Source organism: Cibotium barometz, chromosome 12 (assembly GCF_041138505.1).
Source record: "Cibotium barometz isolate CiBa-2024 chromosome 12, ASM4113850v1, whole genome shotgun sequence".
Taxonomy (NCBI): domain Eukaryota; kingdom Viridiplantae; phylum Streptophyta; class Polypodiopsida; order Cyatheales; family Cibotiaceae; genus Cibotium; species Cibotium barometz.
Genome location: NC_141057.1, coordinates 15,718,996 through 15,791,084, shown reverse-complemented (window position 1 = coordinate 15,791,084; position 72,089 = coordinate 15,718,996). Strand labels below are relative to the sequence as shown.

Sequence of the window (72,089 nt, the reverse complement as noted above, 5' to 3'; positions counted from 1 at the left end):
GGATGAGGCGATTGCTAGAGTGGAGAAGATTTTAAATGACATTGGTTGCCATGGGGGCAACGATGAGTTAACCAAAAGAGCTCTGGAGTTTCACATATGGTTGCTCAAAAGGTTTCAATGAGTGGAGGCAAGGCGAGAAGGTTTCTCCAGAAGCCTTTCAACAAATGGGATAACATTTAGAGAAATGTAGACAGGCAACATGTCGAGGAAGGTGAAAATATTCCTGCGAAGAGATGGGAGCTATGGAAAGACCTTTGTGCTTGTACTACTTCGGACTGCTTAGATGCAAACATTGTTTTTTTGCGTGAGCAAGTGTGGGCAAATTTCAATAAGGTAGTGCAGTTGATGAGTCAAAGCAGCACAACATACGAAAATCGTAAACAATTTCAAGCAGAGTTGAAAAGCTTCATTGAAGCCGTGGTCCGCACATGGGGTGAATTATTGTGCATTATATGGTAATATAATGCTTTTAAAGGTTTTACAAAACATATTTCTTCTTCTAATGCACTTTTCTTGGATGGTGGTTTTGTTTGGTATCTGCAGCACATCTTGTATGCTCATGGTTCATATTTTATGAATGCCTACGGCTCGCTTGACATGTGGAGCACCTAAGGAATGGAGAAAAGTCATTAATGTGCAAGGGGAGTTTATTTCAAGAACACAAGACATAGAGGTGGCAGGACTCAATCAAACTATCTCAAAGAAATTTTTGATTGGTTCTTCCGTTATACCTTTGGAAGAAACCCTTCAAGGGAGAGGGATTGAATGTCCAAATTGGCCCAAATTACCAAAATGAAAAGTAAGGGTCAAAAAACTGTGAGGTGGAGGGCAAGGACAGGACTTGCATGTCATGCGGCATGGAGGGTTACACATAGGAGAGTTGGTAAAGTATGGGTCCTTATGAACTTGAATGAGGCCTAGGGTTGATGTGTAGCTGATCTATGGGGATATTGTCTATTGAATGTAATCAAGTGTTATAATTGAGAATGTAAATGGTTCTTTTTTACCTAATATGCAACCATGTTATGTTTCGTGTTTAAAAACCCATTTTTCTGGTGCGTGACATTTCTCTAAAAACTAGGGTTTCGTGTAATGATTACGTTGGCCACTATAAATGAGTGCCCTCTCTCTTTTTGTCCATTTTGTACAAGAACTTTGAGAGCACACAAGCACTCAACTCCTCATGGGCACAATCACTGCTTCCGAACTTACACGGTACTTATTCTCTATCGAGGTCCCCATCCAACCTGATGAGGATGCCCTCTCAGCCCAGGAGCTAGAAGTCAGGGATTTACATAACCTTGCCATACCCAGATCAACAATTTTGTTTTTGCATGTAGCATCTGCAACAGGCGGGCTGAGTTTTCCATGCTGACGAGGGAGAGGCCACGCAATGACCCCTCCATACCACAAGCAGACCGCACGAGGGTGTTGCATTTTGCTAGGAACATTGCAAAGCACCGACAGTCTATGATAAAATTTATGTTGCAATTTTTGGAGTCCCCCTTGGTTTTGAGGACCGTGAAGTCATTCGTCATTACCAATTTCATTAGATTGATATACTTCCCTTGCTAGGTTTGATTGGTAGCGAGAAAGCTTTGTAATATCTTCAAATATAGTTTTTTTGATGACTTGAATTGTATCCCAAAGATTTATGTTGCTTTGTAATACTTGAAGAAGTCTCAATATGTTGATTTTTGAAATATGAATGCTTTGTATTCCACATATTCGTGTGTTTTGATGCTTTGTGATGATAAGTGTCCAGAAGGGTTTCACTATGCAATTTGGCTGGAAAGGCTAATTCCGCACCCTTCTGAACCAATGAAATATTTCTTCAATTTTATTAATAATCTCCAGTGAACGCTTATTCGAATGATGCCCCATGCATTTAGCATGGGTACAATTTGTTTGCACGCATGAGTGACCTCTTAAAATTAGGGTTTTTTTAAGGGTTATTGCAATGATGGTATTTTCTTGTATAAATAAAGGTCGATCTCTATTTTTCCCCATTCTTTACCAGTGAGAGCATTCCCATCCTTACCCCTCAGCTCTCCTCACCATGGCGCTGACAAAGTAAACAATGAAGAAGATGAGCAAAGAACAACACGCCCGATTGAGGGACAACGCAAACAAGAATTTGGAGCGTTACAACCGCAAACTCAAGAAAAATTTGACAAAGCAAGCTAGCTCATCCCGGCCAAGCAAACAAGTAAAGTTGGTGGATTACAGCATGGAAGATGGTAGCGCAAACAGAAACTGACACTGACTACAGGGAGCCTACATGGGCACACATGGAGATTCCCAACCACCCAGCCGTAGGGGGGGAAAGACCTTGCCATGCATCAACATGCAACATCAAGAGCAGCAAGGGGAGCAAGGGGAGCAAGAGGAGCAAGAGCAAGATCAAGAGCAACAACAACAGCAACAGCAACAGCAACAGCACCAAGGGGAGCAAGAAGAAGAAGCATCGGTCCCAAAAAGAAACAGAAGAAAGTCAACCTATTACAGGCCTCACCCCCGACAACCACGTCCCGTAGATCATCTTCCTCGTGGCCCCGTATAGGGCTTTCCAAGAGATACGGAACTACCAGAAGTCCGTAGAGCTTCTCATCCGGAGGGCACCTTTCTCACGAACGTGCAAAGAAATTTTATGGGAATACAAGATGGAATGTCGGGTGCAGTTGGTTACCCTTGAGACCTTGTAGGAAGCCATTGAAGTATATCTTGTTAATCTATTTGAGGACACCAACTTGTGTGCCGTCCATGCAAAGCAGGTCACCATAATGGTAAAGGATATGCAATTGGGCTGCCCTATCACGGAGAAAAGGGGAACGAAAAATGACGTATCTCAATTTTCGATGTATCTCAACTTTTGATATTAATAAACTTTTGATGTGTATTATATCTTCCTTTTGTATATTTGATTGTCTATTTGATTTAATCGTGTAATATATCTTCCATCACGTTTTAACAAAGGGCCAGAAGGGTACGAAAAAGGCCCCTTCGGGCCACGTGCAATGGCCATTTTCGCACCCTTCTGGCCCACATGGTTTTTAATTGGTAAGATGTATCAATCTAGGATAAACTATCATCGCGAAGGGCATGGGGTGGGAAAATGTTGTTGTGTACGGGGGCCTCGTACAAGCCATTTTTGTGATGGCCAAAGGGGTGCAAAAATGCTCTGTACACAGGGGTCTCGTATAGGCCATTTTCGCACCCCTCTGGCCCTCCTAAAAAAATTTGTAGTTTTTTTCCCTAAAATTTGAAGGTTTTTATCAATATTAAAACTCAAATCCCTTAAAATCAGACGTAGATCGAAATTGCCATTAGGAAGGAAATATCATGGAATTAAGATGCTCTATAGGCAACCTAATGCATCATGAAGTTGTTCTTCTTAAATGGTCTTTTCCCAAAGTGAAGAATGCAAGGGAAGGAAGATGATGTAAATACAAGACATGATTGATTTTAAACCTTCAAAATCAGAATGCATGTAATTTTTTATTTCCTTTATAAAATTAAGGTAAATTAGAGATCAAAAGGGATGGCCTTGCTCTTGTAGATTGCAGTACATCTTCATGTGGTTCTCAATATCTTTTTACATGCTCACTGATTACCAAACCAAAGGTGGCCTTGGCCACTTTTTCCAAAATAAAGAAAATATATATTGTTCAATGTATTTTTTTAATTTCCACCATTTTTTGTGATTAATTAGGGGCTAAATAAGTTATTCTCATTCTAGTGGAGGGTGTAAAGCTATCAAATCGTGATGGCCAGAGGGGTACGAAAATGCTATGTACGGGAGCCTCGTATAGGCCATTTTCGCACCCCTCTGGCCCTTCTAAAAATTTTTGTAGTTTTTTCTCTAAAATTTGAAGACACGCCATTTTATATGATTAATTAGGGGTTAAAGAAGTTATTCTCATTCTAGTGGAGTACGTAAAGCTATTACAATCATGATGGCCAGAGGGGTGCGAAAATGCTGTGTACGGGGGGGGACCTTGTGCAGGCCATTTTCGCACCCCTCTAGCCCTTCTAAAAAATTTTGTAGTTTTTTCCCTAAAATTTGAACGTTTATTTCCGGCCATGTCGTCAAGGGAAAACACGTTTATTTCACTTGAAAATCAACTAAAATTAAATGGCAAATATTTTTATATTACAAATCAAACACATGTACTTAAAAGTATCTTTCTGCATTGTATTGATATAAAAAGGTATATATGGGATTTGGGAATACTTTTTGCAAGTGAGGTTTGTCGCTTCTTAGCTATGGGGAGCTCGTCGGTTAGAATGGCACTGGCAATTTCTCAAGGTGAGTCATGGCTAAGCGACTTGGCAATTCCTAATTGGGCAAGCTCCTTGCCTCTATATCCGCTCCCAAAAGTGGTCATGACTAACAACTTTTTAACTAGGATTACCAAACTGACCGACTGGCCAATAGTGGCCACACAGAGTTGCTTTGAGGTCGTCTTCAATGTAAAAAGGGGGGAAGTTGGCATCCGCCGATGTAAATTCTTTGTGAATCACAAAGTCGTTGGGTGGGAAAGATCCATATGGACCTATATAGTAGATCGCGCTCCCCCACCCCGCATAGCAAAACTGTCCATCCCTAGCACCCTCTCTTACTTATCATCTTCATCTGCATCATCCTTTCTTTCCAAGTCAATGTTGTACTTGGATTCGTCGATATTATGTGTTGGAGTTGGTGTCCAAGGCACAATTATGCGAGATACACTTTGTTGTGCCGCTTGAAACTCCTCCTCGGTGATGTTTGCTTGCTTTGCATTCCTAGCTGCCTCTAGAGCAATCACCACTGTCTCCTCCACCGAGTCTGTGATGATGAGTGGGAGGAGGTTCTCCTCCATGTTACCTATGTTGGAGTCATCGAATGGGAACTGTGCCTTCGCCTTGAGCATGCTCAAGCATTCATCCATGTGGAGGCAACATGACTTTTCAATGTCATGCAAAAAAAATGAAAAGCTCCCCCCCTACCACAACATAGAGAGTCAATCTCTATCTCAGGAAGGGGGGCAGAGTCATCTTCATCTTCAATTGTTGTGCCGCTTCCACTATCCTCAAAGCAGTGTGGATTTTCTACAAGTGCCAGCACACCTCCTGAAAATTGTTTTGCGAGGACGATCAAGTTTTCATTGACACCTGTGTGCGCTGCACTCTGAGGCTCTTCCTTGTCATGGATGAATCCGCCAAGGTGTAGTTGTGGCATTTCAACCTCCTCTTCCTCCTTTCCTTTTGAAAGGAAGAAAACAAAGTAGGCCAACCACCATGATAGGAAGCGATGGCCAATGGCACCTCTATTGAGCTTGCGTACTTGCATCTTGTCAAGCTCTAGGAAGTGTCTAGATTTCATAGCCATTGCTTCAAATCTTCTGAGCCAATTTTGGAAGGAACTTTCGTTGTGGTTGATGTACTCTAGGAGGTTGGAGGGCACCCACAATCTGTCATCGGTGGCCAAAGAGACAAAGTGTGGCTTGATGTGGGTGTCCATGTAAGATAACGTGTCCACAAATAATTCTTCATGGAGGTAGAGTGTGGAGATCCAATCGATCTCATAGTGAACATTACAGGAAAGTGTGTGGCCTCTGGAAACTCGCTCTCACGGAGAAAGTCCATGAATCATTCGTAGGTAGCCATGTGCTCTGAAGCTCGAGAGTGGAGGTCGCTTGGGCTATTGAGAATGAGTGAAAAATGACACATAAGGCCTTCAAAGTACTATTTATACAAGATAGTGGCCATTTCACACTAGACCAAAAAAAAAAAATTAAAGACGAAACCACCTCTTCAAGAAACCAGACAACATATTTTAAATACCAAAGTATCTCAGAAAATACTTTTTTATACAAAACTTCGGTGGAGGGATATTTAAAAATTGTCCCAGTGGGATACTCGTAGCTTAGATTCTTTGAACCAAGGTGACATCATCTAGCCCCCAATCTGAGGACACCTTGGTGTTTGCTTCCATTCTCCTTCCAACCTATCCAAACACCCAACACAGTAAGTGACTCCAGAAAGGGGCGAGCAAATATAGAAGTTTGAATGTCAAACAATCCTTACCTTCCTACCCTGCACATTGAAGGAAGCATTATTGATTCCTTAAAATCCCAAAATGCGTAGGTGATCACGAACATTCAAAAGGCTCCAATGATTACTTACTTGGACAATCTCTACCCCCACATTAGGTAGACCTATAGGGAGATATATAGGCTCTACGACCTCCTCTTGAGCTTGTAAGGGTATCCATGCACCCTTCTTCCTCATCCACCGCTCGTATAATAAAAACGAGTACACAAAGTGGTACGAGCTCGCAAGAATCGAAAGGAGACACTGGAATGCACTACATTGCACTTGAAATTCTCTACTTTGTGTTCTCCTCCACAATGTCCCACCCTTGGCCAAGCAAATTAACAATTTCTTCATAGCCTACCACCTTTTTACATGTACATTGTTGGTGTTCGTGTGCAAGTAATGGCCCGATACATGTGGGCAAACATATGCACAGAACATGCCCACCGATCTTGAGGCCTTTGTGTACTTCAAAGAAGAATGTATATCATTGGCCATCTTGCTTCTTTAAGAGCAACAATAGTCCAAACATCAGGCATTGGCCATTCAGCACTAGAGGGAAGGAGAGGGGACATCTTCAAGCTTACCAAACCCATTGGCCTATGTCGTCGGGACTACATATTTATGGGTGTAGAAGAAAATCTTTCGACTAGCAAGGTCACAAGGGGCACTGTGTCGTCAGAGAATACACCATCCCCAATATACGCGTGTACGGCATAGAATGTTCCTGTTAGGCTCCTTATGGGCTGATCCTCAATGATATTGGAAGGGAAAATATATGGAAATGAGGAAACTACCAAATAAAGTTGAAAAGAACAGTTCAAATACCATGTATACTAACATACCAAAGTGAAAGCATACAGTTGCAAGAGAAACAAGGACTATGACATGTTGAGAGATGTAATCACGGTGTTGTGTGTATGTGTGAAAGCACCCTAGAGGTGCAAGATATTGTGGTGAGATAGGAATGCCACATGTAACATTGTATGGTGTGTGAGTGTTGACCAAAAGAGTGGAAAAGGAGTTGCCACATAGATGATGATGTGTAAAGTGGGATAAGGCTAGAAAGCCTATATCATTGTATGGTTCACTTGAGATATGCAATATAGAGCTATTGTTGAGTGTGCAATCTCCCTCTCTCTCTCATGGCGTTTTTAGTGTGGTTTAATCCACCTTAATCTTATGCTTAATCTATGTCCTTCACCTTGATCATGGTGTTTATTATGTATATTAGCTTGGTTGTGAGTTTCTATGATTAAGCATTATTTTCAGTTTATTATGAAAAAATTGTGCACACTCATATTATCATTTGGTTTTGTATTTGTGAGGATTTGAGAAGAGATTTGCAACAACAAGGAGGTTGCATAGAAGCTGCCCAAGAGAGTTGCAAATGGAGTTTTGCAACATGGAGAGCTTGCTCATCATCAAGGAAGCTGAAAATGGAGATTTCAGCATTATGAAGGCTATGGAGTCTTCATCATCGTCAAGGAAAAGCTGCCAAGAGAAGATATGCTGCTGATTATGCCTCAAGAAGGTTGGTTTTGTGAAGTTTTGTCCCAAAGTTTTGGTTTTGAGCATGGAAAAATGCTCAATGTTGAAGGGTTGCTGGTTGTTGGGATATGTGGATCCCATGGCTCTTGCATTTGGGCAAAGAGCATGTTTTAAGGTGCATGTTTTGCTTGGCTGAAGCAAGCAAGGTTTGAGACTCAAGATGGAGATGCACATGTGTTCGCTCATAGAAAATGAGTGAGTGGTGGAAGTAGTGGAAACTTTCACATGTGAATGCACCTATGGTTTCTCAGAGGGAGAAACTCAGAGAAAGCACCCTTGAAGATGATGTGTGCAAGGAAAGCATGCACATTGTGGATCTTGTTTTAAGAGAGCTCAAGAAGGTGGAGAACTTGGACATAGATCCGGCAACAAGTCAATGCAGCCAAGTCTTGGAATGAGATGTCGCAGCTTGGAGCTTCAATAATGGAAGCTCGTGTGAACCCACATGGAAGGCTCAAAAGTATTTCCACAAAGGACATTGAAGGAGACAAAGGAGTTGCAGCAAAAGGAGCTGCACATGGACCTCAAGTGGGAGATCACCCCGACTGTGAGAGATGGGCAGTGCTCAGGGTCATACGAAAGAGAGGACTGTGCAGCAACCTCTGTAGAAAATGAGATAAGTGCCTTAGAGGAGAGGGCTACGATGGAAGGGGCTCGTGTTGCACACTTTAAAAGGTAGCGACATAACTGGCCAATAGTAAACCATAAGAGTACTAAGCAAAGCGTCAGTAGTAGCAGTTTGAAAGGCAACAAGACCGGTAGCATTATCGAGTTGCAGAGAAAACAAGCAGTAGGCGGTGCAGAGAAGAATCTCGAGAGTCAACATATCACCAAGCAGCAACAAATGGAGGCTAGAGCACGAAGGCATGCATCACCTACTTAACTTCATTATCGGAAAGAAGGACAATTGCAGCGCTGTGCAGGTAGCAAAGGGGCACATGCAAGGAAAGAGCAGGGTAGGGTTGGCATTGAAAGCATAAGCAATGCTGGGCAACGGGTAGCAATCCCAGTGGCAGTGAGAGGCGACACTCATGCAGGAGAGAGGCTTGCGATGCACAGAGCCACAAGCAACAAGTAGGCAGCAAGTGTACCCGCCATAGCTATTGCAGAGGTAGCCGAGTTCAGAAGCAGTCGAGAGGAAGGTGTCAGGAAATTCAACGCAGCGCACAGAGGCGCATTCAACGTGCATTAGAATTTCAGAATTTTTTTAAAATAAAAAATGTGTGGCTCAAAAATCGACCCTTAGCCACATTATTTCTATGGTGCATAGCCACTTTAGCCCTTGTTTTATGGTCATGGAAAACCACATGTATGGTATCCATATTTGACGGTGGTCACATGTAAAAGCACCATGGGAGAGCTCAAAATTTATTTCCCAAAATGTGGTTGTATCTCTCCTATGCCTTGAAATAATAGGCAAATATCGGCTTGTAAAAATAAAGCCGTGGAATTTTTTCTCTCTCTCTCAATTGGATTTGATTTGTGCCCTTCCCTTGCACACGCATAAAAAGGATTGTATTTGTTTCACCTATGTATATGAGGGCAAACCATGCCTGAGCTTGCGTGCTCAAAACAAGATATGTATTCACCCATGGTATGAGGGTAAGCATGCCCGAGCTCACCTAGAAGCTCGAAATAGTTGTCGTGTGATGTGTGCAAGAGCGATGCACGTGTGAGGTGCATGCGCATGGGTTGGTTCTCACCCGAACTTCCATGTTCAAATCGGACTCAGTGGTTCCGCTGCTGTGAGCGAGTTGGCTCAAAATGGACTAGGTGTCTAAGATGGTAGACACGCGCACACATGTTTGATTGAACACTCCAATGTATCATTGAGGGGGAGTCTTTAGAAGCAGCGATTGCGTTTGTGCAATGCTACATTGATATGGGTGATGGATGATGGGTGAGTTGTGGAACACCTCGATTAAGAGGGGGTGTTGAGAGATGTAATCGCGGTGTTGTGTGTATGTGTGAAAGCTATTTTCGATGCCGAGTATACATGTTGCACTAGGGCCACCATCATGCCTTGTTTCCTTGAATCCTAGTAGATGCCCCTTCCAATGGTGCTCAACCATATCTCGACGCCGAACTCGATGCGGTCAAGTGGCACTGGGCTGTAAATACACCCAATCTCGCTTTTGAAATTGTTTTTCAACCCAAGCACCATGTTCATCCCTGGTATTGTGCATGAGCAAAGCCCCAACCTCGTCCCTTGGCCCTATCCTCGACAAAGATGCACTACACTTCAAATCTGAGCACAATAGAGAGAAGGAAGGGAGAGAGAGAGAGAGAGAGAGAGAGAGAGAGAGAGAGAGGGGGGGGGGGGGGGGGTTGCACAATAGAGAGATAGATTGAAGATCTACTTAAAGTATAGAGATAGTGAGTGAGTGTGTGTGTGTGTGTGTGTGTGTGTGTGAGAGAGAGAGAGAGAGAGAGAGAGAGAGAGACAGAGAGAGAGGTTGCATAGTAGAGAGAGAATGAGCTATGGAGATTTGAGATTCGGGGTGAAGAGGATGATGTTGGAAAGAAGAATAATGTGTAGGGAGAGAAATCTAAGGTGAAAAAATAAGTTTTTTGATATAATATGGTTTGGGTTGGGTTGAGAGGGAAAAATGCACTTTTGATTATTATTTTTTGAAAAAACCTATTTTTTAGGGTTTTTTGACCCACGAGAATTATGGGGCTGAAATTGGTGGAGCCCTCTACTTCTTAGAAGCTACCCCCTTGCTTTATGGAACCCTCCTACTTTTTGCACTCCACCTCCCTAATTTATGAAGGCCACTCCCTACATTTTGAACCCCATAAATGTAGTAATGAGGGAGATAAGCCTAGTTGCACCTACTTTTGGAGGAGACCAAATGTGCACACTCCTCTCTTCCTATTGGTCCATTGCTAATAATGAAGGTCGTTAGGCAAAGGGCCCAAAAGATGTCCAAAGGTTTCCTAATGTCATCATTATCCTTATCTTTCCACACTTTTATAACATGTTCACATGTTACATTTGTCCACACACACATATTTCGACACCCCCCCCCAAGGAAAACTTTCCTTGCACACCCCTATCCTATACTCTAGGTCTTTTGCTTGAGTAACCCGACATTGGTGCCTCAGGTTCCTATAGTTTGACTGCCACAAGTGATGCATGTATGTTGACAATTGTGGAGATAGAAAAGCTTGGAAAGGATCAATGAGTTCTCCAGCAACACTACTGTGCTTACAGGACACAGCCCTAGCGCACTCTGATTGGATCCATGCTCGACAGTTAATTCCTCTTCACAGACAAGTATAGATGCATACTCATGGGATGCACAATGCATGCTTACAACATATGGTTGGAAGGCTGTTACTACAAGTTTTAATGCTTGAGAAGGTCTTAAGTTATGCTTATAACATGCATAGCTAGTGTCTAATCTCACCATAAAATTGACATGTGGCACAATATATAGAAAGTAGAAATGTAGAACCACAATTACTGCTTGAAGCACAGCATGAAATAGGTGTACTATGGTGTGTGGACACACGTGTGGTGAGGTCTCCCCTTGGCATATAGCAATATACCCATAAATGATCAGTTCAGGAAAGATTCTTGACTTCTTGTATAGACTATGTAGCCTCATGCTGAGAGGGCCCATCATGCCAAGACCCAAAGCTATAATATCATAACCCATGTTTACTTCCATATAGTTCATGCAAAAGGTTATGTAAACAAGCACCTTAGGAAGATTTTTGTAGTCCTCCACACGTAGCAAAGCTCAAAAGTCTCTGTCGAGATGCTTGAGATGTTGATCCTGTCTGCAATAACACCACCGTATGGCAATACTTGTGTCCTTTTGAACTGGAGTACTTCCACACACACGCACACAGTACATTGATGGCTGAGATAAATTTCAAGTGGAAGCACTCTTCTAATGGCTCCACATTCACACAGCAAAAAAGGGGGTTGTAACTCCAAATTTGAAATTACTCAAAGAAGACCTATATTTGCCTTCATAATATTGGTTATGTCCTTTCTCCTTCTCTGCTATGAGCTTGCAGCACAATCGAGAAGACCTATATTTGCCTTCATAATCTTGGTTATGTCCACGGTCCTTTCTCCTTCTCTGCTATGAGCTGGCAGCACAATCGAGAAGCTAACATTTTTTGACTTTCCTCCTTGCCAATTATGTGCACTTACTAAGTGTGCCCCTACTTTAATGTGCTAGGTGTCAAGAGCTCCCTCTAGCTTTGATACCATGTTAAAACATGAGTATCTAAAGCCAAGAGAGGGACCTCATGTGTATGTGTGTATTGCCAATGCTATGTAAGTAGACAAAGTGCAAAAAGTAGACAAGTGATTCATATCATTTCTTCTCCATAGGCTCTTCTTAAATAGAGATGGAGGTAGGATACAACTTGGTCATGATTGGCTCTCTTCCATACTATCCATGAAATCTCCTACCTGGTTGGCTACACCTATGCCAATCACCTTTACACTTCATCATTATCCTTATCTTTCCACACTTTTACATGTTCACATGCTTAAATTTGTCCACACACACACATATTTCAACTTGAAGACCTATATCATCCAACATAGGCGTGCAAGTTAAAGAAAGCTTTATTTCCTTCCCTCTTTGTAAAGATAGAATGAGGTAACATTATAATTTTGGTGCTTTATGTTGATGATCTTATCTTAATAGGAAATAATGAAGAAGAGACTACGAAAGCAAAAGCACAACTTTGTGAAGAATTTAACATGAACGACTTGGGAGATCTAAGATATTTCCTTGGAGTGGAAATAATCAAAAGAGAAAAAGCATATCTGCTTTCACAAAGAAATTATATCATGGACATGTTGGAATAATATGGCTTGACAAAGCAAAGAAAGGATTGATATTTGAAGATGAAACCTTGTATAGATAAATTATAGGAAAACTAATTTATCTCACAATTACAAGGCCATACATTTCTCATGCAGTTGGAATGGTAAGCCAATTTATGTAAAACCCAAGGAAACCTCACATGGATGCTGTGATGAGAAGAATCTTGAGACATGTCAAAACCATGGTAAATCATGGACTTCACTATTGGTGTGAAGATAAATTTAAACTTCATACATTTTGTGATGTAGATTGGGGAAGTGATCCATCAACAAGAAGAAGCACCACATGCATGTGTTGCTCAATGGGTTTGTTTCTTAGACATCGAAGAAACAACCTACAATGGCCTTGAGTACTACAAAAATAGAGTATAGAGCTTCAGCATAAGTAGCATGTGAAGTTGCATGGATGCAACAACTCTTAGTAGCAAATTTGGAGATAACATTGAAAGAACCAGTATCTATATATGTTCCATTCAATTAGCAAAGAATCCAGTGTTTCATGCTCCTATGAAACACGTTGAGGTACATTAGCTCTTTGTCAGAGAAAAAGCGCTACAAAGTCGAGTTGATCTAAGATTTGTGAAGACTGAAGATCAAATAATGGAAAATATCTTCACCAAAGCATTGGCAAGAGAGAAGTTTGAAAAGTTTTGACAACTACTTGGAGTTGAAGACATGAATATCCCCTCAACTTGAGCTTGAGGGGGAGTGTTGAAAATAGACAAGCTTAAGTAGAAGATATTGAATATAGCATGTGAATAAAGTCTTAAGTTAAATATCCTTTTTGTTGTTGGTTGTGTTTTGTAAAAAGCACACGTTATGTTTTTTGAGAAATAGCAAATTGCTTTTTTGTAAGATTATATATAAGGACATAAACCCAAACATAATAAACAAGTTAGATTTTTCTGGCTTCAACAAGACGACCTATGTCACACTTGGTGGGCTCACACCACCTGTGGGTTCATGCCTCTAGACTCATGTCATGCTTGGTGAGCTCACGTCTTTAGACTCGTACCTCTAGACTCAATTCTGTAGGCTCACGCCACTTGTAGACTCATGTATATAGGCTCACGCCACTTGTAGACTCATGTATATAGGCTCACATCTTTTTTGTATGAACTAGAATCATAGTTTTGATTTTACGAAATATGTCCTACCTAGGCAAGATTGTTATGAAATAGACCTATGGTAGGGTTGGTGAGCAATTACTAGTAGGCAATAATTATACTTAATGTCTCAATAATTGAAAAAGAAGAGAATTTTCCTTGGAATTTGTAGTTGTTACATATTTATGATAGGAAAATATGGGTAGGTGTGTCTTTACAAGTATTAAAGGCAGTTTTACCGTCGCGTACAATATTTATGATAGGAAAATATGGGTAGGTGTGTCTTTACAAGTATTAAAGGCAGTTTTACCGTCGCGTACAATATTAGGTTTACCTACCTCTAGACTCGCATATGTTGATTCACACCTTCAGACTCAAGGCTCATGTCTTGGGTCACGGCTCACATCTCTAGGCACACATGTGTTAACTCACATCTTTTTTTGTGAGTATGGGATCATGTCTCCCAACCCAAGAGATGGCAGTTACCTTGAAGAAAACTTCAAAACAATGGGAGAAGGCGCATTGCCAAAGAGAGTGGAGAACACATAAGGCCTAACACCAATGCCCATCACCTACAACATGATGAGAGAATAACCCTTCTTACTTGCTAAAGCTCATCCATTAGAAGGAGTAATGCTATGCTCTTCGAGTCGCTACTTGTAGATTGGCCCCACTTACTTCCCCATCAAGTGTAGGTAGGCATGCAGTCTCTTTGAAAAGGAGATTGAGAAGAACCCTAAGTTACAATTTAGCTTTTTTCCATGGGTCCCCACTCCAAATCCATTGATGCTCCTAGATGAAGCTTGGATGTTGCACACCATGCACAAATTTGTCCAGCAGTACGACCCCAACATTGTCATCACCATCTGCTTCTTTTGGTTGAATTTCACAACCGTTATGATGAGGATTGCCAAGGCCTCACTTTTGACAACAACAAAGGCCCTACTCTTAGCTAGATATTCGGCTACTATACCACGTGAGTGACAATGGCTCCAAGGCTGGCAATTCATCACCTTTGAAGATGTGTTTGAGTCAGTCATCTGGACCTCTTACCACTCCTTCCACCACAACACCCAATATGTGAAGTCTCTCTATAACTTCTACTAGCACTACAACAACTTTTATCATGACCTCTCCCATGCCTCTATGCCGATTCCGAGGATGGAACCGTGATTAGGGAGGAGGTATGTTAACAACAATGGTTAAGATAACCCTGGATGCGGCTACATCCCTTTTGCCATATTATTTTGTATCGAACAATGTGCTTCATCTCCATCTCCATCTCTTGATGGAGATCGAGATGTTTGCTTTCTCTTGATACATGTTTGCGTGCTATGTAGTGAGTGTGTTGAGTGATGTTGCTTGATCTGTTCCTCTCCTCCCTCTCCCTCTCCATCATCTCTCCCTCATTCTCACGCTTGTATTGAGGTTGAGATTAAGCTTTCCATAGCTCTCTCCCTCTTTCCTTGCTAAGCTCCCTTGTGGTGACACCAAGTGAGGCAAGATTGAGGACTCTAACTTCTCCACAAAAAGAGTGTTGTTCTATCACGAATGGCTATGGGTGCAATCCGGAATAGAACCTTACATTCCTCATTTCTTCTCTCTCATACAAGGCAACAGTAGGCTCAAGTGTTCCCAAATAGGTGAAACAGACACATATTGGCTAAATATGAAATTAAGAGAGTAATATTTTTAATAGTGTTGGCAAAGTGTGAGAATGGTCACACAACAAACAAAATACTCCCAATTAAACCAAATAAATCTCAACATGCCTTTGATGGTCTTGTTTTCTTGCTTTCTAGGGCCATATTTGAGTCTTAAATATGGTATCCTTGGATGCATACTAAAAAAGGGTGCTTCGTGTTTGCCTTATTGAAGCCTAACTCTATCCTTGATGCTTCAATATGCCATTTTATCATTGCTAAAATAGAGTTTTAGTGTGATCTTTATAATGCTTTCATAGGCTTGGGTTCTTGGATTTCTAGGGCCCTATAGGTGCTTCACCTTAAAACTTTGATAGGTTCATTTTGTTGCTATACTAGAGCTTAAATGTGCTTTTTAAGATGCTCTATTTGAGGCACAAATAGGGATTTTCACATTAATGGGATAAAGTTCCTGGATTTCTAAGCTTGTCTTTGAAATTCAAACAAGGCACCTTGGGATGCCTTGTTTGAAGCTCTAATGAAAACTCACTATGTGTTCTATTTATTATTGCCTGATGAACTTAAGTTTAGCCTTCTAGGACCTTGTTTGAGCTTTAAATGGGGAAGTGCAAAATTCCCTTTTTGAATCTCAAACAGGGCAATAGAAGGCATCACACAAGTTTAATATGACATTTTATGATGCCTTCCTGAACTTTAGTTCTTTGCATTCTAGGGCCCCCTTTGAGCTTTAAATGAAATATATTGGGATGCACAAGTTAGTTTGCTTGAAGCTTAAATATTAGGGCCTTTTATCATGTCTAGAATAAAGGGTAATCATGGTTTTGTAATGCCTAATGGGCTTGGAGGATTTCCATAAAACATATAGAACGCAACACTCAACTATAAGAAAAATGTGGTTTTCAATAAACTTGAAAGTATGCCTTCATGAGAGAATTACTAATCTTCAAAAGGCTTTATTCCAAGCAACAATGCTTTTGAGCTAATTCAAAGAAATATTTATATTTTTACCACTAATTTTTATCATTTGTAAATTGCATTGAACATGCATAAATAGAACTAGATTGCCACTATGCAAACAAAGCAAGGATTATATATATATATATATATATATAATGGTTATATATATATATATATATATATATATATATATATATATATATATATATATATATAATGGTTGTCTTGCGTAAATAGAATACCAAGTTATATTATCTATAATCATGAATTTGTAATTTAAGTTTTTTTTAAGATAATTCCTTTAATTAATATTATTTTTGCAAGTTTGCTAAACATTTAGATTCGTAGATTCTAACCATTTACACAACCAAAATGCCCAAACCATGACATGTACGCAAAAGTCATGGGCTTTGCATTTTTTGCATCTTATGGTCAAAAAGTGAACACTGCAAGAGGTCAAAAAGTGAGCGTGTTAGTAGAATCACTTTTTAGTCACCAAAATGCAAACTTCATAATTTTCACAAACCATGTCAAAACTTTGAATATTTGTACTCAAATCAAACAATTTTGCCATTTTTCATATCTATGCATGGTTAAAATTTGCAAAATTAGCTTTTGAAAGAACCTACATAAGAATCTTAATTGAAATTGCTGTTTAAATGCTTTGTGGTTATCATGAAATTCTCATTTGGTGGATTTCAATATCTAGGACTTCAGATTGTGATTGTGATGCTTTAGTTTTGTTAAATAAGGTAGTTGAAAACACACATAATGACAAAAAATAACCTAAGTAATACTATTTGCGTATTGCTTTTCTACTTTAGTGCTTCTTGATTTTATTAGAAAAAAGCCAATCAATAAGACCATGGTCGCCAAGAAGATTTTAAAAAAAGTAATGCTTTTGCTCTTTTTATCATGCCAATCGAAGGAGTGGACCTCTAATGTTTACTCTCACGAACTTGTAGTTGAAGTTAAGACATCACAAAACCTTCAAATATACTAAACAAACATCATAACCTTCAAATATTCTAAAATGTTAAGAAAACATAACATAACCTTCACTTATACTAAAATGTTTCGAACTATTTTATTCAGAAAGGGGTTAACTGTGTGAGTACCAGCTAACTCTAGTTTGTAAAAGCTACACCAAGACCTATGGTCAAATATGTAGTTCAATATATGATCCCCACTAGAGACTATATAGACAAGTAGTGCAACCCCTCATTCATCATTCAAACATCATCCACTTGTATTCAAATTTGCATACAATCTGCACTCTATAATTTTCAAATGCACCATTCAAGCTTTCATCAACCGAAGCACATGCATGGGAAGCAACAGCCCTATGTTGTGAATCATCATTTTGCAACTCCATCTCTTTTCATCGAGCCGTGCTAAGTTTTACGCATGGAAAATCCGAAAATCCTACATTTTTGTATTTGCACACAAGTCTGTAATTTTCAACATGGTTTCAGAGCATATGCTCTAGGTAAGATTCTCTGGCTAGTTGGTGCGTCAAGTAGAAATGAACCAACATGCTGCCAACAAAACCTCAAGGATTCAAATAGGTTTCATACCATCCCAGAAGATTCATAGACAAGTCTCAATGTTGATGTGATTTATCATTACAAGCTCATTTAGTCATATTATATACAGCATCAATGTTTTATATGATATCATATCATAATCATAGCTTCTTCTTTGGGCCAAGAAGGCCTGTTAACGACGCACAATGTGTGGACCTGCTATTGCATTTTTCGCAGCAAAGTTGTAGAGCCTCAATGACCGCAAAACATCTGCAAATGCGAACAGCAGTCACATAAGTCATTGCCTGTGTAGACAACCAGAAATGTATTTCAATACCCACTTAACCACCCACAAGACTATTAGGTCTGCTAGAAAGCTAACAGTAGCTTCACTCTGACCTCATCCGCAAAAGATCTCTTCCTGCACCCATAGGGATGTCACTCTTCAACCAAAAAAGAAAAGATCTTTATCTCAAAGCAGAAGTGGGCTGTGAGAGCCCCTATTTTACAAAGGAAACACTGAAGTCCTTACTTCAGGAAACACACACATCACCACAAAAAGGAAAAGGTGAGATCAAGAAGGATTGAAAGTGCTGAGTTGATAAAAAGCAAACATATCTCAAGAACTATGAGAAAAATACAGCCGACAATTGTGTCGAGATTGTTCTCTTGGACTTGGTATGAAGTTGCAAGAAATGATGCATAGTTCAAACAGCTGAAGCTACTAAGTGAAAAGTGACCTTTCAACTTAACTTACGTATCCAAGGAGCAAACAATATATCATTCAACTCCATTCAAATCTTGAAGTCAGCTTCAGTACTACCATTTATGAACTGAATTCTCATTATGATAGCCAGAAGCCTTGCAGTGAGACAAGCAGGCATAGCAGCCAGATAACACTTCACGAAAATCAGGAACACCACAACAAGTGCTTAAAACATGGAGAAAAGGCCACAAATTTCGAAGTGAAACTTTCGTATAAATCACATTCAGAAAATAGGCAACTTGATTCCCAGGGTCTCCGTTCCCTTCAGACAGGTAGATAAACATAGACCATGGTCTCACGTTCCCTTCACACAGGTACCCAATAACAAGCCTATTCCTCTCTGAACATAGACCATGGGTGAGAAAGGCCTTAACTCTAGGTCACTTCACGCTATTCTAATATTCATTTAGTACAAAGTGCCCCATAACTAAGCCACTGATTCCTCTGCCTAAAAGCTGGATTACCAGACAATGAGGTGTTGCAGTATGTAGATAAACATTATGCTGCTCCAAAAGATAACTTGCGAGTTGTAGCCAAATTCCAATAGAAATGAAGTAGCATGGAATGTTCCCAAACGACACAACTAGACTGGCAATACTGATGATTGCTCACAGGATTCCTTAGCCCATCTTTACAACAAGGAACCCTCGAGTAAAAACGTCACTGTAGCCATTCCAAACAGAGATGACTTACACCCTATGCCCCAGCCCCCTTAACACACACATGTTTCGTACATGAGCCCGCATATACTTCATAGAACCATGTTTTTTCACACAGGAACCAAAAGCATGTAAGCAGCTTTATAACATGCAAAAATGTTCCAGGGAACAGGTTATCGATCACAAATGTCTTGAATATATGATATCCTTACTGTTTCGATACTGATTGTTATAAAGCAAGTGGTTGTCACACTCTTATGTCAATGAAAAGTCATGAGTGACTGCCGTACCTCTCAGGTATAAAATCATTTTTCTTCAAACATGTCTGAATATCACAGGCTTCTCGGCTGCAAGGCTCCTTGCTTTTAGGCATTTCGAAAAATATTGGTCCTACTTCTTATAGTAGTTATGTGTATCTGAGGATCAAAGGCAGCAAACAAAAAAAGTGGGGGATGCCATAAGATACATAATCCTAAAAATTTGTATTAAATCTACTCCAAACCCTTAATATTTGCCCCCAAACTCTTGAAAAAATCCATGAAAACTCTTGGGACTTTGCATAAAAGCTCCTCCAAGCCCTAAACATTTGTACAAATTCCTCGAAACCATTCAAATTAGCAAGTTGCTTCAAACCCTACACCACTGCAGACTCCAAACCCCAAAGTTATGCGATGAAACTCCTCCAAACTCTAACAGCTTACACTGTAACTCCAACAAACTCAAAAAAATTCTCCAAACCCCAAAGTTATGCGATGAAACTCCTCCAAACTCTAACAGCTTACACTGTAACTCCAACAAACTCAAAAAAATTCTCCTCCAAAACCTACAGATATGCAATAAACTCATCTAAGACTTGCCCTATAACTCCTCCAAACCTAAGAACTTAGGCAAAAACTCCTCCGAACCCTTAAAGTTGCACCTACACCTCCTCCAAACCGTAAAAGATTGTCCCAAACCTTAAGAAATTCGCACAACTCCTGAACTTGCACGAAGAAAATAGAAGACACCTGCAAACCCTAAAAATTACAGAAAGGCAACAAATAGATGATGATCAAAAAAAGGGGGGGGGAGGGGGGAAAGTAAGGAGGACCTAGGCAAGGTCGGAATCATCGAAATCGTCCTCAAAACTGTTGAAGAAATCGATGTCGAGGGGCTTCGAATCAATGATCATGTGATCGACAGCATCGTCGTCGATGTCCATGTCCAGGGCAGAGGAGGAATACGTCCAAAAACAGGGAAAGGCCTCATATCTGGTAGAAGACAGAGAAACCCTAAACGCGATGCAAGGGACACATGAGAGACAAGCAAACAACGCAGAAGAGAGTACTTACCAGGCAAGACGACGGACGATCCCCTCTCATCTCGGCACTCGATTTAAGCTTAAATGTTTACGCATGGCCTCCTTATAAGCGTGTAAAATTCCTCGAATCTTTAGACTCCACGTGTTGCTGTTACAACCCTCAGATTGAAACAAATAATATTTTTACAGATTGTGGGTAAATCTAGACTAGATAGCTGCCACCCTCCATTAAAAAATGCCACTAGTAGTTGACACACTTAGTATTTGTCATATGACCCAAGGTCCTCCAAAAAGCAAAAGAGAACCCCCACCCTCGATAAAAAATGGGAGACCCTCAAAACCCACACCTACCCTAGCTTGGCACAAGTTCTCAGCTGTCTTTCGTGAAAGAGCATTGCACATTCAACACGGCAACCCTTCCATGTGAAGTGTGTGCTGTAGTCCTTGGTGATGATCTCTATGATTTCAATCCCTTGCCACCTCGTCTGAATGTCAAGAAGAAGTCTGGCAAGTCCCACGTGTCGCCCATCATGATCAAATCCTTCTTCTGATTACGATGCTGCCAAGATGGGGTATCGGGCATAGAGGATGAAGAGTGTTACCACAAAAAATGCCACAAGTAGTTGCCACAAAAAAGCGTGAGATAATGGGAGGCCTTCAAAACCAACACCTAGCCTAGCCTAGGACAAGTTTTAGGTTATCTTATGCAAAATGTGTTGCACATTCAACAAGGCAACCCTTCCGTGTGAAGTGTGTGACCCTCAAAACCCACACCTACCCTAGCTTGGCACAAGTTTTCAGTTGTCTTGTGTGAAAGATCATTGCACGTATTCAACAAGGCAACCCTTCCATGTGAAGTGTGTGTTGTAGTCCTTGGCGATGCTCTTTATGATTTCGATCCCTTGCCACCTTTGTCTGTTAGTGTGAATGTCAAGAAGAAGTCAAGTCCTTCTTCAGATTACGATGATGCCAAGATGGGGTATTGGGCATAAAGGGTGGAGAATGTTACCACAAAATGTGTTTATATGCATCTTGTTCCATTGCATTCTTGTTTCTTGTATTTTGCAATGTTAATGTCTTGTTGCAAGCAAGTTGTGTGTGCTGCTATTTACAATCATTACCACATACTTGAGTTTGGTACATTCAATTAAAATGTATGGCTTATATATATTATGTAATTAGAGAATAGTGTGTAAATAGAGAATAGCCCCCCTTTGCTGCCATCACTCTCGATGAAGAATGAGGTAAGGAAAGTGAAGTCAGATCCATCATAATGGATCGAAAGGATGAGCTTCTTGAAATGGCCAAGAAAGCCATGGAAGGGAAGTACAAATTTAGAGGAGCCCCTTCCCAAGAAGTTACAAGCTTACCCTAACTCGAGAGAGGAAATCTCAAGTTTGAATGACATGCAGGAGAGGGTGCAATGGACCCAATTAGAAACATAAGGACCGACAGGAGCAATTTCCATGTTTCCACAAAGAACCCCTATTACAATGCCATTAGAGCCATAGCTAGAGAGGAATCGCATGAGGGGAATGTCTCGAGTAAGGAACCAGAAAACGAAACACCAAAAAAGGCAGAACCACACCATCCTACATGGGTGCAGATAATGAGTCTATGATAGCACTGTGCCATCTCTAAGACATACATTGAAACGAGAAAAGGGCAATCTCTTGCCCCTGTCACTATAACCATGGCCGAATACTTAGCATGCAAGCTAGACGCTTGCATGAAGTCCATCAATGTATGAGAGAAAAGATTAAACCTCTCAAAGAAATTGAGGAGACATACCAAGCTAGAAAGGATAACCCACGATGAACATTCAAGGATGTGCCAGTCAATGCGGTTAGAAGGCCATTCTCAGTAGAGATAACTCCTTGAAAAGAGAGAATCTCTACTCAAAAGAGCTAAGAAACCAAAAAAAAACTAGAGCCAGAGACCCGCTAAGCCTAGCCCATGACTATTATGGTACAGCTTCAATGGACTCCAAAAAAACTTCTAAGTCTAGACGAAGAAGATGAAACAAGGCCATAAAGGAAGGGAGAGTCAAGAAGGAATCTGAGCCTTCAAGCCCAATAACCAATGATCATGAAGAGGACTCTAAACAAGTTGTTTCTCGATTCAAGACCTACAAAGTAGAAAATAGGAACCCACTACACACACACACACACACACACACACACACACACACACACAAACTCGAGAAACCAAGAGTGTCCTATGACATACCAGAAGATGCAAAACAAGTGAATTTAGCATTGCCTAGGGAGGAACCCAAATTGGTTTAGATAAACACCAACTTAACCCAAGAGAAGAAATCAAAACTTGTAAGTTGTTTTCGAGGAATACAGAGATGTGTTCACTTAGAGCTATGCAGATTTAAAAGGAGTCCCTCCAGATGTTTGACATCACACAATAGTGCATGATGGTGCTAAGCCAATAAAACAAAGACCACATACATATAATGAGACCTATGCTAAGGCAATCAAAGATGAAGTCAAAGATGAAGTCAACACATTGTTAATGTAGGTTTCATTTATGAGATTGAGCACACAGATTAGGTGTCAGCAGCATCAGTTCATGATTGTGCCCAAGAAGAATAGTAAGATCCACGTGTGTGTTAGCTTGAAAAAGTAAATACAACAAGGTAAGAGATCATTATATGCCACTTCCATCTGAACATGTGCTAGAAAGAGTAGTAAAGAAAAGAAGCTTATAGCTTCTTAGGTAGATTTTCGGGTACAACCAAGTATCCATAGACTTTTACTATCAAATGGGGAGCATTCGCATCTAAAGTAATATCGTTTGGATTATACAATGTGCTAGCTATGTTTCAAAGACTTATGTGCATAGCATACAAGGATTTCATATGGAAGTTCTTTTAGAAATCTTCATGGAGGATCTCTACACATGAACTCAAAGTTGAGACGAGAGCACATACCCCTGCAACTAGTGTTGGAAAGATGCCAACATTACAAACCTTGTCTAAACACAAAAAAATGCAAATTCAGACAGGGTGTAATCCTAGGGCACATGGTGTCTAAAAATGAAATCTCCATGGATGAAGGAAAGATTCAAATTATTGTAGAACTTGGAAGACCCAAAACACTAAAAACAGTCCAAAGATTCATGGGTCACACATGGTATTATAGATGCTTCATATTCATGTATGCAAAAATTGCTAGACCACTATATGCCCTATTGGTATGTTTTGTGTGAACTAAGGAGTACAAAGAGTTATTCCATAAACTTAAGGAGGCCTTGATAATAGCTCTGATTCTCAAACCACCCAAGATGGGATGTCATCTTCCATGTACATATATATGCATCAGCTTTTTATACTATAAGATGCATATTAGCTCAACCTGACGAAAAGAACATGGACTTTCCTATTAGTTATGCTAGCATACAACTCAATGATCTAAAGAAGAAATATATAACCACAGAGAGGAAGGGAGGGCTTAGTGATGGTTTATGCAGTAAATAAGTTTTTCCATTATCTTTTGGCGAGCAAGTTTATATTTTTTAAGACCATCAAGCTTTGTGCTACCTTGTAAATAGACCATGCACCACAAGATAATTTACATGGTGGTTATTACTTCTTATAGAATTTGATTTCATGTTGTCAATTTACAAAGAAACATCTCATGTTAGAGCTGATCACCTGTCAAGAATTTCCAATGAGAGGAGAACCAACAAATACGTCTCTATTTTAAATAAGCTTAGTCCCAAGGTGGAGTTACGAGATTACTGTGATTACTTGAGCAATGGACTTCCCTTAGATGAGACCATATCCCTAAGAAGAAAATGCCAGAGGTATCCCTAAAAACCCTCATTTTAGGACAACTCTGTAGGAGAGGGAAATATAATTTTTTAAGACTGCATATGAGAAGACAAGTACATTGATATTCTATAACAAGCTCGTGTGGGAGTCACCGACACTTCAGAGAAGACATCACATCAAGAAAAGTCCTATATATAAGACTATGGTGGCCCACACTTTTTTCGATGATGGAATGGAATATGTCAAACATTGATCGATAAGTGCCAACGCTTCACCGTTCCACAACAAAAGGATAGGATGCCATTACATCTAATCATGTTTGTAAGACCTTTCATCAAATGGGACATAGACTTTGTAGGACCCATTAGCCCATCTACTAAAAGCATACAAGCATGATACATCATCATTCGGTACTAACTATGTGACCAAGTGGGTTGAGGTTAAGGCCACAATAAAAGTGGATGTAGAAATGATCACCAAGTTCATTTTTTATGAGCACATCAACACTAGATTTGGATGTCCTCTGGAGCTAATTAGTGACAAAAGACCAATTTCTTAAGTGACTTGGTGGAGTTTCTCTTACAAGGAATGATGGTAGTACACAGAAAGACTTCCCCATACTATCCACTAAAATGAACGGACATGTTGAAAGCACTAACAAGGTCCTATGCATTGTGCTTACAAAGACACTAGAGGCATCGAGGATGGACTGGGAGCAAAAGCTTTCATCCACTTTATGGGCTTATAGGACCACCTTTGAAACCTCAACTAGGACTATGCCGTATAATCTAATCTTCAAACTTGACCCTATACCAAGGAAAAAAAATAGGGGCTAGTCTTGGCTAATTGACTTTTTTGGGGTTTTTTGCAAAAATAAAAATAAAAAAAATCGTTCAGTATCTTAATTCATTCGCCCAAATTTTGGAAGGGTTTTAAAAAATATTCAACCAATTTCGGACATTTTAGGGCATTTTTTGAAAGCATTTGCCCCATTTTTTATAATTTTATATTTATATAGAAGGAATAATCGCCAACCCACCTACACATATATTCATGGAGGCATCTTATGTTTTACCCCACCCTATACTCACAATTGAATTCATAATCCCAACCTTGAGGGTAGCAAAGCAAATGGAATGGATGGGCAATGAGTTATCTAATATGACTCATATAGCTTGAGAAACTAAACGAATCAATGCTACATCAATGGTGGGCATGTATGACGAGAAAAAGAGAATCGAAATGTGTTTCAATTCTAATATCAAAACTAATAGGCTCAATGAAGGGGACCTAGTCCTACTTTATAACCTCAAGAAAAATAAAAGGAAATTGAAGTTGAGAGGGATGGGTCCTTTCGGATCTATAAACTCACATGACTGGAGGGGCAACATGCTTAATGGAGTCCAAATGGAAGGATTCCTCAATGGGAGTAAACTTAGAAAATACTATGGGCCAATGTCCTATGAACAACTTCAAGCTATTCACAAGGCATTCACAAGGCTGAAGGAAACAGAAAACAGGAGGCCGAGATGAAGAGACGAGCCTAACATGAAGCTAAAGCCCAAGCGAAAAAAGAAAAGCAAAGGAGAGGTATTATACTCATCCACATGGCTGAAATGCATAACAATCACAAGGAGGAAGAGGTCAAACCTACAAGACTTTACCTAGAATGAACAAACAAACCATAGCCAAACTTGCTTTATTGGATATAAGGGTAGGAAGAAACTTAATGTCATACGAGACTTGGGTCTCATTAGGAAAACCCACCCTTGATCCAACCCAATCTCTAATACAACCAGTCTTGGGCCTTTATAATGAATGTAAAGGGATGTAAGAGCTTAAGTTCCACATCAATTCTTACCCTGTGGTGGAAGGTAGTTTTTATATTATGACCGTAGGTTACGATGCCATAAGAGATCATCCTTGGAAGGGGATGGATTTCCAAACATGACTATAGCATAGATTGGACCATGAGGACATGGCCACAATCAGGCCAACACAATGGATGGTGAGTTTTCTTCTCTCGCTGAATAAGAGCCAGGACAAATCTCTACAAAGTTCCAGAAGTTATTGATATTACAAGTAGGTAAATGTAATCGTCCATAAATTTAATCCAATCAACCCTTGCCAAATCCCTTAAAACCGAAAGTCAAGGAGCCAAAAGCCCAACCAAAGGAGGAGAAACTTTGTCACAATCCAAGGAGGTACTATAGGATAAACCAAAGGCCACAGCAACCTATCCTACTAAGAAACCAAATGAAGCAAGTGTGGGTACCAAAAACACCAAAAGATCCAACTTGTGTGTCCACCAAACAACAAAAGCCCAAGAACAAAACACCTAAATAGGTGTGGAATCTAAAGTAGAGTGTCCCCACGATACCGATGAAATTTGATTGATAAGCTTGTGTGGAACCCAAAGCTAAGAAGAAGCCGAAAGCCACAATGCCTTCTTTGCCATATGAGTTTGGCTGGTGACTACAGAACTATTGCAAGATTGGTTGTCCAAGCATTTTGTGGACAAGGAAGAAAGGCTTTCCAGCAAGGGTACCATTGTGTAGGCTTTTGGTGAACCCAGGCATAAGGACCATGGATGATCATCTAAGAGAGCTTGAGGAGAGTTTTGATCAACATGGGTATGTGCCTACATAGGGTGAATTTATTGTGTCACAGAGTTTTCCAGGAGAACAACCAGTGGAATTTAATCCTCGAGAAGCAAAATGGGCTAATGGATTTTTGACAAATCAGTCCCATCGTTTCAATGTGGCGGTATGCATATCTCCTTATCTTTATTTTATTGATGCTATTTTATTTTGTGGTTTTTACACATGACGATTATGTTATGTGTTTCTGTAATTTGTAGATGATTGATTCACAGAGGTGGAAACACCTTCATAACAAGAAACTTATCGTATGGGATGGAAACCACAGGGTGGTTGCATGGACCAATGCAATATTTAAAAGTAACTACAGCTTATCTCAATGCTTTACTCTTTTGTTTCCATTACCTATGTTGGTTTGATCTTACCTTCGATTGTAGAGTAGGATAAATTTTCCGAAAGATATCCGTTAGTTCGTTGTCATGTCATCGCCTTCACCAAGGAAGAGGAGGCTAAGCTATTAATGTACCTGGCAAACCTAAACAAGTGACTTCGTGAATTGACCTAAATTTATTGCATATATTTTATAGTGTAGCATGTCTTTGATCTTGTATAAGGTACTTTAAGCATAGTGACATGCGTGCATATGCCTTAAACGATGGCCCATGATGTATTTTTAATGTAAAGGTTTGGGATTGCCAACCTAACCACCTTACTCGATAAGCTCACAGACGAGGAGTTAAAATGGGCTGAACTCATTACAGCACGTGATAAGCACAAGCCAAGGTCAAGATGGTACAAGGTGCCCATGACCTTGTTGTGCCAATCTGTATCCCAGGTATGCTATTTTTTATTGCCTATTTGTAGCAATTGCTTTACTTTTGAAACCTCACATCTTAATATATGAAGCTTCCATGCTTGAGTGAAATAGGAGGAGTTCAAAACAACATTAAACGTGAGGACACATCAATTGCCTAGTGGAGGCGATCGTACAGAAGAAGAGGAGAAGGCATACCAAATGCATTTGATGTAGAAAAGGTCTTCACCAAAAGGGGATATCTCATGATGGCGGCTATTTCCAATCCTACCAATGGAAAGGGATTCTTTGATGTAATTTTCAAATACCAAGATTGGAACGTGAAAGGCCAACAATTGACTATGGACAAGTTACAACTTTTGGGACACTCAATCTTGCCTAAGAGAAAGTAAGTGTCCAATACATAAGGTTGAAAGAACATGCATATATCTCTCTTGCACACAACCCTTATAATTTTATTTTAATTACATCATGAAGGCAAAGATTGTACAAGTAATTGCGGGTGGAAAACAAGCAATGATAGATGCAAGTTATGGTCATAGTGACCATACATTCCGATCTTTCTTGTGTAAATATGTTTATTGGTATTGCTTGAAACAAACAACATTGGAGATATTGCTCGGTATTGAGTGTGAGTTTGCAGAGGTTCAAAAGGCTCATGGAGGATGCAGTGGATCTTGGAGCTAAACCATTCTTGACTTACCTCAAGGAGTGCAAAAATAAGCATTTTGCACATGCGTTTGGATCATGACTTTCTATTATGAAGCCTTCTTATTTAGTAGATGCTATGCCTTCTTATTTAGTAGATGCTATGCCTTCTTATTTAGCAGATGCTATGCCACACATGATCTCAACCACACGACGAGTTTTATATAGATATGAAACGAACATACATTCGTACTTTGAATATGTATACATTATATTTATGCTAACATATGTTCGAATAGGTGGTGGCTAACATTTAAAGAGCAAGTTGATGTCCCTTCCCTCCACCATCCAACCAAAGAATGGGTCACTAGTGAGGTGGAAGAGATGCATTTATCCTGAGATTTGGATTGAAGATCTCATAGAGACAAAGGAATGGGAATTGAGCCCATGGTGCCTGGAATATGAAAACAACACATATCCACCCGAAGAGAAAGATTTGTGGACAAGTAAGTGAAGTAGTATTCATTTCTTTACAACAATACATATTAACATCATATAATATGACAAGTATTGGCATAGGGCTTCATGGAAGTAAAAGTTCCAAAGATAAAGCAAAAGCACGTGTGTCACAAGGCAAAGGCAAAGAGCAAGCACCAAAAAAGCTCTAAAAGGGTAAGAGACCTCCAACAAAAAAGGCAAAAACTCATAAGAAGAAGGGGAAAGGCCAACAAGGGGTGTCAAGCAGTGAAGAAGAGAGAGAGGAGTCTCCATCAAATTTGGCCCATCAGAGAAGGGAAATGAAGTGCACTTCGAATCTAGGCATTGGATAAAAAGACAATCAAGATCTCGAGCATCGCACTCCAATAGGGATACAGCTAGTTCTGCTGGTCCTCCACCTAGTAAGTCATTCTCTTTCTAAGAATATTTTAATCATTGCAAGTTTCATGCAACGCCCTTTTCTTGGGTTTTTAATATTCTATTTTGATTTAAAATAGCATCTTAAGATATTCATCCATGACATATGGTGATAGAAGAAAGCATAGTGTATGTGGTCAACACAATTCTTGGAGGATCTAGCTCATTGTGAGTGTATCAATTATTCAAACAAATAGATCATTGCTTTGTGTCTGGAAACCGATAACAATCGACCTTGACATTTCATGATTGTTTATAGGGGAGCCACACATATGGCAAGGTTTATTGGGGGCCACACATATGGCAAGGTTTATTGGGGGTCTCAACAAGTATGGAAGTATTGTTTATAGGGGGCCACACATATGGCAAGGTTTATTGGGGGTCTCAACAAGTATGGAAGTATTGTTCAGTCAGCCGTGGCAATTCAGGGATGCTCTTTAGTGTGGGCGTATTTCCCATCATTGATTGTGGATCCGGATTATCTCGTTGTGCCTAGATGGAATGCTTGGACGAAGGAGCTTGTGATTGCAACATATGTGTGTTAGCCAATGAGTTTTTAAAAGATAATGGGACATTTGTTACAGCAAGCAATCCTAATCATCTTCCAACCATTTGAGGTCACGAAATCTCACAATCTCTCTCTCCGCAACGGACACTGTATCTAGAGATTCAAGGAGCTTACCCCCATCAGATTGATGATGGAACTGAGGAGGTGACCTACACAAACTACGTTTACATATAAGTATATAAATCAATGGTTTGAACAAAAATGTCTAACTTGTAATTGTGGGGTAGGTGCCCATTATACTTATTGGAGTGTTTGTACGCAATCCACTAAGTAGATATAGCCTAGCATATATCCGAGAGAATGGAAATGATGCAGTGGATGGGAAAGGGTTTGGGCCACATTCCATTGCTGTTTCAGAGTGTGAATACTGCAACAGGAAAGAACCCAATTTGATAATGGGTAAGGATCGTAAGCCTCTACGAGGTCCAACTGAGAGACCAGTGGTTATTGTAAGGTATGAAACAAGAAAGAGCTTTTTTATAATTTGAATTTGTGAAATCATGTTCAAGATGGTAGGGAATGTATCTAATTTTTTTCACTTCGCAAGTGGTTGCAAAGTGGTTGCTTGGAACTTTCGCCATGGAGGGGACCTAGTTCTTGATTGCTTTGTAAGAGACAGGTAGCATGGCAAAGGCATGCAAGCAGATGCTCCGACATTGTATAAGCATTGAGGATGATTTGCTATGCCATGAAATTGAGTTGGGAGGGCTTGAAGACATGATGGCATTGCAAAGGGCACAAGTGGAACCTATGATGGCAACTCTGTGACCTTTGCCACCATGGAATCAAGGTCTTGGGTCATATACACATCCCTCCTTATCTATGCCACCTCCATTTTATCCATTGCCATCTAATGCACCATTTCCTTACCATGTTCCTCCACGTTTTATGCCAATCCTAACATATCCTCCAAATTGGATAGCACCATCATAGCCCCTTCCTTCTGAAGGGCCACATAACAGAATCAGGAGCTCGAGTATCCCTCCACATACTTGTGACTCTAGGAATGGAGGTTTTATTTTGCACTACAATTCTCATAACATCTTCTTCTGTTATTTATGAATGACTCTAGGAATGGAGGTTTTATTTTGTTATTTTGAACTATATTCTCATGGCATCTACTTTTGAACTACGATTCTCATGGCATATTCTTTTGACATTGTATGAATGAGACTCTAGTAATGGAGGGTTTATATTGATATTTTGAATCATCAATTGTAGTTTGCATGACATTGTCTATTGTAATTATTTTATATTGAGGGTTTAAATTGATATTTTGCATCATCAATTGTAATTTGCATGACATAATCTATTGTAATTGTTTCATGCATGGAGAGAGGGGGAGAGAGAGGGGAGGGGTGTATCTTGTACCTTGTATATTAATTTTAAGTTGCATCAAGAGATAAGGAGTTAGCATAGGGGTGTAAAGAGATAGAAAATAAGACACGGGGGTTTTAAGAGAGAGGGAGAGCATGGATGTAAGAGTGAGATCGAGAGAGAGAATGAAATAGGGTCCTAGGGAGAGAGTGCGAGAGTGAGGGAGTGAGAGAGTAGGGAGAGAAAAAAGCACTCACCATTCGCTGGAAAATGCTCACCAAAAAATTTCCCCCACACCCCATCATATTGAACATGGATTCTTGGTGCAAGGTCCTCACCACATGTACGCAATTTGATGGACAAATAATACTTGAAATTGCAAAAGACAAGAGGTCTAAAGGACTATCTAGCCAAAGAGTACATCTTCTATGAAGCACTCCGGTGGCTATAGGTTGGTGAGTGAGCAACAAATATAGCCACATGGATCCTTTCTATGCACTAAGTACTCGCACTCAATTACCCCCAAGAATGAATCCTATTCTTCTACTATAGGTTTTAGAACCAAATCCAACTCAACCACCTCATCTATCACTTCAAGGATGAGCATGTTCAAATGTCCAAAGGTAGATGAGGAGCTCAAGGTAGCAAAAGGATTCACTTCTAGAGGATGGAAAAAGAGGTTAATGATGAAGAAGATTCCCCAAAGGAGAAAGAGGCTATGGAAGACATGCATGAGGAAGACCGTGTCCTAGAAGATCACTTAGGACCTTCCCCCCACCCCATAGGATCCCCCAGGCTCTACACAACACCAGGTACAATTAAGCTTACTAGCCTCTTCATGAAAACCCTACATTAAACTCCATATACTTTCCCTCACTGAACCTGTGGCGGTTGGGCCTCTCTTTCATCGATCCCCCATCCCCTCAAAAATTTAGGCTAGCCCATGTTCTCCTACCTCATATAACCTTGAACTTGTCAGGCAGCCCACCTTCCTCTTTACCAAGCCCCCCCTCGGTGTGAACCCTCACCCCACAACCCCTTCCTATCAACCTCACCACCTCAAACAACAAACATTTCTTTCACTTTGTCTGATTTTTGGCTTGCTTATACTCAAAAATGTTACTTTTCCAAGTTCCACACAAGCTCTCTGGTTGTAGCTTTTGGCCCAAAAAAAAGGTCACTTCCAAGCTCTAGAGCTTGGCTCTGGTATAGTAGTAGCAAGGCTAGAGTTAGCTAGGTGCATTTGCATTAACTGTGCTCAACTACGTGGTAGGAGCAACACGATGTCTGTAGTAATGCAAAATCTCGTTTCGTCTCCGATAAATGACCTTGTGCCTTCAGGTTAGTGGCCATGGGAGAGCATAGCTACCGAATGGGGAGACTTAGCAAGCCTAGCCTGCATTGATCAGCCTCAAATGCCAAGCACAACAGCTCTGGTTCCATGTTGCTCTTTGCCAAGCTGATCTTCCATTGGTTTCATGTATACGGCTAACAATCACATCACACGAGTCACCTTCCAGGCAGGGGTGCTGGTAGAACCCACTGTTAAGTACTTATCACTTGGGGTAAGGAACCTGGAGGGGTAGCAACAACAGAAGCGAAAAAAGTCAATCTGAGGATGATTGATAATCAAACACTAAGAGGAGTCAGCATAGCTTGCCATGATCATGAAGGCTAGAGTCCAATCTTGTCCAAATATTGCACCTCTTGTATTGAAAGCTGATTGTTCCTATTTTGTATGAAACACTTATGCCAGTTCATTTTAGTAGGAGTAAGCCTTTAGACAAGTATACCTTATCAGTCAATTTTGTTTGGGCAAAAGAAACCCTTGCTGCAATAGTGGTAATCCGAACACTTATGCCACTTCATTTTAGTAGGAGTAAGCCTTTAGATAGGTATACCTTACCAGTCAATTTTGTTCGGTCAAAAGAAACCCTTGCTGCAGTAGTGGTAATCCGAACCCAAAGGATCTCCTCTCAACCAAATGAAGTTTCGGATGAGACATGGTAACCCCCAATACAAAAGCTTCCTCCTCATGCTCATCTTGCTTCTGCCACGTCAGATTACCGACGGTCGGCTATCTAATGTGCAAGATGAATATTTGCTAACAGCAATTGCGATCTTAGCCATCTCCATGTCATTTGTCGTTGAAGCTTGTAGTGCCACGTCAAATTGTCAATCATTGGCAATCTGACGTGGCATATACATACTACACATGTGGCATATACAAAACCCACAAATTGAGCAAACCAACAAAAAGGTTGGTAATTATAGACTCTTGATCCATGAAAACTCAACTTTTGTTTAAATTTACTATGCATAACACATGCTATCGTAATCAAGATGCCTAGATGCTTCAGCCAAATGAAGCAGCACAACAGTTCAAGTCCAAAAAAGGGGCATTTACCAAAGGTGATGGGAAGCTTTGGTATTTCACGTCATGTAATAGTTGGCTGGTCCACTTCCAAGTCTACTATTGCATGATTCTAGCTACTTTGAAATGCATGGCTGAGACACATAAATTGATGCCTCTGAGTACTACTTGCGTAGCATAAATCACCCTTTAAATATTTCATTATTTGTCCACACCCTTAGCAATGAGAACCCACAATTCTCAGTGGGATGCTATGGGTTGAAACCACACTTTTGAAAGTCAATTGTTTGGTCACTATTGAACTTGCATGTCACTTCGATCCCTTTGCTCATAAACACCAGTGCTTCCTCACAAGCTTCTTCCAAGAAGGGTACCAAACCTCAGCTCCCTCAGAGTAGGTAACTCCACCACAAAAATCATTGTCCAAATTTTTGTAAGGCATTAAAAGATGGGTGAAAAAATAGATGCTTGTAGCTCAAGGCTACTACAAGGGTGAAAATCTAATTTGGCTACCTTGATAACCCTTACTACACACTCAAACACTTAACACATATCTCAAAAGTCTAGAAAGAAGAATATCTAACTACCACTTCATAAACCCACAGTATCCCTCTACCAACTTAAACATTGTTGTAGATGGCTAGCCATGTTGTGAGACTAGTCCTTGGTAGCAATTTTTTTTCATTTTATTTCATCTGTTATACCAAATTTTGTAACACAACTTCATAACTTTTATCTCCTATAGATTTATGGCCTTCTGAAGACATTTAATAGAAATCTCTCTCTCTCTCTCTCTCTCTCTCTCTCTCTCTCTCTCTCTCTCTATCCCCATACTGTTTATCATCATATCAAGCTTGTCCTTTGCATGGCTTGTGTTGTTTACCACTATAAATTGTTTTCTCTCTCTTTATTGGAATATGTCAAAAGCTATAGGATCATTTGACCCTTATCCCTAGTGATATTATATATATATGTATATATATATATATATATATATATATATATATATATAATATATATATCAGGATACACTAAGCACATAGGATCATTTATCCCTCATTGTTTAGACCCCTTTCTTGTAATATACATCTTCATTATTTATGTACCCATTTCTTGGGATATACCAAGCATGTACAAGCTCATTTAATCTGACCAATTTCATCTCCTTTTTATTAGTGTGTGCCTCCATATTAGAGGACCAAAAATTGGCATAGACATAGGTCAATGCAAGTGACTACTCTATGCTCTCACTATATGAACTCTCTCTCTCTAACCTGCTCTTGCTACCATCTCTCTCTCTCTCTCTCTCATGAGATGTAGCAAGATCAGGTTAGAGAGAGAGGGGGGAGACAGACAGAGAGAGAAATATATCTTATCCTTATCAGTCTTCATACGTTTATTTGTTAGGATACACCAAGGCCATAGGATTATTTGACCCACACCTTTTTGCATTATTCATTGGCTATATTCTAGGGATACACTAAGTGAAAAGGCTCATTTAACTTGATTTGTTTCATCTCCTTGCTTGATGTGTGTGCCTCTTGATTTCTTATACTCTTGGTATACGTCAAATCATTTATGTCGCTATTACACTAAGTGGTGTAGAGGATCATTTAACTTGATCAATTTTGTCTTCTCACTTATTACTAGTGTATGCCTCTTAATTTCTTATACTCATGAGATACATTAAATGCATAGAATCATTTAATCCTTACCATCCCCCCCTTTCTTGTTGTAGATGGCTAGCCATGTCCTGAGACTAGTCCTTCACAAATGCATTCAAGGTTAGACAATATCCAACCTTGAAGTATGTTCTAATAATAACATAAGTGACTGGTTTACTTTGTATAGTCATCTATAAACAGAAGAGAAGTGTAGGTTGTATAAATACATAATGATGCAATTATTTTTTGTGCCACCTAATAATTAATTTATTAATTATATAGTTAAACACATTTTAGTCCCTAAATGTAACCCTAAACCTAAACCTAACCCTAAATTATTTAATTTAAATATTTAAGTTTCTTGGATTATCTCTCCCTTGCCCTCTCTCTCTCTCTCTCTCTCTCTCTCTCTCTCTCTCTCTCCATGGAGGCCAAGCTACTATTCCCCCAACTTATTGATGCTGACATGTTTGTTCCATTGTGCAATGGAAAAGGTATTGTTAGCAAGGACTTTTTGATTAAAATATCTTATCCCAAGGAGTTCAAGTCCTTAGATGCCATCATTCAAAAAGAAGATGAGGAAAAGCATGTGAGCCTTATTCCACATCAAGATATGGAGGGTAATGACCTCTATATCCTTAAGGGGTCACTTTCTCTCTTGTATGAGGTGACATTCACTTCAGAATGTCATACACCCATGTGTACTCGGGTGTTTGTGGATCTTGAAAGTCCCTTACAGTTTGTGATGCAGTTCCCTTAACGGATAGAGGTTCCTCAGACAAGATCACTTTCTTGTCACAGTAGTAAGAGTACCGTGGATTTCTTGCTTACAACAATGAAGAAGGACAACACTTTGACAAAGCTTGTGTGGCGAATTCAACGAGTTGTACAAGTCGAAGAGCTTCCAAGGTTTTATGATGGAGATGTAATATTCAAGTTTCCAAACATAAAGGGATCTGGTTCAACAATGGCAGGGATGGACCATAAGTTAGATGGTCATATTTGGATAAAGCCAGCCACTTCAAATGTTTCCTTTCAAGGAGTGTGTAGGATTAGCCATTGTATCGGCATAATGGAGTGCCCAAATACAACTTGTCCCTGGTATTTAAACATTGGCATTAGCAATGATAGTTGTTTCAAAGGATGCATGAAGAGGACTTGCATAGTGGGCCTCCCAGCCATACATAATGGGAAGATCATTTGCCACTATTTGCAAGAAGCCAGCTACATGCAAGGGATCATGTGGTTGTTACGTGTCATATGTCATGCCTAGTGATGAGACCCTCACTCAGTTATAATGATACACATGGGCAATCATTCACACACTGTGTAGGCAGGAACATCGAAGAAATTATTGGACAATACAAGAGGAATGGTGGAAAAAGTGGTTAATGTTGATAGGAATGCCGGTCCAATAAGGGTGCAAATGTGTGTAGCCAAAGAATTGGTTTTGACATCATTGGTAAGGGAAGGGGGCCATGTAGAGCAGCTTGGAGAAAAGGAGTTTAGCGATGTGTTGGAGGAGCTTGGACCTCTAGTTGAAAATAATAAGTAAGCTTGGACCTCTGGTGACACGGATTTGAGAAGGTCAATTTTTTTTCGTTCATGCAGATGAGGCCCAAGCAAATTGGAATGCCATAAGAGAAGTATACAATGAAGGGCTAGAGATGAAGGGTCGAGAACGGTCATGCTTGTTCCACTAGGCACAAAGCCTCAACCTTTATACCACAAATGATGTCGTGAAAGCAGTCCAAGGTGTACATAAGAACATGTGTGAGCAATGGCGAACGACAATGACAAAAATAGTAGCACAAGCGCAAGCTCGTGTCTTCCGACAATGGTGGCGAAGTGGCAATGTGAGTGATCAAACATACCTGCTATGGACGTATGGTTTAGCTGGTGGGAAATTCGTATTGCCCATTGGGGTAATATAATGATTTCTGTATGACTACTACCCCTAGCTCTTGTTAAGTTTGGGTTTTTGGAAACATAACCTGCAGAGAAATTATTGGCATTGGCTTATTTGAGTAATTATTGCAGGTAGAAAAGAGTAGGTAGAGAAGAGTAGTTATTGCAGGTAATTATTTGAGAAATTATTGCAGGTAGAGAAGAGTAGTGATCAAGCATGCACACCACGCTCAAACTTATCAAAATCCAAGCATGGAAGTTAGCTAGCTGGGGAGGGTTTCAAGCAAAGAATATCATTATATGATACTTGTGTTACAGACATGACCAATGCCCTCTTGCAAAGTGCAAAACAGAATTCTTACAACCTTGGCAAACACATTGGAGCAGGGCCTAGTCTTGAGAAGCTTGTTGAAAGGGCAAATTCTACCACTCCTAGTCCAACACAGGTCATACGGACTATGAAAAGGAGCACTGCAAGTACTCCCATGTACAAGGCACCAATTCCTTTAAGTGGTGATCAAGAGTCAACAAGGCGTAAAAGGCAATCTTCTGTAGTAATTGATGTGGAAGATGATGCAAGCCATAGGCTAGAGTTCAATGTGCATATTCGAGATAGAAAATCAATTGGAAGACCTAGAAAGATTCATTTCTTAGATGAAAAGACAAGTGTGGGCAGTGAATTCATATCTACTAGTGTGGTGGAAGCACTAATACATCAAACCTTATGGGCAATTAGGAGGACTCCAAAAAATAGTAGGGTCATATATCCAGGGCATTTAAGAAGGATGGGAAAATGTGGGCGAACTATTGTAGGATGTGCAAAGGGGGCACCTGCTCCCTCGTTTTTTCAATAAGGTCTCATGTGGCTGGGACGACTAGTCAGATGATGTGGTTTTACAACACATATGTAATGCACACATGGGCCATTGATAAGAACATTGATCATCCTCCACACAAAGTTCCTTCAGTTTGGCTTGTGGGGGTAGAGGGTACCAAACTCTCAAAAGATGAGGTCGATGCATTGCTTCTTACAGGTTTCAATTTGCAAATGAAAAAAGTGGAAGGAAAGATATCCTCCTCTACAATACAAGGAGTGAGCCAGGGGATTCAAAAGAAGGAAACAACAGCAGCAAATGTCACATCTCAAGAGGGGCGACACATGAGATGCAGAACTAACATCTCAGAGCAAGCAGCAATAAGAATCAAAAGAGCTCTCAAAATGAAAGCAAGGGTAACACAAGAAATGGTGATTGAGTCTAAACAACATGAGGTTTTCGCTATAGAAACTTTTGGGAAAGGCATAGAAGTTGGTGTTTATGATATACATATCAAAGGCCATCCAACATGCACTTGTCCAGATTTCATGGGAAGGATTGAAAAGAGGAAGCCACTTCAAAAGAGGATAAGATTACATTAATCAAAAAATGGGAGGAGTATTCGCATAAAATGTAATGACCTTCCCTATATTATAAGATGTGGTTAGTAGACCCACATCCTGATAGTCTTGCACATGCCGTAAGATGCATGATAGGGGGCTCAGGGGGGGGAAAATACCATACTCTCGATGATAGTAGAACTTGGCAAAAGATCTGACTACACTTCAAGGGGGGTGTTAAGAATCGTGATGTGTAGCATGGGAACCATTGCTAGAAACCTCTAGAAGATAAGGGAAGCCACTTGTACTTGCTTATGATTGGATGTATCTACCTATATAATAGGCTCAATATCAATGCAAAGCGTGGGGTTTTTTCTAAGTGTATGGCCCGTATGGTGTATGATATGTAAGGGGTGTCATTTAAAAGGTTGACTTTTTTGATTCCCACTTACCTTTTTGGGAAAATGCCCATATCACTTCCATTTTAAATTAAAAAAATATTCTCCCCAAAAAGAAAAATTAGTATTTCCCACTAGACTCCACAAAAAAAAAAGTTCATGACGTGAATCATTTTCTGCAACTTCACACGGAACCTGAGTTCACGCCCAAAAGGTTCACGTCCTCGGGAACCGCGTACGCAAAAAAAAAGTTCACGATGTGAACCATTTTCTACAACTTCACGGAACCTGAGTTCATGCCCAAAAGGTTCATGTCCTCGAGAACCGCGCGAAAAAAAAAACTCTGCAACTTCATGAAACGTGAGTTCACACCCAAAAGATTCACGCCAAGCACCTATACTTTGTGTACCTGAGGGTTCTCGGTCTTAGCCAAAATGAGAATATATTTATTCATCAACCAATGTTGACTGAAAGGGATGTCGCTAAGGCTCTGAATAGACACAAGATATACCCGGAGTTGGCCTAGAGTGTAAGCAAGTACAAACATTTGTATTAGGCTGACCTTTTTTTGATTTTTTGAACTTGGCTTGTGAACAATATGGATGCAAAGGGATTCCAAAACTTCAATGGCTAATGTCCTTGTCCACTTAGGGCATTAAGACCTTTTTTGTATATAATGACATGACTTTTTATTAATATGGATGGAAGGGATTGCAACACTTTAAACATTATGTGTGATTAATGGATAGAATAGAATGCTACACTTTCTTCACTAATTTATTTTTCCATTTGTCCACTTTCTGTTGCAAGGATGTTGTACTGACATTTTGTTCTAAGGGTATGGAATAATAAGTGAGGGGGAGAGAGAGGTGGTGTATAGAGAGATATTGGAGAGAGGGGGAGAGGGAGAGTGTAAATTAGGGAGTGAGAGAGATAGAGTGGGACAAGAGAGAGAGAGGGAGTGTAGGGTTTGTGTATGGAGAGGAGAGAATGTGAGTGAGGGAGAGAGATACATACTACGAAGAGAGTAGAGAGAGAGAGAGAGGAAAAAAGCACTCGCCAAAAAAGGAAGATTCGCTCGTTGGAAATTGCTCGCCAAAAAAATGCGCTCAACATATTTTACTTCATTATTAACATGAAAATCTACATCAATTTTTGGATTGGCATTGACTCAAGAATTCACCATTATCTTTTGTGTATTCCAACCTTTACTATGAATAAGGCCAAAAAGTGTCAGTAAATTGAACCACGTCTTTATGTAATATGTGTGGAGACCAAGCTTGTGCTTTGGGCCTACCAACATAGAGTGAGTTGTATTGTGAAGGACATGGCTCTGTAATGATTTAAATATATTTTATTTTATTTTTATTCTAGTTAAAGTTGTTAGGCAAAACAAAAAGAGTTAATAAGTTAGTACAAAGATCACATAAAGAAAGAAAGACTAGGAGTGACTCTCCATCCTTCTGTTTCTTTTCTTTATTGCTTTCCTCGACTCTTTTTACTACTTTTCTTGACTCTTTTTTGCTCCTTCTTTTACTACTTTCCTCAACTCTTTTTTATGCTTTCCTTCTTACTGCTTTCCTCGACTCTTTTTTCTTCTTTCTTCGACATTTTTTAAAGAGCCCTCTTCATCTGGCAAGGGTGGGGTACCTGTTTTTGGCCCACTTTTAGCGAGGCTTGATAGGGTGGCTGGTGGTGGTAGGGAATTTTGTAGTGTAGGGCTTTTGAGTTATTTGCTTTTCCATTTCTTCAAATTAGGTAAATGATCCCTACACAGTTTTTGTGTGTGGCTAAAGCTAGCCGATTTTATGACTCAATGAATAGTATTAAGAAAGGAGAGAAGGACCTTCTCCAACATTCCCAAAATAAGCCAGAATTGAAAGGGGCTTCTATTCCCAACAACCATGTAGCCCATTTGGTTAAAGGATCAAACTTTTGAGCGTGAACTTGTGGCTTGAATCGTGCTAGCTATAGTGGGTGGACAAGCTAAGTAAGATATCGGGTGGATGTGCCTAAAATTTGAGCTTCACATAAAAGCTATTTCTTTCTCTCACACAATAGGAGGGGAGTTAGGTAGCACTCCAATTTCTTATTCCATACGTGTCTTTGAAGGGATGGGTTCCCCATAATTAGCCTCACCTAAGCTAGTGTCCTTGGTATTGCTCGAATGCTTAGCCACTAGGGTTGTTTGGCTCCTATGAGGTCTCAGAGGGATTGTGAAGTGTGCAGAGATTCCTCTTGAGAAGGTGCTCTTGATTCAGCATTGTTCGAGGCACTCTCCTCATGTGTGGTATTGGGTCTGAAAATCCTTCCCGACCTCATGTACATGTAAGGGTGGATCACCTTAGAGCACACCCCTCCTAACACAAGTCAAGAGATGGGCCTAGATATTCTAGATTCAATTGTTTTTTAAAATATTTTTTAGTCTCTATTAGACTTATGAACATGCATTCTCAAAAGTGAGAATGTATTTTCCCACTTTGGCACTAATAAGGAAAAAAACAATGATACATCAATCATATGTTTCTTTGTCTCACGACTCTCATGCTCACTCATCTAAGAGTGGGAATAGAACATGTGTATGTGTGTGTGTGTGTGTGTGTGAGAGAGAGAGAGAGAGAGAGAGAGAGAGAGAGAGAGAGAGAGAGAGAGAGGAGATTTCATCCTTGGTGGCCTTTCTCATGAGTGGTTGTTTCAAATCTTTTTAATCTCCTAAAACTTGGTACAAACCTTGGTTTGTAACCCCCTTACCCTTACCCAATGGAAGCTATTGCAACCTTGGGGAAAGGAGAAACTTTAGGGCTACGGAGAGGGATGTAGACCAAGAATGATGGACAATATTTTCTCCCCTACAAATAGAGAGGTAAATGAGCAAGGCCCTACATGTATCATCTTGCACGATTGAAAACTATGTCGAGAGGATAGAGATCTTTTTATCACAGTTCATGATCTCGTTTAAGAGTGCATAGTATGCTACAGGGCCAAAGTGAAAAGAAAGTGACGTCGGTTAACTTGAGAGAGAGTGAGAAACGTGATCTTGCTCAAGAGTGCATAGTAGGCTATTGGGCCAAAGCGAAGAGAGAGTGACACTAGTATAACCTGAGACAGAGAGACATGCAACCAATTGGTGTGGTTTGCAGGCTCTAAGTTTTATAGGGAATGGCAATGGTGTATTGTGTTCCCATTCTCTATGCATCTTCATCAACCTTCACAAGAGCCTCTACCAAAACTTGCAACGTTTAATTTTGTTTCCACCACAACCTTTTAAAAAAACTAACTCAAATTACCTTTTGCCAACATTTGAATTTACTTAGAAGTTACATCTATTAATTGATTGATTTTCTCGTTTTACTCATTGTAGGCTCCTACTAAGGAAATAGGTACGTCAAAAGCTCTCTATTGGCGAGAACTCAAACCAAAAAAAAAAGGAACTTGCATCTAATAGCTCGCTACTTGTCTAGAGCCCCTTCTTTCTTGGCCAAAGCAACAAAATGGTAGTGTTGGCTAGTCCTCTCCAGGTTTGGGAGAACATGCCCATGCTTATTTACACATGATGTGTAGATGCCCCCTTTTTGAAGGATGAGCTGAGATATGCTTTGCACGTCCTCTCGAAAGGTAAATGCCCAAGGGATGATACTATCTTCTTCCTTATTCTTGCAGTTTTGGGATTACATTGGTGATGATGTTACTACTGCTCTATAGGAGATGTGGTGTTCTAGTATGATGCCCCCTTTTACACAGAGGGTCTTATCCACCTTGTCCCAAAAGGTGGAGATAATACCAATATTAGACAGTGGAGGCCCATTACTTTGCTTGGTTCTGCTTACAAAATTTCAGCAAAGGTAGTTAGCATGAGGCTTCGGCCTATTCTTCAAAGAGTTATTCATGATACACAGAATGGTTTCCAAGGAAGGAGTATCTTTGATAACATCTTTTCATTATGGGAAGCTGTGGAGTGGGCCAAATCTAGTCAACAACCCCATTGCCATTCTCTTCCTAGACTTTGAAAAAGCTTGGATTGGGACTTCTTGGAAGGCACGATGGCACAGATGGGTTTCTGCCAGGAGTGGATCAGAGGGGTCTCATGTATGTATTGGGAGGCCCACAACACAATTTTAGCTTGTGAGGGGCACGGTGAACGCTTTCAGATCTCCCGCTATGTGAGGCAGGGATGTCCCTTAGCTCCACTACTCTACCTTTTAATAGTAGAGGCTATGAGCAGGTTTCTCAGAGCTACCTCAAGGGTCTCCGGCCTCAAGTTGCCTCTTCGAACAGAGGAGGAGTTACTGGACTCAGAGATAGCAGATGATACTGCTATGTTTTTGGAGGCTTTGGAGGCTTGCCTCTGTGCTTTCTGCACTGCTTTGGAGATGTGTTGGCAAAAGGCGCCTCCATTAATTGGCACAAATCAGTAGGATTTTGGATTAGTGACTCTCTGCAGACAAATTGGGGTTTGGATGTGGGGTTTACCTGGATTGAGAGAGGATGCACTATGAGATATCTTGGCTATCAGGTTGGCATTGACATCTTTCCTGCACAACAGTTTGCCCTTGTGCTTATGAGCATTAAAGGCAACCTTTAGCATCAGAGTAGCAAGAAGCTTGATTTGGCCTCTAAAACCTTGGTAGCTAACCAAGTGCTGCTAGCGACTGCTCATGTTGGGTGTTTCATAAGGGATGCATTGATTAGCTTCGTCGGCTTATTCAAAACCTGGGATTGCATGAGGAGCTTCTTGGTTCATATTCCTCCAATTGAGGAGGCTAACATGCAACCCATTGTGTGATCTTGGATGAATTTGGTAGACCTCTTGGAGCAGCCACGCATATCCAATGGGCTGCGTGGGTGACTCTTCTCCCCTCAGTGTTGGATTAGAAAAGGCTCATGTGTCTCACGAAGGATGAAAGAATGCTTTGCACCCATCACTTGAGAGGCACTAGTTAGAGGATTATGTAGGTGAATGTAGCCATAACTAACCATTTGATCACAGGGAACTTCGTGGAAGGGCCTCATCACTTATGGTTTGGGGTATTCTCAGGAATAGGGGTATCTATTCAGGTCATGTACCTCCCCACTTTGGGTGAGGATGATATACTAGTCTTCTACTCCATTCAGGATAGATGGCTCTTGGAGAGAAGTGTTGAGCAGGATTGCTGGCAGCACAAGGGAGATTTCCCCCTTGCTTGGTCTGAAATCTCCCGTTTTGTAAGATTTTTTCATACTTAATAGAAGTCCCTTTTTTCATACTTAATAGAAGTCCCTTTTCCGGAAAAAAAGAAGAAAAAAAGCAACTTGCTGGCAAAACAAGCAGGTGTGAAAGAGCCCTAAAATCAAGAGTGTATGAAACGGAAGCAGAAGCCCTACGGGAGGCAGATGTTTTGATCTTTTGCGAGCTTCACCCGGAGATTATATTTGCAGAGAGAGACAGAGAGAGAGAGAGAGATCGCCATCGCCATGTCGCGCATCTATGTGGGAAACGTGGACCCCCGGGCCACCGAGCGGGACCTCGAGGACGAGTTTAGAATGTATGGCGTTCTGCGCAGGTACACTCGCTCAACTTCCTCCCTACCTTTTTGTCTTTCGGTTTCTGTGCAGGTCTTCCTCTCTCTTTTCATGCCATTTTTTTGTTTGTTTGTTTGTTTCTCTGAGCTTGGTTAGAAGGGAGAATAGACTTTTGTTGTACAGCCAGATTTAGATCAGGGCTTAGAGGGAGGCCGACCAACCAACGCCCAAACCAACCTCCCTGCCGCTCTTTCCCCCAGAGTAGATCCTTCTGTAGTCGCAAATTGAGTGCCCACCCAAAGGTGGCTTGGTCTCCGGTGCAAAGGCGGTACAATCCGGGCCATAAACAGACCAGATACTCCTCGTCGCAAACCCTTACCACAAAGCTAGGCTGTTCTGCTTGAGATCTCAGTCAACTGAAAAGGCTTTTTGTTTTTCCAAAATTACACTATTATTAATAGTTAAGATTAGGTGGTAGTTTTTAGACATCAGTCGGGTCTAGGATGAGCTTAGGCACCACTTTCCTGAATGCCGGCCAGATTCCACCTTTCCTTTTAGGGGCATTAACTTCATTTTAAGTAGCCATACCTTGCTCAAGTCACTGTGAAATGGCACAGTGTGCAGTCAGCAAAAGTCCAAAGTTACAAGCATACGACACCACGATACCGGATCAGATCGCCCACCCCCCATGGGTGTAAGGGTCCCAACAAGCCCAATGGTTGTAAGAGATGATTGGCCGGGAAGCTGGGTAACCTCTACTCGGGTGCTCTCCTACCTGATAGGGCTCGTACTTAATGAGCTGAAGCGTGCTTCTTGCATCTTTCTGAATCTTCACCAATGAATGAGTTTATCTTTTTTTTTCCTGTATCACGTTTGAGACCTCGTTGGCTGCTACGAAGAAAAAATTTGTGGGTTTTGAGCTTCTTCCACAGCATACAAAACAACACCCACTCCAAAGCCTGCTTGTATGGGTTACTGCATGCTGCGCTTAGCTTTTTTGTAGCGGTAAATCATTATGTAGCAGGTATGCAAAGGCAGAGTTGTGGGTGTCATAAAGACAGATTTTTAAGTTGAGTTATGATGGTCTCAAGTTACTGACTAGTGTATGTTTGCATTATGAAATGTGACGGCAAAAATGTTGAATATGCAGTGTGTGGGTGGCACGCAAACCTCCTGGATTTGCCTTTGTGGAGTTCGAGGATCGAAGAGATGCCAGCGATGCCATTCGAGGCTTAAATGGTGAGCGTATTCTAGGTTATGCTACTCTATGTGGTGTTTACATGCAACTTGCTTTTGGGGGTATTGAACTATGGCATACACAGTATGCTCTTTCTTATGTGAGACGGCATTAGATGGAGGAGGAAAGAGGGTTTCTTTGTGGACTTTTGTCAAAACCTTCCTTCCATTTCTTTCATTCACTCTGTATTTTCTATAATCTTCTGTGTTGTCGTCTATGTTTGATGATATGCAGGGAAAAATGGCTGGCGAGTGGAGCTTTCACGCAGCTCAGGCGGCGGCGGCGGCGGCGCTGGCGCTCCTCGTGGTGGCGGCGGTGGTCGTGGAGGGGATGATATGAAATGCTACGAATGTGGAGAAGCTGGGCATTTTGCGAGGGAATGTCGGTTACGTGTTGGACCTGGAGGTCTCGGCAGTGGGGATCGGGCTCGAAGTCGCAGCCCTCGCTACAGGCGGAGCCCAAGCTATGGGCGCAGGTGCTTTTTAAGTTTGGGTGTTAAGCTGTGTATTATATGTGGCCCCCTCTGGGATTGGGTGCTAAGCTCTGTATTTTTACTGATGTTGTGGCTGGTTCAGTAGTGCTCACAGCCCACGTGGTAGGAGCCCTGGTGCCTACGGATCTAAGAGGAGCCGGTCTCCTGCACGAGCGAGGCCAAGCTATTCTCCTCAGAGAGAACGAAGCTTGAGCCAGTCACCTCCCCCGCGGCGACAGAATTTTAAAGAATCCCCTCCTGCCAATGGGTATGCAATTCTCGCGGCTCTAGTTCTGTACGGGCAACCAGTAGCACCTCCGTATAAAAATGGCTTATTGCTTGCATGTCTTCTTGCAGGAGTCCAAGAGAGCGCCGCTATGAGAGAAGTGTCAGTCCTTGATGGGGGGGCTTTCAAGCTGGATTGCGTTATGTAGAAAGACACTGATTATGTGTTAACTTTGTCAGGCACACTACCTGCTAGTAAAGCTTTGCTGGCAGTCGACTGTGTTTGGATCCAGCTTTAGCTCTCTGGAGTACTGGCTACATCAAAGTGCTAAGTTTGTCTGCATATACCTTTGGACTGCATCCAGTTTTGGCCTTCTTCATCAGCAGAAGGCGGAATATTGAAGCTTCATCTGCCTGATGATGGATAAGTTTCTGCCCTGTGTGTCTGGATTTTGGAACTTTAACCTAAAGATCTCTACTTTATTATGTTTTGGTTTAGATTTTAATGTTACAGACTGTTTTGGTCCCTAACAAGCTCAAGCTCACCTAGGATTTTTGTGCTGTGTTTTGAGGTGTGCTTCTGCTATGGATCAGTACGGCAAGGCTTCTGCACTTGCCGCCGCCACTGTATTCTTCTGCTGCTTGGAAATTCTGCTTCTAAAATGGTTTTAAACTGCATCGCCATCCTGGTCTGCATCACCACCATTGTTCGTAGAAGGGAACTTCTATTCTGCTACAAAATCTGCTGCCTTCATCCTTCGCAAACTGTTGATAGATGTCCTGATCTCCTCAGAAGAAGTCTCTTGAGGCTGCTCTGCTCCTCCATGTTGAAAGACAAGATGGAGGAATCCCTGCATTTTCGCGAACGTCTCGTCTCGTGTGGTGATGATATACACAACCCCTCTGCGTTCTCTCTTCTGACCACTGTCTACACGTCCTAGTATTCCTCATCTCAGGTTGTTTCTTCCTTGGAAGGATTAGGCGTCTTCTTGTCTGTTTCTGAATGAGTGGTGTTGTGTATTACTTGTTTTTTTAAAATAGAAAAAGGCATGATGTACCTGTGTCAACCCTCAAGCTCGACCCTAAATGGATCTGTACACCCTAGTGACTGTTTATAAGGCTTGCTCAAGGTCTCTCAGAAGGTCTCTTCATGGTTGTAAAAATTGTACTTTGGTTGTTTGGTGGATCTTTACTGTTTTCTTTGGTGGGCCTTTACTCCCTTCTGGAGGTAAGGTCGACACATCATCTTCCTATTTGTATTTTACTTCTTTTTGTCCTCTTTGCCTTTGTTCTATGGCTGCTTTTCTCTGGACTTTTATGCGCTTGTGGCAGCCTTTCTTGAAGGGGGTTCTCTTCTGTGTTTGGGTCGTCATTTTCATAGAGCACCATAATTTTGGCCCCTTGACTAGGGTGAAGGGTTCTGAAAGATATTAATGGAGTGTGTAAAATGTGACAAAGGGTACTCATAGACTGCAATTTGGGTGTGGAAAACCTACTGAGTAGGTAGTGAGAATGTGATTCATACATGAAGGCAGTTTGTTTAAGATAATCAGGTCCTGGCTAGTCCTTTGGCTTGCCATGTACATAAGTTGCTAATATTATTGTAAGTGGGCAGTGACAATGTATCTTGGGATGATTCCCACGAGAATGCAATGACCAGTCTCTGGCTGAACTTGTGACAGTGGATTCCTACAGTATGCACACTGAGTGCTTGACTTAGGTCTAGCCCAGAACTTGGGTGGGTGACTGGGGTGGAGGTGTGGATTCCTATAGTATGCACACTGAGTGCTTGACTTAGGTCTAGTCTACAACTTGGGTGGGTAATCGGGGTGTTAAGTTAAAACCCCTTCGATTGGTCACTAGTATATGTCTATGATGGTGTCTGATGGTTTTCCATGGACTTAGATCTGGTTCCATTACTATGGAGGAATGTGTTAGTTTTTGTCGGTATCACAACTCATGTCAACTTTCCTCTTGCTATTTTTTGTGCATGTACTTTTCCACACTATTGTTGGTATATGCTGACATGCCATTTTTTTTTGAAAAGTTGGGTGATTTTTATTACATGGGGGTCCCGCATACCCTTTTACAAACACACCTATGGGTTCACGAGTAACAAGGTAGTACCATGCCATTTTATGTGTTGATGTGAGTTGGGCATCATTAAAGAGTCACCTCTCGTTTGAGATGATCATTATTGTTAACCTATGTTAAAATTTAATGCAAAAGTTATTTTGTTGGAAGCCTCTAGGATTATGTAATGACATACTCAACAAAGTAATCATTTTTTTGAAAGGTCTGTGTTATTGTGAATTGTTACTATATTATCATCGTGTTATTCTTGCAAAATAACGAGGCCTAATTTAGTAAACTCAAGTAGAGTTTTGACTTCATTAAAAAAGATTTATTGAATCAAGTAGATTTAATAGAGGTTATTTGAGATAGATTTAATAGAGGCTATCTGAGATAATTTTGATTTTGGTTGCTTTTGAAAGTTACAACATATGTTCGTTTGTGCGATGGACTCTACATGTACTCATTGATTATATCACGGTTTGGTAAGAAAGTTTTCGGTAAGAAAGTTTTCTTTCTCACTTGCCATCAATAAGGGAGCATATAGAAGAGAGTAATTGAGTAGGACTAGGTCTAACATTCTGAGAGATGATAGAGGAGGGGTTTCATTACAATGAAGGTTGGAGCCAATATGAACATGTGAGTGCATTGATCGTGGTCTTGGGAGAACAATATATTGTAAATGAGGCTTGGATCATAACACATAGAACTAAAGACAGTTTTCTAGAAGGGTTAGAAATTTAGGTGCTGTTAGGGTAGATATGGATCTAATACCCTCTTGGAAGACCAACAAATTGGGGAATGCCAGCTTTTTTGGGATGTGTAGGAATCCTTGGGGCAAAATCATGACGAGTACAAGCAAATTTGACCTCTCTATGAAGCTAGTAGCTAGTAATTTGTGTTGGGGAAGTTTGCTTTCTATTCGCACATGTTAGTGCACACAAATTCAATGAAGCAAATCTTTCTAAACTTCAATTAATCATCTTGATCATCTTCCATAGTAGGGCATTATATTTGTTTCATTGATGTAATCATTCATGTATGTGTGCATAGATTCAATCAAGGAATCCGTATGTACTTATAATCAATCATTCTAATCAATTCCGTCTTTAGTGTTCAATATTCAAGCTTAATGCCATAAAGGTTTTATTTATTTATTGTCATTGTAATTATCATTTGATTTTGACACATTTAGTTTCTTTGATTTAGTACATTTTCATTGAGCATATGTAATTTATGTTTCGTGAATCTAGAGAATAAGGTAGAAATTCCTTCATTTTGTGCTTATGTATTGGTTGATTAAATTTGACTAATTTTTGATGGCTAGATTTACTTAAGTTCATCACATTCATATTTACACAGAGCCTTGTTTTTGTCATTGCAATTCGTTGCACAAAAAAGGCTAAGTACTTAAGGTAGTAGTCTAACTTGCATATAATTTACTAAATACTTAAGGGAGTAGTCTAACTTGCATATAATTTACTAAATGATGAGGGCAATTATTTTGCAAAGTTACCAACTTTATTGGCATTCTTTTGGCTTAGATGTATGAGTTTCACTTATATTGGGAGGTAAGCATGAAGGTAACATGATAACAACATGAAAATCTTTTAGAATCTTTTTAGAGAAAAATATTGAATTGAAAGTTTGAATTTGAAGAAGAAAAATGACCAACATGAAATTTTTATTATATACGATGACTAGAATGAATTCTTACAACATAGTTTGCAATCAATCGAACATCGGAATTTGGTTGACAAATTGTTGTTTGGTAAAATCTACTTCACCACTTGAAAAAGGGAATATTGGGAAATAAAACCAATAGCTGTACCACTTAAAGTAGGAGTCAAGAAATTGAAGCCATATCTCCATATGTGCTTGGTATAAAGAAGAATCAAATCAGTTATACAAAAGGAGTAAGGAGGATACACTATATTAGAATGGACTATTGAACAATGGTTGCAATAAGGAAAGATTTTTAAAAGTGAACAATGGAAATAGTTCAATGGAGTTAAACCATGAATTTAATAGCTTGTGAACATAATGATGGTGCAATACATAGGATTAAAGTAATGGATAAAGGGATCTCTCAATTGGCAACCATACTCAGTGTGATCCTAGGGGGTGTGTTCAAATTAGAAAAGTATTTATTACCATTTCATGCTGACACTCAATATGTGAAATAAATATATTTGTAGAGATGATTGTTGGATAAAATACACTAGGAAAAACAAAAGGGGATGTGAACCACCAAGAAGAAGAGAAGATCTTGTGAGACTCAATGATGGAAGACAGTGTGAAGGAAAAATCCAAAAACTAGCAATAGCCTTTTGCTTTATTATAAAAGGATATTGAAGAAATGCCATTTTGAAAATACCCATCATAGTACTTGTGACTTTCAACAATCTACCAATTAAAAATGGAGCCGTTAGAATAAAGTTCACACTATACATGGATGCCTAGGGTTTTACTTTGTAGATCTAGTTGTGGTAGATATCAACTACCATTACATTCCTTTTCCAAAACTTGTAGTTTGCTGTAACATGTAGGGAAAATGTCTAATATGCAAAAGGGTGGAACATAGCTACAAAGTAGACTTTTGAATAATCAATTAAAGAACTAAAATTTAATAGAAAGTGATATAGAACGAGAACCAAAAGTACAAGAGGTGTAGAGACACACATCCACAGATTCAAACTTCACATTCATTTCATGGGTGGGAGTAGCAGTACAAAATGATGCGACTTCCAATAATTGGTCAGATGAAGATTTGTAGCATTTAATAAACCACAAATGTTTAAACTATAAAATTAAGGCAAGGATCGAAAAGAACTTCAATTAAAGTGGTTGAAAGAACATAAAGAAGTAATAGAGAGGGGTCTAATATGACACTTGGGAATATGCCTTCCATATCACCACATCTTATTTCAAACGTAGCTAGCTTGACTAGTATTTTTCCCATCATCACCTCCCTATTTATTAGAGCTATCACAATAATAATATATATCACCAATAATTTCTCAATCACTTCCATTTCTTCTTGATAATATTCCCACCACAAACACTATAATTAAACATATCACTAATATTTTCTCATTCACATCTATTCCATTTCTTCTCAATAATATTCCCATCACAAAAAAAACCTAGTAAAATCATAGTGTTAACTCGTGGATTGACTTTAATATATTCTATAATTAGTTAAAGGTAGGAAAAAATAGTTGTAAGATATAAGTATTAGGATGGAAACTCAAATGTTGACTCAAATCTTGGTATGGAGGAGGAGGAAATGATAAAAAAGGAGGGAATGATCGAAAAGAGATATAAGTCTCAGATGGAAACTCAAATATTGACTCAAATCTTGCTAAAGGAATACACTTGGTATGGAGGAGGCAATGGGGAAGTATTTGTGGGATTAAATTATTCTCTGCTAGCATGGGAGCAAGATGAACATTGAACATTAAGTTTTCATGTAACTTGTACATATGGGCGAGATTACACCTAGTAAGAGCAAGAGGGACATAAGTTAATGGGACCAATTGTAAGCATTTGACATGGAAATCAACTTCATTTTTGGGGACTTCAATATAGGTGTAACAACTAAGGGCCGATACAACACTTAAATGCCATGACTTAGTTTGATGGAATGATCTATCACTTAAAATTATTTTGGAAAAAATTAATGCAAGAGACAAACTTTAGGTGGACCAATAAGAAACAAGAAAACCCTTTGAAAGCACAATTGGATTGCTTCTACATAAATAGGGATGTAAACATTAACTTTATAATTTACACTAAGACCCATTTGGATTTAGTAATTTAATCACAAACCTATAGCATCAACATGTAGAATAAATTGATTTTAAACCAAAGTTTAATCTCTTAAAAAGTGACTCTTAAACACTCATTTTTGGAAGACACATCCAGATGATGCAAAATTAAAAAATAGAGAGAATAAACCATTTATTCACACATTGGGGGAAGGGAGACTGAGAAATAGTGAATGCTACATGAGAAAATTGCTTAAACAAGGAGATGATGTGCAGTTACAAAGGTGGAAACTCGAAGAGGCATACAAAGACAAAATTAATCATGGAGTTGGTGGAAGATGTATGGGGGAATAGATGGAAAAGAACTCTTGAGATATTTCCCAAAGGAAAAAGCTATAAAGAATATTCTCAACTAAGGAGCATCAAAGGACGTCGAAGAAATTTGAATATAACATAACTTAGGTGGTTTCTTCAATTATTATTAATAGATATATGTCCTTAGAAGAACTTGACAAGGCTTTAGCCAAATTGAAATTGGTCTTGATGGTCTAACCACAAAATGTATAGATAGGTATCGGATTTTATCAAGGAGGACTATTGGAGGCACTATGGTATGCCAAGTGATATGCCCAGGTCAATGAATTAGTTTTTAGGTAACATACTAAGGTGTAAGTAAGTTGTGGGTGGAAAACCCATAACTTAACTTATGGACATGTATATAAGTCAATTTCTCTACATTCTAATATGCTTATCTTAACTTTTTAAAGCTATTCTTCTCCTCTTTTCCTTTTGTGGGTGATTCTTTTTGCTCTTCGTTATTGTGAAAAATTCTCTCTTCTTGTAATTGATCACGTGAGTTTTTTATGTGGTGGCTTTGCATGAATTTGTGGTCTCACTTGAGATTTGAGGTTTGTGAGTGTAAGAATCTTTCATAATTTTCGCTTGAGTGGACAAAGAATTTCTTACTTGAACTATAATGCTAAAGTAGATTGAAGCTTAAGTATAGGAAGGTGAGGGAGAGATGGTCATGAGAAGAGAAGATTGCATGAGGATGTGTTAGGTTGAAGAGTGGGACTGAAGAGGGTTTATACTTCTCCCAATGCTAGAGAAATAGTCCATTTTTCTCTTTCTTAGGTAGCTTGGACACAAGGAGGATGCACAAGGAAGCATAGACTATGTGGGAGAAAGAGGAGAGCAAAATAGACAAGACTCTACAAAAATAGCTCTAGTAACCCACTAGAGAAGGAGGGAGGAGAGAAAAATAGACAATACTCTACAAAAATAGCTTTAGTGAACTCACTTTCACCTTCACTTCACTTCACTTCCACTTTGCCTCGCTTTGGATTATCGCCATGTCATCTCACTTCGCTTCATTTTTCACGTCAACTTCACTCTTCACCCCAACTCTACCTCACCTCTCTTCGATTTATCACCATGTCATCTTACTTTACTTCACCTCACTTGCCACCTCAAATCCACCTCACTTCACTTCAACGCCACATCATCTCACTTCACTTTTTCCACGTCAACTTGACCTCAAGCGACTTCACTTCATTGAGACCTCATCTTCACCTCCACTTCACCCCAACTCTACCTCACCTCTCTTCGATTTACCACCATGTCATCTTACTTTGATTCACCTCACTTGCCACCTCAAATACACCTCACTTCACTTCATCGCCAGATCATCTCACTTCACTTTTTCCACGTCAACTTGACCTCATGGTGACTTCACTTCATTTTGAGACCTCATCTTCACCTCCACCTCATCTTCATTGTTACATCATCTTCACCTCCACCTCATCTTCATTGTTACGTTATCTTGATCTCCACCTCATATTTATTGTTATATCATCTTCACCTCCACCTCATCTTCATTTGTTAGTTACATAATCTTCACTTTACTTCGTTATTGTCATCTTCGTGCCACCTTTTCTTTATTGCCATCTCATCTTCATGTCCACTCATCTTTGCATCATCTCATCTCAACTCTTTTGTTCATTTTTGTTATTAAGAACGGAGCAAGTAAATCTTATTGAGCTTGTATCTTGAATTTTCCTAAGGATAGTGACACCTAAGAAGAAAGACTCCAAGAAGGCAAACTAGCTGTCGATGGGGTAGGAAACACAAAAGTAGTCGTAGAGGGAGGTAGATTTATGGTCAAGCCAATACTGTCATTAGTGGTTGGATATAGAATTAGAAGGTCTTAATGGCTAAAAATACTAGCAAACTCCTAATCATTGCCAAATCTATGTGCAAAGAGGGAGAAAATAATACAAAGGGCCTTCCTAATGTGCCTCCTAGTAGGTACATCATCATGTGATTGGTATATGAGGACCTACCGATTTCCACACAAGGAGTGGGAGAACCTAAGCCTAGACTTTGTTGTAAGTAGGTTCCAATTTGTAGAAGGTTAAATGAAACCTCGATTCTCCAATTGAGAGTTGGAGAAAAAGAAAGATAGAGTGAGAGATTATATATAGCAAAGGTTGAAGTCTCATCATCACCAAATGTTCAAGAGGATGGGAAACCCAAGAATCAAGGCTTAAATAAATATCTCATTGATGGTTCTTAAGAGAAAGATTCACCACAGTGTAAAGAATTGAAGAAGCCGAGAGGCCTCAACAACATTGGATGACTATTTTTGAATAGCCATTACAATAAAGGATTGATTAGGCTATGCTAATAGGTTATATAGATGATAAGCCAATGCAAATCTTTTTGCTTTGATACGGATGTGCCAAATCTGCCACACTACACAAAACCACCATTTAACATGCCGACTATAACTGCATTAAATATGTGTCATAAGTATGTGTACATTTAAAATCATACATGTACACTTCCAAGTGGTCCTCCAGGTACAAATTAATTTGAATAAGTCCACTCGTATGTCATACAAGTTTAAATTATATACATACAAACAAGCTTGATTTTTGACGGGCACCCTTGCCCTTCAAAATTGACGGGTCTGGTGAAATATAGCAAGTTTTCTTGTATTTTAGTGTAATTTTTTATGGCAATTTAAAATTTTGAAAGTATTTTAAGACCAAAATGCCCAAAACAAGCATGACGCATGTTAAGAAGCAACTATGCATACAAATACAAAACTACGTCAAATAAATCGAACCAAAACGTTTGTGTAGTTTCTAATCCTACGTTGAATAAGATCCAGTGGGACAATTATACTAGTATGTCGTTTACAAGTAAAAATTATACACATACATTTACAATCATACATTTGTCATTTCAAAAATTACATTGTAATGGTCCATAGTCAGACAATTTCCAATCGATACATGTATAGTTTCATTTATACATTCTGTAGTTCCCAATTGTATGTGTACAAGTAGATTCTTACGTTGGAGGAATTTGGTATGCGTGTACATATCCAATTTTCCTACATATACCAACATTATCCATGTATTGTCTCCTCACGTGCTACTCATCTTTGAGGCCAAACCTGTTGTAAGCCAAACCTCAAAACTGATCCACTCAAAAAGAACTTTGGATGCAACTTCCAAATGGGAAAATTGTTGTAAATATCACTGTGCATCAAGTCATACCTTCTCAAACCCACCAATCCTTTAAATAACCAACCCTCAATAGAGTGATTTCTAGATAAGAAGGCAATATTTAGGCGAGTGTATCTCAAGCAAGGAGTCTTGGGAAGAAATAAGCCAAATGAGCTCAAACATGGGTGGAGAATCTAATAATGTCAAGGTCCATCATGTTCGAAATTCACCAACATACTCAGTAATAAATAGTATATCATGAACTTTATGAAGAATGCATTCAAATGTCCTATCTTTGAACAAAGCTCTAGTGTTGGTGGATTTGGATGTTGAGACATCGAGGTCAACTAGTGTAGATATGGGTGACATGCCAGGATGACAACTCCACACTTACACCAGTGGCATGGTTGATATGTTACCAATGGTTTTGTAGGCAGTTTGATAGTCATTATGGCATAATTAGGGTTGATGATTTAGGGTTAGACATGTGATTTTCTAAGGTCTTTGGTGGACACCCATGTCGTATGAGTGGTGATAGAGGGAGAGAGAGAATACTTAAGAGAGAAAGATATATTTCATGACTCAATGAAGTTGAATGATATGATTTAGCTTACACCAAGTACATGCTTAATAGCCATAGAGACTCGTCTTTGAGTGACCTCACAACTTATGTTAAACATGTATATAATATCTAGTTATTATTCTAACCAATATTTAGAGTGGGCCCACACACACATAAAACATTAGTCTTTTTAGGGGTTGTTCACACATACATACACACATGGGTACATACAGAGACTCTAAAATACCCAACAAACACCCCTTTGGAGCTAAGGTGGTGTTATAAGGATTGACCTTCATATCTATGGTGTTTTAAGCCCACAATACATGATTCAAAAGATTATAGTGGCCACCAACACGTAGACTCTCATGCTAGGCTTGATAAGGGGCTTGACCACATGATATCTTTCAAAGCCATCTTAAACTACCCCCTAACTCAAAACATGGATACATTAAAGTATTGGAGCCTTTTATAACACAAGGGGATTACAAACATATATAATCATGTTTTGGGGACATCTCGGGCATAGAACCCCTATTGACACCCTTTAGCATTTAGAATGCCCAATTAGTATATATCTCCGAAAGAGATAGATCAAAGAATGCGGTAGTGAAACATTTTTTAGGTGGCAAGAGTAGAGGTTTTTGGCTTCTTTAGAACATCTTAAAACTCTTCATCTTCAATTTCAACCACCAAGTTGGCATGATTCTTCTCTTGTTCCTTTGCCATTCTTTTGAAGTAACGATCTTCTGTGTGACCTAGCTTCTTGTAGAAGGTGTACTTGACAACTTTCCCTTTTCCCTTGCTCTTTTGATTTGTGAAGAAACCCTTCTCTAAGTCAATGCTGGTAGTAGCTTGATCTTGAAGTCATTTATCCTCGTCAATGATGATAGCCACCATGTTTTCATACATCATCTTCCTAGATACCCGAAGTGTGGATAGCACTTCTTTGAACCTTTCTATCTGTTCTAGGCTAGAGAAGAGTACCGCCTTTTTGTCATCTTTGTCAATGTTAGCGCTTAAGGAAGCCAATTGTTTTGTAAGAGACAGCCTGCTAAGGTGCTCTTTCATTTTGAGACTGTAGTATTTTTGTTTCAAAAATACTTTAGAAGTGTTAATTTTATTCCCAAACAAATTCTCAAACTTATCCTAATAAGCTAAAAACAAAGTTTAGCTTATAATGGCATAGAGAGTAAGCTTTCAAGATCTATATGTATGCACAACTGAAGAGTTATTATTTTGCAAAGTACATGCTAGAATAGAAGCCCCTTTCTGTATTGATTTAATATAATATATACATATGTGTCTATGTGTATTGTAGTCTATTTATGGTGTTTTATGGTTATATTAAATTTATATATAACATATCTATTCTTATATTTTTCATTGTAAAGGTAAAATCAATAAATTATCTATAGTGGAAATTAAAATCTAATTCTTTAGCACTATGAATCAATATGAAGAGCCTTCACAATGGTAATAAGTATCTATTTCTTTAACACTATAAATAAATATGAAGAGGCTTGAAAGAAATCTTGTAAAACGATTGAATAAAAATTAAAAGAGATAATGATAGGTCTTCCTACCTATTCTTTTCCTTTTGGGTGTGAAGCAACCCTACACTTTCAAAGGGTTTTGAAAATCAACAAGTAAAGAGAGGGGCTAAAGAAGCAGTCTTGCTAGAGGAGGGGCTAAATAGCGATGTCGTCTGATGTCCACAAGCAAGCAAGCGCCCTCGTAGGTCAACCAACACCATCACCTCCTTCTCTCATATACATAGCCTCCTTCTCTCATTGGATTGGCCAAGTCATGATATCGATATGAGGTAACAGATGAGCTTCTTTTATTTGCTAAGTGTGTATGTTATCAAAGTTTAATTAAGAGAACTACTTTCAACTTGATCGTCGCTGGACATGGCAAGCATGGACCTCTTCACACTAAGCACTTCAACAGGCTAACTTCTTTGATCTAGCTATTACATTTGATAATTACTCTCAAGATGCATTATTAAGTGGCCCAACTATTTTAGTTACTATTTTGATCATTGTCTCTAGGCTCGGTCACTGCTGTTAGATCTTCAACAAATTAGAAAGATTATTAAGTATAAATTGGCAAGGTTATAGGTGCATTGGAATGCCATTTCTAAGCAGCACCGACAAATTAGAAAGATTATTAAGTATAAATTGGCAAGGTTATAGGTGCATTGGAATGCCATTTCTAAGCAGCACACCGACATAACAAAGAAGTCTCATATCAATGAAGGTTCAGAAGGGGAAGAAGAATCTTTGCCCTTACAATATGATCTTGAAGCTACTATGAAAAGAAATACTTTCTTGTGTTTTCAAGGGCCTCCTTTATAGTCCTCAAATGCTCTCTACTATTGGTCAACATTTCGATGGACCTCTCTTTAGGAAAAGCTGAGGAGAATGAGAGTTTAAGGGCTTCTTAGCTTGTGGATTTGATTGTAAGGCTTGGCCCGCCAACCACAGTCAAGAAATAACTAATTAAGTTTTTTTAGCTTATAGGGGTCAAACATGAACATTTTGTGCATTTCTCTGTTATCTACGTGCTTAAAATTTTCAATCAAAAAGAGGCATTTTTGGATTTGAGTAGGTTGGCCAAGCATTGAGTTTAAGACTGGATCTTGTCCCATGCACATATCTAGAGGCACTTCAATAACTTCAAGACCAAGTCCCTCCATTTCAAATGAAGAGGCAAGGGACATGATTCTTCAAGGTCATAGGCATGCCATCGAAGATGTCTACTTTGAATTTTTAGATGAAGAGAGAACCCATTGCAGCTGCATCATTGGGGAAAGTAAGCAATGCTTTCTCTCTCTTTTTTTTTTTTGGGTAGAAACTCCCTGAAAAAGCTGATTTCATTTTGTTTATAGTTTAATGGGTTTATGATTAGAGTGTGTTGGAATATTTTGAGAAGATGCAATCATCCCAATGATGTGACCTTTGCGTTTGCTAACGAAAGCTTGTATTAGCCTATATAGGATCTTAGGTCATAAATTTGTTTAGTTCTTGAAATGTTTATAAAATGTTTCAGTAAGTAATATATTAACATGATTCATAGATATAAAAAGGTAAGCTTATAAGAATTCCGTACATGGAGATACAATGTCTTCATCACTATATAATTTCCTAGATATAAAGAAGGATATCTAGGAAAAGTGTAAACTAGGGAAAATGAAACACTTTCCTTAGGTTAACTAAGAAATACGATACGTACATGGATTTCTTCTCTATATAGAAAAATTTACCTATAGGAAAAAAATTCCTATGTAACTAAAATTTCTTATACAAAGAAAAAAATTCCTATGTAGGCAAATTTTCCTATATAGGTAAAACTTTCCAATACAGAGAAAAATTCCCATGTAGGTAAAATTTCCTGAACAGAGAAAAATACTTATGTAGACAAATTTTCTTATATAGAGGAATCCATGCACATATTTCCTAGTTAGCCTATCTAGGAAAGTGTTTCATTTTCCCTGGTTTACAGTTTTCCTAGATATGTTCATTTATACCTTAAGGGATTGATTACCTAGTGAATGCTTTTTTTTCCCTATATATAGAGAATGAACAAAAGCTCCATGCGGGGTATCGTTAAAGATGTAGGTTGGACGGATGATGCTGGAGCACAGTGCTTAAAAAAAACCATTTTCTCAAAAATTAAAAAACTTTCATATATAAAATTAAGAAATTATCAATAGAGTTTTATTTTATTTTTGAAGTTATTTGTACTATATTGCCTCAAATTTTGCAAGTATTGGCACCTTCAAGCTATAAACTTGCAGGTATTTTTAAAATTTGAAAATGATATTACACTAAACGCGAGTTTTTTTTTTCGAGCACTGCTAGAGAAGAGGCAGGTGCAAGTTGCTATAAAAGAGTAGATGGGAGTTGCAGAGTGCCTTGAGCACACTGGCATGAGCAGTGACACTGGTGTGGAGCTAGGCAGGTTATTAAGTAGATTTGCTGCTAAGAGTGATGGGCATCAACACCATAGGTGGCAAAGTTTGGGTGGAGTGCAACTGTTTTTGTATAGGTCATCGCTCTACGGCCACATCGACACCATAGGTGGCAAAGTCTGGGTGGCAGGGACTGCAGCGCAACTATTTTTATTGGTCTTCATCGCGATAGTGTTTCGATGGCTGATGTTGACAATACATCAAGTTGGAAGGAGGAAATGCCACGGTTAGTCCAAATTTGACAGGTAGCACAATTGGCTAGCATAAACCCTAACTAGGCTAGAACCTCTTCTGATACCATTTAATGGTTTAGGGTTAGATTGGTGAGTCGCTAAAGGTGGTTGATGGATGTCCATGTTGTATGAGTGGTGATAGAGGGAGTCTGAGACAATACTCAACAGAGAGAGAAAGATATGTTGCATGACTCAATGATGTTGAGTGATATAATTAGCTTACACCAAGTGCATGCTTTCATATCCTTAGAGGCTCATGTGAGTGACATCACAACTTATGTCAAACATGTATATAATGTCTAGATATTACTCTAACCACTGTAAGAGTGGGTTCAAACACACTTACTCACTTAACACTCACATATTGACATAAGTGAGTGTTTACACATAAAATAACAATAGCCTTTTTTGTGTGTTCACAAAAAAAAAGAATAACAGTCTTTTTAGGTTGTTTACACACACATAAAATCCTTTTAGGCCGGTCATACATAGACACACATGGGTACACACACAAAGACTCTGAAATAAACGCCAACTCATGTATTCGGGTTTACACTATGGATCGACCTTTGTATGTTATAGTAGGAGAGTCCTTTCCCTTATAGTATGTACTCTTATCTTTATGTTATGGTTGTAGAGAAGAAAAGAGAATATAAGAAAATCCAGCTATCCATATCTCTTGTGTGCTTGTCTACTCTTGTGTTTACTTGTAAGGAGCTCAAGCTCACCCTCTCCCCTACATGTGTTTACTTATTACAAGGGTGAGCTTGTCTACTCTCTTGTGTTTACTCTTGTGTGCTTGTCTACTCTTGTGTTTACTTGTAAGGAGCTCAAGCTCACCCTCTCCCCTACATGTGTTTACTTACAAGGGGCTCAAGATCACCCTCTCCCTTGCATTCTTCTCATGGTATTAGAGCATCGGTTTGTGTCAAGAGCTCAAGAGGTAAGCAAAAGAAGAAGTACACCGGGTAAGGGTGACCACATATCTTTCCCTTCGATTTGGAAGTAAATCTCTATAGGTAGCTACTAGGGATGAGAAGTAGGCATGCACAACCATAAGGTGCACTATCATATCTAGAGATACCCTTCATAGTATGGTGAAGCAAAAAGGCAGGGACAGCAATAAGGTGCACTGTCACATCTAGAGTATCCCTTCACAATGAAGCAAAGAGGCATTATATTGTGTGGGATTTGTATTTGAGGTCGTTTCAGGACTTGTTGGCTTTGCAAATTCTCCACAGGCACCCTGTGAAAGTGTCGATTTTAACTATGTATGCTCAACTTCTAGTTTGATGCAAAGTTATAACAAAATTTGGTTGTAGGATAGTTTGAGAATTTGATATTTGTATTTTGTTAGTGACTAGTTCACATAAAGTTACGGTATAATAGGTTTATAGTATTGTTGTGTTAGAGATTATAGGTTTACTATAATTGTAGAAGATTTTTAAGCACTATTTGGTAAGTTGTTCTACAAGTAATCATGTCTGGACAATCTATCCTAGCTTGTGACTGGAGAAGCTGGACAAGAACAACTTCTAAGCATAAAATTTTAGGATGAGAAACTTCCTCATGAGAAAAGGATGCTGGGAGTTTATTTCAGGTGATGAGAAGGAGCCAGAGCTTTCGGACAAAATGTCACTCTTGTCAATAGGCACATGCTAGATCAATCAGATCCTTGGTGTTGGTGGACTTTGGATGAGATCGACATCAATTAAGATAGATAAATATAGCCATGTATAAATAATTTTATTTCTTAGCTTTGTTGAATTGTCCACACTCACATGGTTGTGTGCAAGAAGATCCTTGAGCAAAGTGTGTGTATGTGTAGGAGGTTTCTTGATTCTTGTATTCCCTACCTAATTGACTCCATGGAAACCACCAAGAAACTAAATGAACCAATCATTGCAGAAGACAAATACCGTGAAAGAATTGCATGCAGTATGGTGTGTCATTGCCCATGGAGTTGATGAAGGTGGTGTACACGATAGGTCAAGTGCGACCTTCAAGAGTGATGAAAAGGGGGAAAAGATAGCTTGCCTTAGGGTAGGGCTTAGGCATTTTATGATATATTAAAAGGCTAGAACTATAGAAAAGAGTGCCCCCAACTATGACATGTATAGAGCATATGCCACATGCAAGGAATGTCTCCTTATTCAATGTACCATAGTGTAAAGGAAATAAGGGCATGGTTGCATGGGCCTCATTAAAATGGCACCGCTTCAATGCAAATACACCTAGCCTATCCATAAAGGGGTGCATGGTTTTGATTGTACTGACAACACCGCCTCACTGCAAATACACGTAGCCTATCCATAAAGGGGGGCATGGTTGCATGGGGCTCATCATTAAAACGGCACCGCAAGTTATCTTGGTTACAATCCCGGGTTTAGTGTAGTTTGCACTTGCATATTTTGAAAAATACCTTCAAATTTAAAACTTAAAGGTACAAATATCTCCAGATTCTAAGAAGTTATAGAACAAACTACTTTATATTTCAAGCTTTTTCTTTATAAAGAATTTCACACTTTTTAGATAAAGGTTTTTCGTTTTTTGGGAAAATACTTTTTTTCAAACAGTGTTAAGCACTAGAAGCCTACACATAGTTGATATAGAGAAGTGTTATTTTTTATTAAAAAATCACTATCAAACCTACCCATTTCCTTGGAGGGGATTCACATGCAAAACAAAAACACACACACACACACATCAATATATAGTGAGGGGGAAAAAATGGACGGGATGGCCTCTACACCCCAGCCACCTCCTTGATTCACTAAGGGCTACTAGGGGAAGGGCTTCCCTCTAGCAACCAAGGAGAAAGGGGCACCTCCTAGCCAAATGAAGGTGGGCTAGGACACCTACATATAAGGATGTGATTATTCGTAACGAGAACAAGCGAGAAATAAGATAGGACATCACCCCAAATGACACCAACTCTAAAACATAACTCAAAACTCTCCCAACAAAGAAGAAAATACTAAGAGCATATGAGAATCATGAAGAGGAGAGGAGTGATCTTACTAAAAAATGAGTCCTCATGTACAAAGGTTATCACGGGGAAAGAGGATGGGAGAGAGTGAAAGTGAGAGTGCAAGGAATGATAAAAAACATTGGTGCTAGGTGCAAAACTTCCATGGTGTCATTAATCAAATCCTACTGAATCATTTGATGAATACATATTTAATGGATGATCCATGATGTGCAAAGTGCAAAAGAGTAGTGGTTACTTGGGTGTGCTAGGGATTGTATTGGGTAAGAGGGGGTTGAGATGGGTGTGGTATTGGAAGTGGGATTTGGTGCTTAAGGGCTACTTTGGGGTGTGCCTATGGGGGGGGGTTTGTTGAGATTATGGGGTATGGGGTGTCCTTGATAGGGGAAAGAGATATTTATAGTTCCATGTAGCCATGGGTTAGTGCTTAGATTGAGCTCCTAACCATGGTTGGGGAGGTTATAGAGGGGGTCATAGAAGTGGACTTTAGGATGAGTACAAGTACCCCCACCTAAAGCCCTCATAATAGAGCTAAGGGTGGTGAAGAAGAAGCTAGAGAAAAGGAGTCAAGTGTTTTTTACAAAGGTGATGTCATAGGCATATAATTGGCTAGACATGAAATTTATACAGGTGGATTTACAAGACTCTCCAAAGGGGAAAAGTTGATGTGAGGATACCATACCATCTTCACTGCCAAGAGCTCCCATATGGAAGAGACTCTTAGTTGATCGTTGTGATACTGCTTCACTTGTTTTAGGATGAGTACAAGTGCCCCCACCCAAAGCCCTCATGATAGAGCTAAGGGTGGTGAAGAAGAAGCTATAGAGAAGGAGTGAAGTGATTTTTACAAAGGTGATGCCATAGGCATATAATTGGCTAGACATGAAATTTATATAAGTGGATTTACAATGCTCTCTAGAGAGGAAAAGTCGATGTGAGGATACCATACCATCTACAATGCCAAGAGCTCCCATATGGAAGATACTCTTAGTTTGTCGTTGTGATGCTGCTTCACTTGCTTTTGTTGTTCGAGAGTATCCCTGCCCTTACCGTGCACTGGAGCACATATCATTTCATGCATGGGTGGATCGATGCCTCAAACGCATAGGAGTAGCATGTGTCATAGCTCATATATATACAACTATGGATTGCATGAGAACAATATTATTCTTAGCATACTTAACACTTATCATCATATGCACATGCTATAGAATTGGTGGGCATGTATACATGGATGTTCATCTTGCTACCTCCCTTAATACTTCTCATCCATAATATATGATGATGACTTCTTCACACACACACACACACACACACACACACACACACACACACACACACACACACACACACACACACACACACACACATATGCATTCATGTAAAATATATATACATATATGTATTTTTTTTTTCTTGGGTGGGGTGTTTACTTCACGATAGCCATTGGAGAGGTTCATGGTAGAGAGAGGAGAGGGGAGAGAGGTAGTGTGGCGGCCCTCCTCTATACACCATGGTGAGAAGGTGGCCCTCGCCTGTGCATAGAAGGGAGGGGGGGGACACAAGGTTAATGAGGTGGGAGATGATTGTTGTGAAGTTTGAGAAGGCGCGAAGGGGGGGGGGGGTGATTGCTGACGCCAAGAGCTGGATGGCGAGGAGGTGGAGATGGCCATGTAGTTGCCGAGGAGGTGGGGAGAGGTTGATCGCCGTATGGAGGGGAGTGATGGGGGGGGGGTTTGTCTTAGTGGTGTGTCAGGAGAGAGGAGGTTACCAAGAAGAGGGGAGTGAGGAGAGGCGCGGTTGGAGGGGGTCAAGGCATCCAAAAATATATATCTATGAAGTGTAATGTGTCCAAGAGGTAGCAATCAAAGAGCATTTAAGTGTAGGGGCCCTTCCAGCTTTGGAAGAGCACTAAAAAAACAACTCACCCTACATACCTATATGTATATATGTTCATATAGTAGGAATCTCTAGCATATGTACATACTTAGCGAGCCATCCAAGAAAAGGGAAAAGAAAAGATATGCTCCTAGCCATTTATTCATTGCTTAAAGGGAAAGTAATTAAGAGAAAATAAATACTCGTCTACCCCAATAAGCTAGATAATGTATTGAAACCCAAACAACCCATTCCCACAAGGATTGCAAACAAGATTAGGGCATACAAGTACGATAACAGAAAGAGAAAAAACGAGGACACAAGCTACTCTGCACAAGCATATGCTAGGGTTCTGGCTGGAATTAGATGCCCAAGTGGTAAGTGTGAAAACCTTGGATCATTAGCCCTCCCCATGAGCTAAAGGCATTCATGCCTCTAGCTTGTTGATGATGTTGCCATGGTAGAGGAAGAATTCTCTCCCTCGTATATTTATTCTTTGATGATGAGTCCATCTAGACCTCTCATGAAGTCAACCTTTTGGAAGTATGGCTTTAACCTCCAACCATTGACCGTGGTTTTGTGTACTTTTCTAGACAAATCTTGTAACCTATAACTGCCATTTGAAAACTTTTTCTGGATAATGAAAGAGCCTTCCCACCTTTGAAAAAAATTGACATCAAACCTATTATCCAATCTACTTTCATAACACAAGACAAGCATACCTTCCTTCAAACCTTTTTCCTTGAGGGCCTCATTGAATTTGTCTCTAATTGCTTGATCTCTATCAAACTCAAGCCTTTGTAGGTCTAATAGCCGCTCCTTAAAATTCTCCTACGGCTCAACTTGGCTCCTTAACAAGACTCTAAGGCTTGGAATCTCCACTTCCAGAGGCAGTAATGCCTCTTAGCCATACACTAGATGAAAAGGTGTATGGCTACTTTGAATAATCTGTAAGCCCATAAGGCTGATGTCGTGTTTGTCCCAATCCTTTGGTCTATTCTTCATCTCCTTGGTAATTATATTGCACAAAACCCCATTAATTTTCTTCACCAAACCATTGCATTGAGGATAATAGGGGGTGGAATACCCATGTTTGAAATTTAGTCTATCTAGAAGTTCTTTAGGAACATTTGCCCTGAATCCTGGTCTATGATCTGATACTAGCTCCAAGGGTGTTCCAAACTTGCAACAAATATTATCAAAACATAAACTCACCAACAACTTTAGCTGCTGTTGTTCTAGTGCTAGTTGCTTTTGCCCATCTGGTCATATAATCAATAGCCACAATAATGTAAACTTTTCCTGACTGGGTTCTTGGGAGGGGACCAATGTAATCAACAGCCACAATAATATAAACTTTTCTTGACTGGGTTCTTGGGGGGGGGACCAATGGCATTAATTCCCCATTTCTCAAGTGGACCAAAAGAGAAAATGGGGTTTCATGGCTTATAAGTGAGCCTTTTATCCCCTCCAAGTTGGCAAGCTTTACAAGCCTTGCACCAATGCTAAACATCCTTGTATAGTCTAGGCCAAGTGTAACCTACTATTAAAATCTTTACAAGACTTGAACCAATGCGGAACATCCCTATGTAGGCTAGGCCAATTGTAACCTGCTATTAAAATCTTTCTGCTTGTGATTTCCTGTGCAAAATGGCCGCCACATACTCCATCATGTCAGGATTGGAGAATGTGACAAGTTTCATAGGATAATGGAACCATTTTCTCATCACTAAATCCTTCCCTTTGTGATACAAGTCTTCCCCAATTAATTGATAAGACAAAGCTTTTCGAACTAACTTGTGTTTTTGCACCTTAGTGAGATTTCCTAGAAGTTCTCTTGAAAGCAAGAAGTGGGTGACCTCTTGTTGCAAGTGTTCCGGCCTTGAAACTTGGGTTCTTGGAATTTCGTTACTCCAATCATGACATCCAATTGCTAATTTGCCAATGCATCTGCACCCCTATTTTTGCTTCTAGACACATGCACAATTTTAATCATTTCAAATTCCTGCATTAAACTTTTGCTTTGCCTTAGACAACTCAAGAGGTTAGAATTCTTACATGCCCAAACACCATGGATCTGCTTTACTAGCACCATTGCATCTCATTTTCCCACCAACCTTGTAATTTTCTGTCTTAAACAAGCTTCCAATCCCATCTAGCATACTCTGCTTCATTGTTTGAATGGACATCAAATAGAATTTTACCTTCCTGAAGGATCACCTCTTGCTTGGGGCTTAGAATGATGAACCCTGCTCCTGTAGACTCTAGTCTTCCTCCTGTAAGCTCCATCAAAATATAGTGTGAATGCATTAGTAAGATTTTCCTCTACCTTTGGATCTTCTGTCTCCTTCCTTGCTTTGGGGGCCACCTTCTTCTCATGATAGCGATATGTTAACACATTTGCTAAGCTTGCTCGGGTACTATCCTCCACCGAAAAGGTGTACTCAAACTCTTGTAATTCCAAGATCCACTTTGCAATCTTTGGTGAAATATTCATGTGTTGAACCACATAAGGAAATGTGTTCTCAATTGTACAAAGGGTTTAGGCAAAAGGTAAGACCCGAGCTTCCTAAGATTGCAAACATGAGAGCCAACATCATTTGCTCAACATCTAGAGAATTCTTGTGAGCCTCTATCATCACCTTGCTTGCAAAGTACACTGGAAGCATAAAAGCTGTCTTTGGATCCTTTTGCATTAGCACTGCACCAATTGTGTGAGAGCCAACAATTGGACAAATATAGAAAGCCAAATTCCTATGTGGTGGCATGATGACTGGTAAAGAACTAAGCATGCCTTTTAATTCATTAAATATTTCGTCAATGTCATTATCCCATGTAAAAGTACTCTCTTGAGTGAGTCTTTACAGTGGTGAAACTATTTGTGCAAGCAAGTGAATAAATATAGCAAGGTACCTAACCTTTTGAATAAATGAGACCAACTTCCTTGCATTAGATGGAGATGGGAGTGCTAAGAGATCTTGCCTTTTTGATGGATCAGCCTCAATACCTTGTGAAGAAACCAAGTGAACCAAGGGCCTTACCTTAGCCTAGGCAATGTGGCATTTCTCTGGATTCAACGATCCACCGAGTTGGAACAATCTTTTTAAGCCTTCTTCCGCCTTTTGGTCATGTAAAGTCTTGCTGTTATATATGCAAAAATCATCTATGAAAACTCTTATGGATAACCTAAAGAATGGTTGGAAAACATAATTCATGAACCTCTGAAATGTGGCAGGTGCATTTGTAAGACCAAATGGCATGGCTCTATAAGCAAAACAGCCCCAAGGGGTGATGAATGTGGTCTTCCTTTGGTCCTCCTCTGCTGTTTTTATTTGGAAATATCCTGAGTATCCTTCACAGACAGTATATCATTCATGTCCAGCCACCTCATTCAAGATTTCATCTTGAAATGGTAAGGGGAAATGATCTCTCTTTGTGGGTGCATTGAGGGGCTTGCAGTCAACACAAACTCGCCACTTCCCATTCTTTTGGGAGTCACCACCATTGGAGATACCCATTCAGAGTTCTCTACTGGATAAATGAATCCAACCCTCAACAACTTATTCACTTCTATTAAAAAGGTATCTCTTTGCACCCACACCTAACCTTCTTAACTTTTGAACCACAGGTTTTGCTTCTATCTTTAATTCAATATGATGTTCAATATCCCTTACTCCTATGATTTCTTAATAACTAGTGATGAAAAGAGTGGGATACCTTTTAAGCATGTTGATGTAGGCCTCTTGCTCTTCTGGTGATAGGTCTGATGCCAAAATTTGCTTCAATCTTCAATTTTTGCATCTATTGATTGTAGTGTCCCTAGCTCATGTTTAGCTTCCCTATTTTGGAAAGTAAGGCCCATAACATCAAATGAACTATCATTGTCAGTACTAAATGTTTCTTCTTTAGTCTCAGTGGTTGAGGATTCACTACTCTCTTCATCTACTACTGTGGTCTCATATCTCAAATCCACTTCTTTACCCTTGCACATATTATAAGTGATTTTTTGGCTAGGAGATCCCTTAGATCCATAAGGATTTAGCACTAACATTCCCATTCCCCACCTTTGATTTGCATTCATGGCTATGAGCCAAGGCCTTCTTAGTATAATCGGATAGCCCTCCCCTTTGCTAGAAATCACATACATGTCAACTTCCACTTCTACTGCACAAATCGTGACTCTCACATCCTTAACCACACCCAAATACTTTATGCTAGAGTTTTTGGCGAAAGTTACCATGAATGTAGATGGAGAATTGGCCTCTAGACCTAACCTATGCATAGTCCTCTCTAACATTACACACATTTCGGTCCCTCTATCTATATACACTTTGGATATCTTGTGACCCTTAACCCAAGCATCTAAAATTGAGACAACATCTTTGTGGGGATTGGATTTGATTAAATTGATAGGCCTAACATGATTTTCCTAGGAATCCTAGTGCTAGATAGTTTTGTCCATTACTTCCTCAAAAGGGGTGATAACTCCAAGAGTTGTGGATAAGTAATATTAGCCCTTTGTGAGCTTAAATCTACAATTGTGGATAAGTAATATTAGGCTTTTGTGAGCTTAAATCTACAAAAAGATTATAAGATTTGAGCCCTTTACCCAAAGGAAAGTCTTCCATATAGTAATCTTTCGCTTAGTCTTCTTGTCTTTCTTGACTCTCTTGTTGCTCTCACCTCCTCCTTGGCTTGGCTTTTCTTCTCTCTCATGGTCTCCTCTGAATCTTCTACTTTGTCTTCCATATGTTGAGCTCTCATCCTCTTGACTGCAGGCATGGCCTCTAGTTCTTCCATGGGTTCTTCTTCGAGGATGTTGAGGCCTAACACATTGACGACTCTATTTTCTACTACTACTGGTGGTGGTTGTGGTATTGGTGGAATCACCGTTGCTTGTTACGGTGGATGGATGTCTCTCAAAAGCGGTTGAGGGGGTCGACAAACTGGATACATACCTCCTTGAGGTCTTTTGGATATGGACAGCTATACATCCCATGGCCTGGCTCATTACAATTGTAGCAAATGAGCTTTTGTGCTTGCCTTCTTGGTCCTGTTCCAGCCTCTGGTGGTGCTTGTGGTCTAGGATTTTGCATCAAGTTGAGGTTTAAGCTTTCCAACTATTGGGTTAATTTATGGAGAAGCTCATGTTGTGAGGTTTCTACAGGTGGTGGTGCTCCTAACGCCACTGATGCTCTTTGTGCCAAGTTAAGTGTTGGAGCCTCACAAATGTCTTCCTCTCTCCTTCCCATATCCAAATCTAATCTAGGCCCATGTACATGATATCTCAACTTTCTATCTTTTTCCCTAGCCATCCTAAGTGCCTCTTCAAAGTTCATAGGAAATTTAGATTCTACCTTCCCCCTTCGAGGAGCAAACAAGCCCATAACAAATCTATCCCTCTTTAAAAAGTTTGGTGGTGCTTCTTTCGATGGAAGAGAGGCACTCCACCTTGTCCAAAAATCTTGAAATTTAGTCTCATACCTTAGGAATTCTAATGCATCTTCATTGGGTTTTCCATGGAAAGTTGGAAAGGGGGTAGCCATTGATGTAGATTTTGGAAGGGTGTAGAAGGATAAGAAGGAAGATGCGAAAGAAAAACAATTTCAAGACATTAAGATGAACAGAAACAGATCAAATGTGAGCTCATAATTGAGAAGGGAAAAAATGAAAGGCGCAAGTGATGTATTCATTTCTGCCAACTGCTTTGCTCCAAAGAGAAATGCAAGGCATTGCTGGAAATTTGGCTTTGTGGCTTAGAACCACATGAATTAATAGGATTGGAATAGGTTGATAAGGATGATTCGGCCTACTTGGCAAATCAAGGTGGTTCATCTTATTAAGATGGGACTAATTGATATAGAAATTGTAAAATGAATGGGCTTGGAGAATGTACCTCAGTAGGGGCACCATTTAATGAGGGGGAAAAAATAGATGGGATGGCCTATACATCCTAGCCACCCCCCTGACACACTAAGGGCTACTAGGGGAAGGGCTTCCCCTAGTAGCCACCTCCCTGACACACTAAGGGCTTCCCTAGAAACCAAGGAGAAGGCGGCACCACCTAGCCAAATGAAGGTGGACTAGGACACCTACACAAGGATGTGATTATTCATAACGAGAATAAGTGAGCAATAAGATGGGACATCACCCCAAATGACGTCAACTCTAAAACATAACTCAAAACTCTCCCACCAACAAAGAAGAAAATGCTAAGAACACATGAAGAGGAGATGAGTGATCTTACTAAAAAAAGAGTCCTCATGTACAAAGGTTATCATGGGGAGAGAGTGAGGGTGAGAGCACAAGGCATGATAAAAAAACATTGGCGCTAGGTGCAAAACTTCCATGGTGTCATTATTCACATCCTACCAAATCTTTTAATGAATACATAGTTGATGGATGCTCCATGATGTGCAATGTGCAAAAGAGCAAGGTGTACTTGGGTGTGCTAGGGATTATATTGGGTAAGAGGGATATGATCTAGGGTTTAGATGATGGGGGTGGTATTGGGAGTGGGATTTGGTGCTTAAGGGATACTTTGGGGTGTGCCTATGGGGGAGTTTTGTTGAGATTATGGGGTATGTGATGTCCTTGATAGGGGAAAGAGGGGGTATTTATAGTTCCATGGAGCCATGGGTTAGGGCTTGGGTAGAAGTGAACTTTAGGATGAGTACAAGTGTCCCCACCCAAAGCCCTCATGATAGAACTAAGGGTGGTGAAGAAGAAGTTATAGAGAAGTGAAGTGTTTTTTACAAAGGTGATGCCATAGGCATACAATTGGCTAGACATGAAATTTATACGGGTGGATTTATAAGGCTCCCAAGAGG

At 39.8% G+C, this 72,089-nt stretch overlaps 2 protein-coding genes across 3 annotated transcripts; one reads left to right on the top strand and one right to left on the bottom strand.

Annotated features, from left to right (window-relative positions):
• Positions 1 to 17,771: 17,771 nt before the first annotated feature.
• On the bottom strand, positions 17,772 to 20,597 carry LOC147633121 (Cox19 family protein (CHCH motif)). Its single transcript, XM_086806125.1, has 4 exons — positions 20,497 to 20,597; positions 20,256 to 20,415; positions 19,456 to 19,581; positions 17,772 to 18,010 (listed from the first exon to the last, which is right to left on the bottom strand). The coding sequence occupies exons 3-4, from the start codon at positions 19,536 to 19,538 to the stop codon at positions 17,902 to 17,904; spliced, it is 192 nt and encodes a 63-aa protein (XP_086662251.1). The 5' UTR covers positions 19,539 to 19,581; positions 20,256 to 20,415; positions 20,497 to 20,597; the 3' UTR covers positions 17,772 to 17,901.
• Positions 20,598 to 44,162: 23,565 nt separating this feature from the next.
• LOC147633120 (serine/arginine-rich splicing factor RSZ21-like) lies at positions 44,163 to 47,542 on the top strand. Of its 2 annotated transcripts, none has more exons than XM_086806124.1 (5): positions 44,163 to 44,370; positions 45,480 to 45,568; positions 45,801 to 46,041; positions 46,145 to 46,306; positions 46,396 to 47,542. In XM_086806124.1, exons 1-5 carry the CDS (start codon positions 44,282 to 44,284, stop codon positions 46,436 to 46,438), a joined length of 624 nt encoding a protein of 207 aa, XP_086662250.1. In that variant the 5' UTR covers positions 44,163 to 44,281; the 3' UTR covers positions 46,439 to 47,542. The 2 variants fall into 2 exon arrangements, with proteins under 2 accessions (XP_086662250.1, XP_086662249.1); XM_086806123.1 differs by having other exon boundaries at positions 44,165 to 44,370; positions 46,142 to 46,306.
• Positions 47,543 to 72,089: the final 24,547 nt, after the last annotated feature.

Coding starts and splice junctions, on each gene's coding strand:
- LOC147633121 (XM_086806125.1), bottom strand. CDS start 19,538: ATGCCTAAAAGCAAGGAGCCTTGCAGCCGAGAAGCCTGTGATATTCAG. Junction 18,011..19,455: donor AATGATTTTATACCTGAGAG/GTACGGCAGTCA, acceptor TCGCATTTGCAG/ATGTTTTGCGGTCATTGAGG.
- LOC147633120 (XM_086806123.1), top strand. CDS start 44,282: ATGTCGCGCATCTATGTGGGAAACGTGGACCCCCGGGCCACCGAGCGG. Junction 44,371..45,479: donor ATGTATGGCGTTCTGCGCAG/GTACACTCGCTC, acceptor TTGAATATGCAG/TGTGTGGGTGGCACGCAAAC. Junction 45,569..45,800: donor TGCCATTCGAGGCTTAAATG/GTGAGCGTATTC, acceptor GATGATATGCAG/GGAAAAATGGCTGGCGAGTG.